At 39.5% G+C, this 60,443-nt stretch overlaps 2 protein-coding genes across 4 annotated transcripts; one reads left to right on the top strand and one right to left on the bottom strand.

Moving 5' to 3' along the window:
• Window positions 1-6,666: 6,666 nt before the first annotated feature.
• Window positions 6,667-22,318, top strand: nox1 (NADPH oxidase 1). Its single transcript, XM_062043979.1, has 13 exons — window positions 6,667-6,765; window positions 9,236-9,331; window positions 9,396-9,506; window positions 11,647-11,731; window positions 13,308-13,453; window positions 17,260-17,453; window positions 17,532-17,658; window positions 17,718-17,810; window positions 17,875-18,116; window positions 19,035-19,197; window positions 21,043-21,189; window positions 21,260-21,384; window positions 21,449-22,318. The coding sequence occupies exons 1-13, from the start codon at window positions 6,721-6,723 to the stop codon at window positions 21,573-21,575; spliced, it is 1,701 nt and encodes a 566-aa protein (XP_061899963.1). The 5' UTR covers window positions 6,667-6,720; the 3' UTR covers window positions 21,576-22,318.
• cstf2 (cleavage stimulation factor, 3' pre-RNA, subunit 2) lies at window positions 22,299-47,606 on the bottom strand. Of its 3 annotated transcripts, none has more exons than XM_062043980.1 (14): window positions 47,455-47,606; window positions 47,179-47,257; window positions 44,027-44,196; window positions 43,822-43,958; window positions 36,358-36,477; window positions 36,144-36,266; window positions 34,037-34,154; window positions 33,568-33,627; window positions 28,062-28,161; window positions 27,797-27,996; window positions 24,980-25,104; window positions 24,697-24,783; window positions 24,479-24,622; window positions 22,299-22,447 (listed from the first exon to the last, which is right to left on the bottom strand). In XM_062043980.1, exons 1-13 carry the CDS (start codon window positions 47,558-47,560, stop codon window positions 24,497-24,499), a joined length of 1,551 nt encoding a protein of 516 aa, XP_061899964.1. In that variant the 5' UTR covers window positions 47,561-47,606; the 3' UTR covers window positions 22,299-22,447; window positions 24,479-24,496. The 3 variants fall into 3 exon arrangements, with proteins under 3 accessions (XP_061899964.1, XP_061899965.1, XP_061899966.1); XM_062043981.1 differs by having other exon boundaries at window positions 24,474-24,622; XM_062043982.1 differs by lacking the exon at window positions 33,568-33,627.
• Between the last annotated feature and the right edge of the window lie 12,837 nt (window positions 47,607-60,443).

The following is a 60,443-nucleotide window of genomic DNA, read 5'->3' on the forward strand; positions in this document are numbered from 1 at the left end:
AAGAGAATGTCTAGTATTTAGTAATAAGGCTGTAATAGAACAATGTGTGAGACGTGAAGTAGTGATTATTACTTCTTTTGCTTTAAAATATGCCACCTAAACCATTTTTATTTTTAGAAAATGTGGTCGTGATAAGTGGTAAAACAAATACGTCAAAAAAAATGTGAAAATAATATTTCTTGTCAAAATCTAAGTTTAGGATGCGAGGAAAGCTACAGATGCTATTTTGAAGGTCGTTGAAATGAAATTGCAAGGTCCATCCATCTATTTTGTACCGCTTGTCCCTTTTGGGGTCGCAGGGGGTGCTGGAGCCTATCTCAGCTGCATTCAGTCGGAAGGCGGGGTAGACTCTGGACAAGGACGGCGGAGTAGACCCTGGACAAGGAAGGCGGAGTAGACCCTGGACAAAGAAGGCGGGGTAGAGCCTGGACAAGAAAGTCCGGGGCAGACCCTGGACAAGGAAGACGGGGTAGAGCCTGGACAAGGAAGACGGGGTAGACCCTGGACAAGGAAGGCGGGGTAGACCCTGGACAAGGAAGGCGGGGTAGACCCTGACAAGGAAAGCAGGGTAGACCCTGGACAAGGAAGACGGGGTAGACCCTGGACAAGGAAGGCGGGGTAGACCCTGGACAAGGAAGGCGGGGTAGACCCTGGACAAGGAAGACGGGGTAGAGCCTGGACAAGGAAGACGGGGTAGACCCTGGACAAGGAAGGCGGGGTAGACCCTGGACAAGGAAGGCGGGGTAGACCCTGACAAGGAAAGCAGGGTAGACCCTGGACAAGGAAGATGGGGTAGACCCTGGACAAGGAAGGTGGTGTACATCCTGGACAAGTCACCACCTCATCATCACAGATAGACAACATTCACACACTAGGGACCATTTAGTGTTGCCAATCAACCTATCCCCAGGTGCATGTCTTTGGAGGTGGGAGCGGCCTATCCCCAGGTGCATGTCTCTGGAGGTGGGAGGGGCCTATCCCCAGGTGCATGTCTCTGGAGGTGGGAGGGGCCTATCCCCAGGTGCATGTCTCTGGAGGTGGGAGGGGCCTATCCCAGATGCATGTCTTTGGAGGTGAGAGGGGCCTATCCCCAGGTGCATGTCTCTGGAGGTGGGAGGGGCCTATCCCCAGGTGCATGTCTTTGGAGGTGGGCGGGGCCTATCCCCAGGTGCATGTCTTTGGAGGTGGGAGGGGCCTATCCCCAGGTGCATGTCTTTGGAGGTGGGAGGGGCCTATCCCCAGGTGCATGTCTTTGGAGGTGGGAGCGGCCTATCCCCAGGTGCATGTCTCTGGAGGTGGGAGGGGCCTATCCCCAGGTGCATGTCTTTGGAGGTGGGAGGGGCCTATCCCCAGGTGCATGTCTTTGGAGGTGGGAGGGGCCTATCCCCAGGTGCATGTCTCTGGAGGTGGGAAGGGCCTATCCCCAGGTGCATATCTTTGGAGGTGGGAGGGGCCTATCCCCAGGTGCATGTCTCTGGAGGTGGGAGGAAGCCGGAGTAGAACCCAGGCAGTCCCGGGGAAAACATGCAAACTCCACACAGAAAGATCCAGAAGCCGGGATTGAACTCAGGACCTTGGTATTGTGAGGCACATGCACTAACCCCTGTGCCACCGTGCTGCCCTGAAATATCAAGGTGCAATATGTAATATGAAGATGCAGTGTTGGGACTAACGCGTTACTGTAACGCCGTTAGTTTCGGCGGTAACTAGTAATCTAACACGTTATTTTTTATATTCAGTAACTTAGTTAGCGTCACTACATAAAAAATAACGCAAAATAACGCAGTATCGGCTAGAAACAGAAGATCTGTGTGTGTGTCTGGGTGTGGGTGGGAAGGGAAGGGAGGGCAGGGGGGTGCGCAATACAATGTAAACCGTTGGCCAAGCAAAAAGTAACCACAGCACACTATACGGTATAGTGTTCTGTGGTTACTTTTTGGTTGGCCAAGCGGACGTGACGACAGGCTGTCCTCACTCAGGTCCGCACGGACCTGGAGGGGGCGTGCCTTAAGTCCGGCTGGAAATGGGGAGAATGGGAAATTCGGGAGGGTTGGCAAGTATGAGATATTCTCATTTCTTTTCTTTTGTCGAGCACAAAGAAAAGAACATTTTAGTTAAATGTAAGTTGTGTCTTGGATCAAAGATCCCGCCTACTGCCCAAAACAACAGTTCCAATCTGCCTGGTTAGGTTTTGTGTTTGTCACGTGTGTCCGAGATATACTGAGGTGCCAGTCCACGTAAAGCTTTAAAAACAAACAGCAAGGATTTAAAATCAATTCTAAAATGAACAGTGCAAACTCTGAAGAGTTGAGGTTATATGCTGGCGTTTCCTGGCCCCTGTTAAAAGTCCTGCTGCCGCCTTCTGGACTAACTGCAACCGGGAGAGAGCTTTTTGGCTAATGCCAGCATAAAGTGCATCGCAGTAGTCCAGGCCACTTGAAATAAAAGCATGCACGACTTGTTCAAAAAGGTTAAAAGATAAAAAAATGGTTTTACCTTTGCTAAAAGACGAAGATGATAAAAACAGGATTTTAAAACGCCATTGACTTGTTTGTCAAATTTAAAATGGCTGTCTATAGTGACGCCAAGGCTGCTGACTTTGGGACGTACATCATTTTGCAATGGTCCCAAGTCAGTGAGGGCCGCACCAAAAACTGAAATTTCCGTTTTTCCCTCATTCATTATTAAAAAATTCTGGGCTAACCAAGCCTTGACGTGGCATAGACAGTTGAGAAGGCGTGTCAGGGCGCCGTGGCCTTTGGAAATTGGTATATAAATTTGGCAGTCATCTGATACACAAGATAATCATCAGAGTATATACATTGAAGTATTTACAATCCAGGGTGTGGGATATATGGGGGGTTAGGTTTGGTTGGTATCAACACTTCAGTCATCAACAATCAGCATCAACAAATGCATCATCAGAGAAATGGACATTGAAACAGTGTAGGACTGACTTGGTAGGATATGTACAGCAGGTAGTGGACATAGTGAAAGAGATCAGAAAGTATAAGAAAAAGTGTCTACATTTGATTATTTACAATCTGAAGAGGTATTATGTGGAAGGGAGGGTGTTAGTTTAGGGTTGAAGTTGCCTGGAGGTGTTCTTTTAGTGCGCTTTTGAAGGAGGATAGAGATGCCCTTTCTTTTACACCTGTTGGGAGTGCATTCCATATTGATGTGGCATAGAAGGAGAATGAGTTAAGACCTTTGTTAGTTCGGAATCTGGCTTTAACGTGGTTAGTGCTAGTGTTAGTGTTATTATGCTGTTTGTTACTTATGTATGTTATGTTGCAGCTATTTCAAATAGTTTTGTCAATTTGTTCTGGCCTGAAATAAATTGGCCCTTTGAAACATATCTTTGTATTTGTGTGTTGTATGTAGAGCACATTGTTTGTGTGTTGTATGTAGACCACATTGTTTGTGTGTTGTATGTAGACCACATTGTGTGTTGTATGTAGAGCACATTGTGTGTGTGTTGTATGTAGAGCACATTGTGTGTTGTATGTAGAGCACATTGTTTGTGTGTTGTATGTAGAGCACATTGTGTGTTGTATGTAGAGCACATTGTTTGTGTGTTGTATGTAGACCACATTGTGTGTTGTATGTAGAGCACATTGTGTGTTGTATGTAGAGCACATTGTGTGTTGTATGTAGACCACATTGTGTGTTGTATGTAGACCACATTGTGTGTTGTATGTAGAGCACATTGTGTGTTGTATGTAGACTACATTGTTTGTGTGTTGTATGTAGAGCACATTGTGTGTTGTATGTAGAGCACATTGTTTGTGAGTTGTATGTAGACCACATTGTTTGTGTGTTGTATGTAGACCACATTGTTTGTGTGTTGTATGTAGACCACATTGTTTGTGTGTTGTATGTAGACCACATTGTTTGTGTGTTGTATGTAGAGCACATTGTTTGTGTGTTGTATGTAGAGCACATTGTTTGTGTGTTGTATGTAGACCACATTGTTTGTGTGTTGTATGTAGACCACATTGTTTGTGTGTTGTATGTAGAGCACACTGTTTGTGTGTTGTATGTAGACCACATTGTTTGTGTGTTGTATGTAGAGCACACTGTGTGTTGTATGTAGACCACATTGTTTGTGTGTTGTATGTAGACCACATTGTTTGTGTGTTGTATGTAGAGCACATTGTTTGTGTGTTGTATGTAGAGCACATTGTTTGTGTGTTGTGTGTAGAGCACATTGTTTGTGTGTTGTATGTAGAGCACATTGTGTGTTGTATGTAGAGCACATTGTTTGTGTGTTGTATGTAGACCACATTGTTTGTGTGTTGTATGTAGACCACATTGTTTGTATGTTGTATGTAGACCACATTGTTTGTGTGTTGTATGTAGAGCACATTGTTTGTGTGTTGTATGTAGACCACATTGTTTGTGTGTTGTATGTAGAGCACATTGTTTGTGTGTTGTATGTAGACCACATTGTTTGTGTGTTGTATGTAGACCACATTGTTTGTGTGTTGTATGTAGACCACATTGTTTGTGTATTGTATGTAGACCACATTGTTTGTGTGTTGTATGTAGACCACATTGTTTGTGTATTGTATGTAGACCACATTGTGTGTTGTATGTAGAGCACATTGTTTGTGTGTTGTATGTAGAGCACATTGTTTGTGTGTTGTATGTAGAGCACATTGTTTGTTGTATGTAGAGCACATTGTGTGTTGTATGTAGACCACATTGTTTGTGTGTTGTATGTAGAGCACATTGTTTGTGTGTTGTATGTAGAGCACATTGTTTGTGTGTTGTATGTAGAGCACATTGTTTGTGTGTTGTATGTAGAGCACATTGTGTGTTGTATGTAGAGCACATTGTGTGTTGTATGTAGAGCACATTGTTTGTGTGTTGTATGTAGACCACATTGTTTGTGTGTTGTATGTAGAGCACATTGTTTGTGTGTTGTATGTAGACCACATTGTTTGTGTGTTGTATGTAGAGCACATTGTTTGTGTGTTGTATGTAGACCACATTGTTTGTGTGTTGTATGTAGAGCACATTGTTTGTGTGTTGTATGTAGAGCACATTGCTTAGCAGAGTTGAGTGATGCAAATGCATGTCAAGTTGATCAACACATTGTATTATTCTCCAGTGCAACAACAGTACTGAAATGAAGGCTAAAAGGGCATTAATGGGAGCTTTAAAGAAAAAAAAAGTAGAAGAAGTAACTAAATAGTTACTTTTCACAGTAACGCATTACTTTTTGGTGTAAGTAACTGAGTTGGTAACTGAGTTACTTTTGAAATAAAGTAACTAGTAACTGTAACTAGTTACTGGTTTTCAGTAACTAACCCAACACTGGTAATATGTAATATGAAGATGTACTATGTAATATGAAGATGTAATATGTAATATGAAGATGTACTATGTACTATGTAATATGAAGATGTACTATGTAATATGAAGATGTACTATGTAATATGAAGATGCAATATGTAATGATGTGCAGAAGATGTACTATGTAATATGAAGATGTACTATGTACTATGTAATATGAAGATGTACTATGTACTATGAAGATGAAATGATGTGCAGAAGATGTACTATGTAATATGAAGATGTACTATGTAATATGAAGATGTAATGATGTGCAGAAGATGTACTATGTAATATGAAGATGTACTATGTACTATGTAATATGAAGATGTAATGATGTGCAGAAGATGTACTATGTAATATGAAGATGTACTATGTACTATGTAATATGAAGATGTACTATGTACTATGTAATATGAAGATGTACTATGTACTATAAAGATGTAATGATGTGCAGAAGATGTACTATGTAATATGAAGATGTACTATGTACTATGTAATATGAAGATGTACTATAAAGATGTAATGATGTGCAGAAGATGTTGCTCCATTCAAAGCTGATTGGACCTTGCATTCATTTCCTGGGAAGACAAACAGCAGCAATGAAAAAGAAATCATTTTGTTTACGACTCAGCAGCTATTTTTATATTCTTTTGTTTACGACTGGTGACGTTACAGCAACTATGTTTATATCCTTATTCTTCTACTTCCTGATTCCTCTCTTCTAGTTCCACTTCCTCATTCCTCTCTTCTAGTTCCAGGCAGGTGAGAATGTGGCCTTGCAGCCTTTGAAGGAAACACTGCACCTTTTTCACTTCCTCAACTATTCCACTCTTGTCTTGTGCTCTCTCTCTCTCTGTGTGTGTGTGTGTGTGTGTGTGTGTGTGTGTGTGTGTGTGTGTGTGTGTGTGTGTGTGTGTGTGTGTGTGTGTGTGTGTGTGTGTGTGTGTGTGTGTGTGGGTGTGGGTGTGTGTTTGTTTATTGTGTGTGTTTGTTTATTGTGTGAGTGTGCGTGTTTGTTTATTGTGCGCATGTGTGTGTGTTTGTTTATTGTGTGTGTGTGTTTGTTTATTGTGCGCATGTGTGTGTGTTTGTTTATTGTGTGTGTGTTTGTTTATTGTGCGCACATGTGTGTGTGTTTGTTTATTGTGTGTGTGTGTGTTTGTTTATTGTGTGTTTGTTTATTGTGCGCATGTGTGTGTGTTTGTTTATTGTGCGCATGTGTGTTTGTTTATTGTGCGCATGTGTGTGTGTGCGTGTGTGTGTTAGATAAAACATGCACACACACACACACACACACCTACAAATAGGGGAGGAGACTAGAAGGTTTAAAAAGTAGAGAAGTGGTGAGCTGATGCATTTGTAGTGCAGGTGATCATCATGGCCAACTGGATTATTAACAATGGAGTGACCTGTGTCACACTGGTGAGTTCTTCATAGCATCGCTACCATGACTATTTGATGGTAGCGTCACTACCATGACTGAAATGACTATTTGATGGTAGCGTCACTACCATGACTGAAATGACTATTTGATGGTAGCATCACTACCATGACTGAAATTACTATTTGATGATAGCGTCACTACCATGATTGAAATGACAGTATTTGATGGCAGCGTCACTACCATGATTGAAATGACATGGTTTGATGGTAGCGTCACTACCATGATTGAAATGACAGTATTTGATGGCAGCGTCACTACCATGATTGAAATGACATGATTTGATGGCAGCGTCACTACCATGATTGAAATTACATTATTTGATGGCAGCGTCACTACCATGATTGAAATGACATGATTTCATGGTAGCGTCACTACCATGATTGAAATTACATTATTTGATGGTAGCGTCACTAACATGACTGAAATTACATTTGATGGTAGCGTCACTAACATGACTGAAATGACATGATTTGATGGTAGCGTCACTAAGATGATTGAAATGACATTATTTGATGTTAGCGTCACTAACAAGACAGAAATTACATTTGATGGTAGCGTCACTACCATGATTGAAATGACAGTAATTGATGGTAGCGTCACGACCATGACTTAAATGACATGATTTGATGGTAGCGTCACTACCATGATTGAAATGACAGTATTTGATGGTAGCATCACTAACATGACTGAAATTACATTATTTGATGGTAGCGTCACTACCATGATTGAAATGACAGTATTTGACGGTAGCGTCACTACCATGATTGAAATGACAGTATTTGACGGTAGCGTCACTACCATGATTGAAATTACATTATTTGATGGTAGCGTCACTAACATGACTGAAATGACATCATTTGATGGTAGCGTCACTAACATGACTGAAATGACATCATTTGATGGTAGCGTCACTAAAATGATTAAAATGACATTATTTGATGGTAGTGTCACTAACATGACTGAAATGACATCATTTGATGGTAGCGTCACTAACATGACTGAAATGACATCATTTGATGGTAGCGTCACTAACATGATTAAAATGACATTATTTGATGGTAGTGTCACTAACATGAGTGAAATGACTTTACTTTATGGTAGCGTCACAAACATGACTGAAATGACATTATTAGATGCTAGCATCACTAACATGACTGAAATGACATTATTTGATAGTAGCGTCACTACCATGACTGAAATGACATGATTTGATGGTAGCGTCACTAAAATAACTGAAATTACATTATTAGATGCTAGCATCACTAACATGACTGAAATGACATTATTTGATGGTAGTGTCACTAACATGGTTGAAATTACATTTGATGGTAGCGTCACTACCATGATTGAAATGACTTTATTTGAAGGTAGCGTCACTAACATGACTGAAATGACATTTGATGGTAGTGTCACTTACATGAAAGAAATGACATTTGATGGTAGCGTCACTACCATGATTGATATGACATTATTTGATGGTAGCGTCACTACCATGATTGAAATGACATCTGATGGTAGCGTCACTAATATGACTGAAATTACATATTTGATGGTAGCCTCACTAACATGATTGAAATGACATGATTTGATGCTAGCATCACTAACATGACTGAAATGACATTATTTGATAGTAGCGTCACTACCATGACTGAAATGACATGATTTGATGGTAGCGTCACTAAAATAACTGAAATTACATTATTAGATGCTAGCATCACTAACATGACTGAAATGACATTATTTGATGGTAGTGTCACTAACATGGTTGAAATTACATTTGATGGTAGCGTCACTACCATGATTGAAATGACTTTATTTGAAGGTAGCGTCACTAACATGACTGAAATGACATTTGATGGTAGTGTCACTTACATGAGAGAAATGACATTTGATGGTAGCGTCACTACCATGATTGATATGACATTATTTGATGGTAGCGTCACTACCATGATTGAAATGACATCTGATGGTAGCGTCACTAATATGACTGAAATTACATATTTGATGGTAGCCTCACTAACATGATTGAAATGACATGATTTGATGGTAGCATCACTAACATGACTGAAATGACATTATTTGATGGTAGTGTCACTAACATGGTTGAAATGACATTTGATGGTAGCATCATTACCATGATTGAAATGACTTTATTTGATGGTAGCGCCACTAACATGACTGAAATGACATTTGATGGTAGCGTCACTAACATGATTGCAGTGACATGATTTGATGGTAGCGTCACTACCATGATTGAAATGACTATTTGATGGTAGCATCACTAACATGATTGCAATGACATGATTTGATGGTAGCGTCACTACCATGATTGAAATGACTATTTGATGGTAGCGTCACTAACATGATTGCAATGACATGATTTGATGGTAGCGTCACTAACCTGATTGAAATGACATGATTTGATGGTAACAAGGAGCATGTTTGCAGGTGGTGTGGATGGGCATCAACTTATTCCTCTTTGTGTGGTTCTATCTCTTCTACGACTTGGGGGATCAGTTCTTCTACACGCGACACATCTTAGGGGTGAGTGAGTCCTCAAAACATTCATTTCATGTTTGAAAGCAACTCACTCTTCTCTTGGTGCTAGTCGGCTCTGGCATGGGCGAGGGCGCCTGCAGCCGTGCTCAACTTCAACTGCCTGCTGATCCTCCTCCCCGTGTGCCGGAACCTTCTGTCCCTCATCAGAGGCTCTCTTGTGGTACGCAAATACACCTCTTTTTGATGTACATGCCTAAAAACAGCAGACACTCCTGACATATGAATGATATTTGACTAGTCTTTTTGCTGTAGATGCCTAAAAACAGCAGAAACTCCTGACATATTAATTGTATTTGACTAGTCTTTTTGCTGTAGATGCCTAAAAACAGCAGAAACTCCTGACTTATTGATATTTGACTAGTGTTTTTGCTGTAGATACCTAAAAACAGCAGAAACTCCTGACATATTAATGATATTCGACTAGTGTTTTGCTGTAGATGCCTGAAAACAGCAGAAACTCCTGACATATGAATGATATTTGACTAGTGTTTTGCTGTAGATGCCTAAAAACAGCAGACACTCCTGACATATGAATGATATTTGACTAGTCTTTTTGCTGTAGATGCCTAAAAACAGCAGAAACTCCTGACATATTAATTGTATTTGACTAGTCTTTTTGCTGTAGATGCCTAAAAACAGCAGACACTCCTGACATATGAATGATATTTGACTAGTGTTTTGCTGTACATGCCTAAAAACAGCAGACACTCCTGACATATTAATGATATTTGACTAGTCTTTTTGCTGTACATGCCTAAAAACAGCAGACACTCCTGACATATGAATGATATTTGACTAGTGTTTTGCTGTAGATGCCTAAAAACAGCAGACACTCCTGACATATGAATTATATTTGACTAGTCTTTTTGCTGTAGATGCCTAAAAACAGCAGAAACTCCTGACATATTAATTGTATTTGACTAGTGTTTTTGCTGTAGATGCCTAAAAACAGCAGAAACTCCTGACATATGAATGATATTTGACTAGTGTTTTGCTGTAGATGCCGAAAAACAGCAGAAACTCCTGACATATTAGTGATATTTGACTAGTTTTGATGTAGATACCTAAAAACAGCAGAAACTCCTGACATATTAATGATATTCGACTAGTGTTTTGATGTAGATGCCTAAAAACAGCAGAAACTCCTGACATATTAATGATATTCGACTAGTGTTTTGATGTAGATGCCTAAAAACAGCAGAAACTCCTGACATATTAATGATATTCGACTAGTGTTTTGATGTAGATGCCTGAAAACAGCAGAAACTCCTGACATAATGATATTTGACTAGTGTTTTGCTGTAGATGCCGAAAAACAGCAGACACTCCTGACATATTAATGATATTTGACTAGTGTTTTTGCTGTAGATTTTCAAAAACAGCAGAAAATTCCTGACATATTAATGATATTTGACTAGTGTCTTTGCTGTAGATTTTCAAAAACAGCAGAAAATTCCTGACATATTAATTATATTTGACTAGTATTTTTCTGTAGATGCCTAAACAGCAGAAACATCCTGTCATATCAAATATATTTGACTATTATTTTTGCTGTAGATCCTTAAAAACAGCAACTCCTGTCATATAGAAGATCTTTGACTAGTGTTTTAGTGTGGTATTCCTACAAACAGCACAGTACTCCTGTCATATAGAAGATCTTTGACTAGTGTTTCTTGACTTCCATGCGTGTCCAACCTTATAACAGACACTGTACAAAGTGCACATATTAATTACAGTCTATTTTTATTTGAGTTGCCTAATTCGGAAGTTGTGCAAGTGTCATTGTGTCACACGCCCTGATGCTGCCATGCCAGCATCAGGGCGTGTGTATCATTTGCAGTCAGTGATGAAATGTTCACCACTTTTAATATAACTCCAATGAGAAGTAAGACTAAGGTACCCAGTAAAGGTGAGATGCTAAGATGAAAAGACTAAGGTACCTAGTAAAGGTGAGATGCTAAGATGGAAAGACTAAGGTACCTAGTAAAGGTGGGATGCTAAGATGGAAAGACTAAGGTACCTAGTAAAGGTGAGATGCTAAGATGGAAAGACTGAGGTACCTAGTAAAGGTGAGATGCTAAGATGAAAAGACTAAGGTACCTAGTAAAGGTGAGATGCTAAGATGGAAAGACTAAGGTACCTAGTAAAGGTGAGATGCTAAGATGAAAAGACTAAGGTACCTAGTAAAGGTGAGATGCTAAGATGGAAAGACTAAGGTACCTAGTAAAGGTGATAGAAAGAAGATGCAATGTGAAATATGTTTGTGTTTATTAACATGAAGTCCTTGTGTTCTCTTGAAGTGTTGCAGTCGTAGTTTGAGGAAGCAGCTGGACAAAAACATCGACTTCCACAAGCTGGTGGCCTACACCATAGCCTTGATGACAGGTCAGCTTGGAATTGTTGTAGATAATGATCATGAGCTGTAAATGTTGGAGTGAGATATGACAGCAGGACAGACTGGAATATGGAGACAGAAATCTCTACTATGATGACCACCTTGACATCAATACAAAGATTCTGCTTTTTCAATCATCTCTTCCTACCTTATTTAGGGTCAACACAGCAAAATCATGTCTTCCTACCTTATTTAGGGTCAACACAGCTAAATCATGTCTTCCTACCTTATTTAGGGTCAACACAGCTAAATCATGTCTTCCTACCTTATTTAGGGTCAGAGCAGCACAAGTGTGCATCATGACCTTGGTAAAAAGCCTTATTTAGGGTCAGAGCAGCAGATGTGTGCAGCATGACCTTGGTAAAAAGCCTTATTTAGGGTCAGAGCAGCACAAGTGTGCAGCATGACCTTGGCAAAAAGCCTTATTTAGGGTCAGAGCAGCACAAGTGTGCATCATGACCTTGGTAAAAAGCCCTATTTAGGGTCAGAGCAGCTCAAGTGTGCATCATGACCTTGGCAAAAAGCCTTATTTAGGGTCAGAGCAGCACAAGTGTGCATTATGACCTTGGCAAAAAGCCTTATTTAGGGTCAGAGCAGCACAAGTGTGCATCATGACCTCGGCAAAAAGCCTCATTTTGGGTCAAAGCAGCTCAAGTGTGCAGCATGACCTTGGCAAAAAGCCTTATTTAGGGTCAGAGCAGCACAAGTGTGCATTATGACCTTGGTAAAAAGCCTTATTTAGGGTCAGAGCAGCTCAAGTGTGCATTATGACCTTGGCAAAAAGCCTTATTTAGGGTCAGAGCAGCACAAGTGTGCATTATGACCTTGGTAAAAAGCCTTATTTTGGGTTAAAGCAGCTCAAGTGTGCATTATGACCTTGGTAAAAAGCCTTATTTAGGGTCAGAGCAGCACAAGTGTGCATTATGACCTTGGTAAAAAGCCTTATTTAGGGTCAGAGCAGCACAAGTGTGCATTATGACCTTGGTAAAAAGCCTTATTTAGGGTCAGAGCAGCTCAAGTGTGCATTATGACCTTGGCAAAAAGCCTTATTTAGGGTCAGAGCAGCACAAGTGTGCAACATGACCTTGGGAAAAAGCCTTATATAGGGTCAGAGCAGCACAAGTGTGCAACATGACCTTGGGAAAAAGCCTTATTTAGGGTCAGAGCAGCACAAGTGTGCAGCATGACATCGGTAAAAAGCCTTATTTAGGGTCAGAGCAGCACGAATGTGCAGCATGACCTTGGTAAAAAGCCTTATTTAGGGTCAGAGCAGCACAAGTGTGCATTATGACCTTGGCAAAAAGCCTCATTTAGGGTCAGAGCAGCTCAAGTGTGCATTATGACCTTGGCAAAAAGCCTCATTTTGTTATTAACGTGGACCCCGACTTAAACAAGTTGAAAAACTTATTGGGGTGTTACCATTTAGTGGTCAATTGTAGGGAATATGTACTGTACTGTGCAATCTACTAATAAAAGTTTCAATCAATGAAAACAAGGCAAAAAGCCTCATTTTGAAATGTCAAAGTGACGCATGTTTGGCCATTTGAAATTGTCCTTGTTCCACAGCCGTCCACGTCATCGCCCACCTCCTCAACTTGGAGTGGTACAACAACAGCAGACGAGGAGAATATGACGAGCTCAGCACGGCACTGTCCAAACTGGAGGACAGCAGCAACACCACCTACCTGAACCCCTTCAGGAGCACAGACATAGTGAGCACCATCTTCTTATGATCAGGACTTTACTGACTCACTTGATCCTACTTCACTCAGCTTTCACATGGCTTCTTCCGCTCCCAATGGCAACAAGAACAACTGAAATGTGTGTGTGTGTGTGTGTGTGTGTGTGTGTGTGTGTGTGTGTGTGTGTGTGTGTGTGTGTGTGTGTGTGTGTGTGTGTGTGTGTGTGTGTGTGTGTGTGTGTGTGTGTCACCTCTCAGTTGATCCGCTGGATGCTGCACGGTCAATTTCTTCCTTCTCTTACAAGTACCAACCTAAAAGATGAATATTTATTATATAAGAACCACAATCTAATGTATATCATAAAATACAAAACACAATATATACAAATTCTAAAACTGTATATTTCAATATATATATATATATATATATATATATATATATATATATATATATATATATATATATATGCATAGTACATTTTACATATAAAATACTGAACATACTAAAATATGTAAAATAAAATATATAAATACTATTTATTTTGATAACTTTTAGTGTTCCTTTTTTAAATATTGCATTTGTATGTCTTGCCAATTGCTTTTCTAATCTAAGTAATGTAAAGTAGCCTTGCTCTATTTTCTTTTATCACATTAACATTCTAAAAATACATTTTTTAAAAGACCTTTCCTAGCCTAAAAGGTCACACGTCGGCAGCCAAGAGGCGCTTTTGTAACCTGCTTTTTAGAACAAATAATATATTAGGAGAATCCTGCAGAATTGAGAATTGATTCTGAATCAAATCATCACTCCAAGAATTGGAATGGACTCTTGTAACATGCTATGACTGTATGGACACATCTTTCATACCCTTCATATAGGAATAGAACTATATAACTCTCCTGAAGGAATCAATAAAGTACAATCTATAGGTATTACTAGTAAATGTACAGTAATACATGGTTCAAAGGTCACTGCAGTCTTATTACTAGTAAATGTACAGTAATACATGGTTCAAAGGTCACTGCAGTATTATAATAAATGTACAGTAATGCATGGTTCAAATGTCACTGCAGTCTTATTACCAGTTTTTGATTGATTGATTGAGAAGTTTGACATCTTAAAGTAAATGTAGAGTAAAAGATGGTTGAAAGGTCAGTGCAGTACTAGTAAATGTAGAGTAATAGATGGTTGAAAGGTCAGTGCAGTACTAGTAAATGTAGAGTAATAGATGGTTGAAAGGTCACTGCAGTACTAGTAAATGTAGAGTAATAGATGGTTGAAAGGTCAGTGCAGTACTAGTAAATGCAGAGTAATAGATGGTTGAAAGGTCACTGCAGTACTAGTAAATGTAGAGTAATAGATGGTTGAAAGGTCAGTGCAGTACTAGTAAATGCAGAGTAATAGATGGTTCAAAGGTCACTGCAGTACTAGTAAATGTAGAGTAATAGATGGTTGAAAGGTCAGTGCAGTACTAGTAAATGCAGAGTAATAGATGGTTGAAAGGTCACTGCAGTACTAGTAAATGTAGAGTAATAGATGGTTGAAAGGTCAGTGCAGTACTAGTAAATGTAGAGTAATAGATGGTTGAAAGGTCAGTGCAGTACTAGTAAATGCAGAGTAATAGATGGTTGAAAGGTCACTGCAGTACTAGTAAATGTAGAGTAATAGATGGTTGAAAGGTCACTGCAGTACTAGTAAATGTAGAGTAATAGATGGTTCAAAGGTCAGTGCAGTACTAGTAAATGCAGAGTAATAGATGGTTGAAAGGTCAGTGCAGTACTAGTAAATGCAGAGTAATAGATGGTTGAAAGGTCACTGCAGTACTAGTAAATGCAGAGTAATAGATGGTTGAAAGGTCAGTGCAGTACTAGTAAATGCAGAGTAATAGATGGTTGAAAGGTCAGTGCAGTACTAGTAAATGTAGAGTAATAGATGGTTGAAAGGTCAGTGCAGTACTAGTAAATGTAGAGTAATAGATGGTTGAAAGGTCACTGCAGTACTAGTAAATGTAGAGTAATAGATGGTTGAAAGGTCAGTGCAGTACTAGTAAATGCAGAGTAATAGATGGTTGAAAGGTCACTGCAGTACTAGTAAATGTAGAGTAATAGATGGTTCAAAGGTCAGTGCAGTACTAGTAAATGTAGAGTAATAGATGGTTGAAAGGTCAGTGCAGTACTAGTAAATGCAGAGTAATAGATGGTTGAAAGGTCACTGCAGTACTAGTAAATGTAGAGTAATAGATGGTTGAAAGGTCAGTGCAGTACTAGTAAATGTAGAGTAATAGATGGTTCAAAGGTCAGTGCAGTACTAGTAAATGTAGAGTAATAGATGGTTGAAAGGTCAGTGCAGTACTAGTAAATGTAGAGTAATAGATGGTTGAAAGGTCAGTGCAGTACTAGTAAATGTAGAGTAATAGATGGTTGAAAGGTCACTGCAGTACTAGTAAATGTAGAGTAATAGATGGTTGAAAGGTCACTGCAGTACTAGTAAATGTAGAGTAATAGATGGTTGAAAGGTCAGTGCAGTACTAGTAAATGTAGAGTAATAGATGGTTGAAAGGTCACTGCAGTACTAGTAAATGTAGAGTAATAGATGGTTGAAAGGTCAGTGCAGTACTAGTAAATGTAGAGTAATAGACGGTTGAAAGGTCAGTGCAGTACTAGTAAATGTAGAGTAATAGATGGTTGAAAGGTCACTGCAGTACTAGTAAATGTAGAGTAATAGATGGTTGAAAGGTCAGTGCAGTACTAGTAATAGATGGTTGAAAGGTCACTGCAGTACTAGTAAATGTAGAGTAATAGATGGTTGAAAGGTCACTGTAGTACTAGTAAATGCAGAGTAATAGATGGTTGAAAGGTCAGTGCAGTACTAGTAAATGTAGAGTAATAGATGGTTGAAAGGTCAGTGCAGTACTAGTAAATGCAGAGTAATAGATGGTTGAAAGGTCACTGCAGTACTAGTAAATGTAGAGTAATAGATGGTTGAAATGTCAGTGCAGTACTAGTAAATGTAGAGTAATAGATGGTTGAAAGGTCAGTGCAGTACTAGTAAATGTAGAGTAATAGATGGTTGAAAGGTCAGTGCAGTACTAGTAAATGTAGAGTAATAGATGGTTCAAAGGTCAGTGCAGTACTAGTAAATGTAGAGTAATAGATGGTTGAAAGGTCAGTGCAGTACTAGTAAATGCAGAGTAATAGATGGTTGAAAGGTCACTGCAGTACTAGTAAATGTAGAGTAATAGATGGTTGAAAGGTCAGTGCAGTACTAGTAAATGTAGAGTAATAGATGGTTCAAAGGTCAGTGCAGTACTAGTAAATGTAGAGTAATAGATGGTTGAAAGGTCAGTGCAGTACTAGTAAATGTAGAGTAATAGATGGTTGAAAGGTCAGTGCAGTACTAGTAAATGTAGAGTAATAGATGGTTGAAAGGTCACTGCAGTACTAGTAAATGTAGAGTAATAGATGGTTCAAAGGTCAGTGCAGTACTAGTAAATGTAGAGTAATAGATGGTTGAAAGGTCAGTGCAGTACTAGTAAATGTAGAGTAATAGATGGTTGAAAGGTCAGTGCAGTACTAGTAAATGCAGAGTAATAGATGGTTGAAAGGTCAGTGCAGTACAAGTAAATGTAGAGTAATAGATGGTTGAAAGGTCAGTGCAGTACTAGTAAATGCAGAGTAATAGATGGTTGAAAGGTCACTGCAGTACTAGTAAATGTAGAGTAATAGATGGTTGAAAGGTCAGTGCAGTACTAGTAAATGCAGAGTAATAGATGGTTGAAAGGTCAGTGAAATAAATGGTTGAATGTGTTGCTAATGTCAACAAATGGTGTGTGTTAGGACCCCCAGCAGAACCCAACTTACGTGGTGTTCACCACCATCGCTGGCATCACGGGGGTCATCATCACGCTGGCCCTCATCCTCATCATCACCTCCTCCATGGAGGTCATCCGCCGCAGCTACTTTGAGGTCTTCTGGTACACGCACCACTTCTTCATCATCTTCTTCGCCGGCCTGGTCATCCACGGTGCCGGGTAGGAGCAAGCCCCCCCCCACACACACACACACTCTTCCTTGTGCAGCCCTGACCACTCTTGGTGTGTGCGTGGCAGGCGCATCGTGAGGAGTCAGACCACCACCAACCCGCCGCACAACTTCACCATTTGCAGAGATCGCTTTAACGAGTGGGGGAGGATTCCAGAGTGCCCCATCCCTCAGTTTGCGGGAGGCTTCCCTCAGGTGGGTCTCCTTCCAAAGTCAATCCACAGGATGGCAGTAGAACATCTGCTCTATTCCAGACGTGGATGTGGGTGATCGGGCCCATGATTTTGTACCTGTGTGAGCGCCTGCTTCGTCTGGTTCGCTACCTGCAAACGGTCCATTACAGAAAGGTGCGTCCACCCTGGCACCCACCCCCAGACGGCCACCCCACCTCACCTTTTTTTGCCCGGTTAGATCGTCCTGAGGCCGTCCAAGGTGCTGGAGCTGCAGCTGGTCAAGAGCGGATTCAAGATGGAGGTGGGCCAGTACGTCTTCCTCAACTGCCCGGCCATCTCGCAGCTGGAGTGGCACCCCTTCACCATGACCTCGGCCCCCGAGGAGGACTTCTTCAGCGTCCACATCCGCTCGGCCGGGGACTGGACTGAAAAACTCATCAGCATCATGGAGCAGCTCCCAGAGGGGATACAGGGGCCCAAGTGAGTTCATCATAATCATCTTGCTATTAATGTTGCTCCCTCAGCATTCACTCATTCATTATGTCTCACCATGTCAATACAAGCTTTCACACTTCAATGTGCCAATGCTGACAGACAAGTGCCTCAAAAACATTTGAGTATGGAAACTAAAGGACAAAAATTGACGGTAGAATGCCGACAGCTGCTTCCCAGCTGTGGTCCGTACGTAATACACTTCTCCACCACTTGTGGCAGTAATGACAAGGTCAAACAAACAGAAGAAGAAAGTTGTAGAGATTTTAATGAATACCATTAAATACTGAGAGACAAGTATTCACGCTGAAGCTAATGTCCATCAGCATGTGTGAATGCAGAGACAAGCACTGACACAAATCCTTCAGTGTCTAACATTGGTGTGAATGCTGAGAGAAAAGTCTTTATGCTAAAGCTAATATTTGTCTACACAAGCGTAACAAATACTGAGGAAAAAAGCATTCAGCTTCACAGTAAATCATCTTATTGCAGAGATGCAAATATTCAAGCATTGATGCTAAAGCTACGTGCATCAAAAATATAGGCTATCATTTACATGAATGTTGTAGTGCATGAAAACATTGCAATCTACATGCATGCTGACACCAAGCATTCACATTCTATTGTCATGCTGACAACATATGCAGTTTACGTGCAATCTGACACCAAGCATTCACATTGTAATGTCATGCTGACAACATTGCAATCTACGTGCATGCTGACACCAAGCATTCACATTGTAATGTCATGCTGACAACAGCATTCCTCATGGAAATCTTTTGCATTCATACATTTCCATGGGCCGTCATGGAAAGAATGCCGGGAGACAATCATTGACACTAATGTAGGCAATTATGCTCCACATGTACTGTACATCTTAGGGCCTAAGCATGTTGTCTCCATTAGGATGGGTGTAGACGGCCCCTTCGGTACCGCCAGCGAGGACGTGTTCACCTACGAGGTCAGCATGCTGGTCGGCGCCGGCATCGGAGTCACACCCTTCGCCTCCATCCTCAAGTCTATCTGGTACAAGTTCAAAGAGTCCAACCCCAAGCTGCGCACCAGGAAGGTAATGGAGCCTTGACCTGTCACCTTGTGATGACATTTTGACTTCAATGTCTATTGTCTCCAAGTAGAAACTTCGCACGCCTCAAGTCGTGTCCAACAGGTTTACTGAGGGCTGACATTCCATGTGCCTTAGCTCACACACGACTTGCAGCATTCTGTCATTTGCAACTTCTTTCATGGGAATGCTATTGGTTGATGGGGTTATTAATAACCAAATAGGGTTCTTCCTTACCTCCTAGAACAGACCTGGGCATTCTGCGGCCCATGGGCCGCATCCGGCCCTTTGTGCGTCCCTGCCCGGCCCGCGTGAGGCCAATTATAAATTACAAAATAAATTTAAAAAAGTATCTATGTCGAGTGTGCAATACAACGGTGCTGCTTTTGTTTTGAAAATCGTTATTTGTATTACTTCCGGGTGGACGTATGCGTGTGCGTGATTGTGAGTGAATGTGAACAGCTGCAATCATTACCGGTAATTACAAAATAAAGTTGAAAAAACATCTATGTCGTGCGCGCAATACAACTATGCTGCTTTTATTTTGAAAAGTATTATTTATGGGTGTGTGTCCGTGTGTAACCTGTGAGTGAAGGTGCACATGCAGCGACAAGTGATGCACGGTTTACACCCGAGACGCTAAAAAGAGAAAAGTTGATAAAGAATGGCGTGTTTTCAACAAGACATGGACTGCCAAGCAACGTTCCCTCTAAGGTGCGTGCCTGCGCAATTGCGCACTGCTCAAGCGTCTGCTGCGCGCAGCAAATATATGCCGCACACCAAATCAAATCCCATCTGAATTCTAAACAAGATAAACATATTTATTCTATGTAATTTTGCAATGCAACTTTGAGTGACAGTGACAACAAGCGGCCCTAACGGTGTTCGTCAACACCGTTCAATTGAACACCGTTCAATTATTGTAACGTCTATCGAGATGCTTCGAGGCCAGGAATTATATCGATCACTTTATTGAGCAAAACTGTTTATATTCGGCCATAACCACACCAAAAACATAAGTAAAACACTTCTATCTCGAAAAACTAGTCATTTTCTGCCGTACAAACCAGGCCAAAACCAACTTGTCATCTGTCACCAACACGCATAGCACTAAACCACTGGTGCGTTTATGGCCACACAAAAAGTCGGACAACTCAAACACCACACAAAGTTACACTACGACTCCTCAGTCATACGTGTGCTTATTTTACTGTCATTTATTATTAATGTTAATTTATTTATATTAGTCATGGAATGCTGTTACACACACTATGTTGAAGTATTACTATTATTATTAATTATTATTATTATTTATCTTACGGTATAAATCAAAAATAATATTGAGCAAAATTTTATTGAAATATTGTTGATGTGGCCCTCCAGCAGTGCTCGGGTTGCTCATGCGGCCCCCGGTAAAAATTAATTGCCCACCCCTGTCCTAGAAGCTACAATTATTTGCCTTTACTGACCTTTTGCATGACACAATTTCAGGAATATTTCATGTTGGAGGCTTAAACAGCAAAATGATCAATAATATGAATAAATATAAAGATATTGGACTAAAATATTGTACCATTATTTCAATTCTTTACTTTCCAATCTGATTCTCTAATTACAATTAACTAGAAATGACAAATATACGTTCAATAGCTAGTTTTAATGCATTTGTTTTTATTTGCAACAAATAAAATCCCCAATGTCAACTTAGTTTCCTTCTATCATCATGATTATTAAAAATAGTCCATTTATGTTCAATTATCTGACGCACCCTGCCCTTTAAAGTCAGCACACCTGTCATTATGTCTTTGGCAATTCCCCTCACATGCTTTTGTTTCCACTTCCTGCTCCCAGATCTACTTTTATTGGCTCTGCCGCGAAACTCACGCCTTCGAGTGGTTCGCCGACCTCCTGCAGGTGCTGGAGAGGGAGATGGAGGAAAGGGGCATCGGGGATTTCCTCACCTACAAGCTCTTTCTAACCGGCTGGGATCAAAGCCACGTATGTGTTGAGGTGGCAAAGAAAAGGTGTTACTGTTGCGTGTCTTCATGATGTGTCCTTTTCCCAAAAGGCCACTCATGCCATGGTGCACTTTGACAAGGAGACCGACGTGGTGACTGGGCTCAAACAGAAAACTCATTATGGAAGACCCAACTGGGACAAGGAGTTCGAAGAAGTCCGCAAAGAGAACCCCTCGTAAGATTCCATTTCTTTCCTCCTACCAAACAAAAAGAGAAAATCTTCTTTCTCTCCTCACCAGGGCCGTGGTGGGAACGTTCTTGTGCGGCCCCGCCGTTTTGGCTAAAGTTTTGGAGAAGAAATGCGTCAAATTCTCAGACGTGGATCCCCGCAAGACCAAGTTCTACTTCAATAAGGAGAACTTCTAAACAACAATGTCCTTATGCAAGACCTGTTGGGGAATGTTGCTCAGCGCTAATTATGAGGAGCACATGATGATAACATTGGACGCCAACCAACAGCTGGGTGGGACCGGATTAGTCCTAGAAGTGTGTGTCTCCCCACACACACACACACCTTTAACAACAACATGTGTTGCTCTTCCTTCTAGGACTTATCCAGTCCCACCCAGGGGGGCCAGTGTTTATGGTCCACAAGTTGTTTTTTTAAATCGGCCTAAAAATGACATTAAAAAAAGGACAAACTACAAAGCTGAGATCCAGGCTGCTTTTTCTTGAAATATATTTAAGGGTTTAGCATATCATGACCTGCATTGGATTGGTTTTAATTTCTGCTTTAAACTTCTTCCATTGACTCCCCTTTTTTATTTTGTTTTACACTTGTTAATGTACATCATTTTCCATTGTTCCAACTTTAAAGTCAACAATGTAAATAAATCTATGCATTTTTACTGTACAAAAATAATGTTACGAGCAGCAATTTATAATCCCTGACTTGGAAATGGGTTTGTGTAAAAGCATGAAAGATTCATTGCTCCGGTGTGTTATCTAGAGTGATTACCAGAAGGTAAACGGAAGAGAAGCAGGAAGAAGAAAGTCAAGTGGCACATGTGCTCAATGATCCACTGAAGGTTTGAAACTATTCCGTGTTTAAACTCCTTCTGAATAAATAGGTTTGAAAAAAGGCCCATGTTTTGTTTTGTTTGCTTTTATTGATGAAATGGTGGATTTCACATGTGGGGTGAAATAAAAGATGAAACATGAGGTGAGTGAATCCACAAAAGAACAACAACAATCTATACAATTCTCCAAACTAATGAGATCTTCAGGTGGAGGGCAGACTGTAAGAAAGAAAAAAGAAAAGGAAAAGTTGAAGAGAGAACGTAGAAAGCGTACTAACACGAGGCCTCGGTCAAGTCACAGCAGTAAAGACAGGATCTTTCAAAAATAGCAATACACTGGGAAAAGGTGTCATTATATAAAAATGAAGTTATACATTGTGAGAATTGTAATGTAGTGTGGATAAAATGATAACATTGCAAGAAAAAAGTTGTAATTAGAATTGTTCCGATCAGGGTTTAAAAAACTGCCGATTGTAGTCATCGATACTGATATCATGAATGCTATAGACATATCCACACAATGTTTGAACTACTTCCTTATACTCTTATATTACATACAATTGTTGGAGTCAATAGTACACAAAAACTACCATCTACACACTATTTGGATCCTTTGGCTTTTATTTGCCGCGATGGAGGTGAGGATTTTACAGGGTTTATCAGCAAGTGATTTAATGCCCATGTGCGACCGCAGATAGTTTGGATATTGTAAGTGTGACAATGTTAAAGTTAATGTTAACTCTTACTCTATAGTGAATTAGAAAGGGACTGTTTGATCTTTATGTCTTTTTTCACATTTTTCTAGCAGCAGCTGCCAGTTGCGTTGTTGGTCATGCTAAGTGCTGCCTTGTGATTAGCCGATAGCACGTGTGATTAGCCGATAGCACGTGTGATTAGCCGATAGCATGTGTGATTAGCTGATAGCACGTGTGATTTCAACCAAGTTTGAAGGTCTTTTTGCACACGCTGCAGAACGCCTCTTAGGTTTCCTGTTGACCGGCTTTGGGCAAGTTTAGGAAAGTGCCTCAGCCAGACACTTTTACTGAAATGTGCATTTCCCATTTTCCCAACATGCATTCCTTATGTCGCCTTGGCCACAGCATGAGCACATTGACTGGACCTAGCATGTTCTGACTTGGCCACAGCATGAGCACATTTACTGGACCTAGCATGTTCTGACTTGGCCACAGCATGAGCACATTGACTGGACCTAGCATGTTCTGACTTGGCCACAGCATGAGCACATTGACTGGACCTAGCATGTTCTGACTTGGCCACAGCATGAGCACATTGACTGGACCTAGCATGTTCTGACTTTGCCACAGCATGAGCACATTGACTGGACCTAGCATGTTCTGACTTGGCCACAGCATGAGCACATTGACTGGACCTAGCATGTTCTGACTTTGTGCAGCGCCAGTTTTCACACTGTACTTCTAATCACAATTATTCAATGTTTACCAAATAAATAGTTTTTCATCAGCCGTATCTCATTTTTAATGCCTCTGGACATCGCTTTTAACACTTTTTATTGCCATTCAAGGCCTTCATTTTTGCAAATGTTTTGAATGACTTAACACTTGTTAATGAACCGGCTCCACACTGTGTATGGAGATAGTTAGCTGCCAGTTGCCTGTCAGCTGTTGGACCAAAAATAAAGTGCCAGCCATTGGCATTTGTGATCGGCATTGAAAGACATTATTCTGCAATGGCAATTACATATTATTTCAGGAAAGTCATTTGATGCTAATCGCTGGATTGATGGCCACATGTCTAGTTGTTAAGTGTTTGTGATAATTAAGTCAAACTATAGTCGCTGGAGTTGGGAATCTTTGGGCATCTCACAATTCCATTCAGAATCAGTTCTTGATTCAAACCAATTCCCGCAATATTTTATTTGGTATAAAAATTATAATAAAACCTTTTCAAAACAGGTTATGGAATACAACACGCAGTGAGTAAGTATGGAGATGACCTAAAAACACATTTTTTTAAATAGATTCTTAAAAAAACCAATAAAAACATTTAAAAAAAATTTTTTTTTAAATTAGGAATCGGTTTAGAATAGGATGAAATAATAATAAAATAAGAATCGGGATTCAATATTTTTGAGCACCCCTAATAGTCCCTAGACCACAAGAGTCTATGACAAGAGGATTATCCCAGTATTGTAAGAAGTGGTTTTCTACAGTGATAATATGGGGAGAATTCAATAGTAATGTTACAAGAAGAAACATTAGCCCACCTGACCTTTGCACTGTCAGACAATCAAGGTGCACCTCCTGCAGTTTTCTGGATCTGCTCTTTGAGGATGAGGATGCTCTGCCTCTGCTCGGGGGGCAACATGGCAATCTGTTCTGGGGTCAGCTGCAGCACCTGCATGATCAGCGCCGCCTGCGGGGTGATGAGGGGGGAAGTCAATCAACTTTGTGGCAGGACCACACCCCATTTTCTAAGACGTGACTCACCTTTTCTTGGTCCTGTGTGGAAACTTGGCTCTGGCCAGGGCTGAAACCACCTGCTCCTGACGGAGGGACTCCAGGAATACCCGGACCCTGCAGGACAAACACAGGCGACATTTATCAGGTGTCTAATGATTACCCAGGACTTTCCCTCATAGCATTAGTTCCCTCCTTCCTTGCATTAGCAACTGTGCTTGTTTGTTGTTAGCTAGCAGGCTATTTCCCTGCTAAAAGATAAAAGGCCAATAGGAACACATACACATATAGTTGTACTGAAGTTGATGTTTACCAGTCTCTGAGGAAGTGGCACGCTGGGGCCCATGTTGTGGGGAATGGGGCCTGGCATTCCCGGTGCCATGGGAACCCTCTGGGCCGCCACAGGACCGCGCGTGTCCATCGCTCTGGGATCGCGACCTGCGGAAAGACGCACAGCCACACCAGAGTACGTTTAGAAAAACCACGGACCCACAGATGAGGAGAAAGAATATCATGCTGTGTAAGCATATCAAAATGTCTGTTTTGAAGTAGCAGTAGAGTGGAAAAACAAGTTGACTTTATATGCTTCATTCATACCACCATATCCAATTGTGTTTACATTCCACAAAGTATGTGTAAACACTAATTCCACTATGAATACCTTTGACTGTTGTCCGTGATTGACATCACGGTCATGCTTGTGAATATTATCAGATCAGTCAAAAAGAGATGTGGTGTTTAACATTCACAACACATGTTTTTATGCATTCTAAATGGTAAATAAATATCTAACAATTGAGTCAACAGGTGGAGGGAGGGTCCTCTCATTATACTCTCTAAAAACATCCAGAAACAGTGACCTGAAAATGAACCAAATATGAGTGATATTGTTATTATAAGCGCTAACGCCGACGGACTATTTTAGTGACTCATTGATAGCAGTGAGCTAATGCTAGCTTACGCTGCTATTGTTGACACATCGAGTCTGCTTCTGCTTGGTCTCAAACTTGCTAAACGTAAATTCTAGATTATAATCCATGCATCTCTCACCTGCTACTAGACAAATGTGGCCATGGACCGGCAGGCTGGTCCACTTTCACATCCCTCTAGATGGTGAAATAAACTTTTAACCCTTTGTAAGGATTGTGATTGATTCTTCATATAAACAGAATTATGTGAGCGTCTTGTCGGTCGACATCCCAGCGAGAGTGGAAATATTATACTAAGTGTTTGTTTTATTGTGGTTTAAAATGGTTAGTTTGTATGTTTAGCATCTAGCAATGCTGCTAATTCATATAAACAGAATTATGTGAGCGTCAGTGGCCTAGTGGTTAGAGTGTCCGCCCTGAGATCGGTAGGTTGGAGTTCAAATCCCAGCCGAGTCATACCAAAGACTATAAAAATGGGACCCATTACCTCCCTGCTTGGCACTCAGCATCAAGGGTTGGAGTTGGGGGTTAAATCACCAAAATGATTCCCGGGCGTGGCGCCGCTGCTGCCCACTGCTCCCCAAGGGGATGGGTCAAATGCAGAGGACAAATTTCACATCTAGTGTGTGTGTGTGACAATCATTGGTACTTTAATCTTTAATCTTAAAGTCTTGTCGGTCGACATCCCAGCGAGAGTGGAAATATTATACTAAGTGTTTGTTTTATTGTGGTTTAAAATGGTTAGTTTGTATGTATAGCATCTAGCAATGCTGCTAATTCATATAAACAGAATCATGTGAGCGTCTTGTCGGTCGACATCCCAACGAGAGTGGAAATATTATACTAAGTGTTTGTTTTATTGTGGTTTAAAATGGTTAGTTTGTATGTTTAGCATCTAGCAATGCTGCTAATGCTATAGTGTCACAATGAAACTGCATCCATCACACTGCTTCCAAAACCTATTACTCATCCTCTTTGTGTTCGGGCTCAAAAATATAAGGTTCTGGGGCCGTACTTATCAAGCTTCTTAGAGTGCCATTTTACACTTAAGTCCTGAGAATTTGCGAAATTTAGTCCTACTCTCAAACTTAAGAATAAAAGCTTTTTATCAACGTTCTTAAGTCTAAGAATCACTCCTACTCTCCACGATATTTAAGAGACCTTCAGAGGTGTCTTAAGTGGTTAGGAGTTGCCAGCAGGGGATGGCACTGAGGCGAGAGAGACGTGCGCGAACGTTCAGGGAACGGAACAATGTTTTTTTTTTGACGACGAGCAGCTGATCAAACGGTATCGTTTGGACAAAGCGGATATTATTTTTGTCACAGATTTAATACTTTTCGATTCCTTGTTGATTTCTGCATGTGTCTGCAGTGGGCTAGTATATATAGAGCCACCCACACCAGTTTCAAATTAGTTGCCTAATTAATGAATTGGAAAGAAAATGTTATGACAGTAGCGTATGTGTGTGGCCGTGAGGTGAGTGACGTCAGTGAGTGTGTGGGCGACAGAAGAGAGGGAGCGGTAGCGTGAGTGCCGGCGGGGACTAGTTTGTTTTGTATTATTTTGTAGTTTATTGTCAAAATATACACTCCCATTGTCCACTTAAATATTTCCAAGATATTTCTTTATTCTTAGACAACGGATCCCCTTCCGTGATTGGTCATTTCTATGGACACAGAAATGACGTCACCTAAAATTCCGTTTACGGCACATAGTAATGTCGTAATTCAGCTCTGAGTGTGACACTTAAGATTCAGTCCTACACTTCGCTGAAAGTGTGAGTAAGACGCTTGATAACTAACTTTTAAGTGCATCTTTCAGCGAAGAATTTATTTACTCTTAAGTCAACTCTTAGCAGACTTAGGAGTAATTCTAAGAAGCTTGATAAGTACGGCCCCTGGATTATAAATCTCCTCATAATAATTGTTGGCTCTCACAAAATCTGCTTGATTAGTAGCATTGTTGTTGATGGGGAAGAGACCTGTGTTTCCTAGAATGAGGTCACACAATCACGTGACTGGCTTCTATTTATTTATTCGCAAACTTTGGAAGTCTTTTGGTGTCATAAATCAGATATACATGATAATATAGAGGCAACTTGATTTTCCACTCTACTGCTACTTTAAACTGTCAACCTCTTGGACTCAAGTTTCCTGATGACCACATATAATCAAACAACATTTCCACTCGCTGGAGCTCACCTCTGTTTTCCATCGGAGGTCCCCGCTGCTCCATCATAGGAGGCCCTCTTGGGTCACCCATCATGTTTCGGGGTTCACCCATAGGCGGGCCTCTCATGTCCATAGGAGGCCCTCTCATATCCGGTGGTGGTCCAGCTCCCATTGGGGCCATGTGCACGGGCGCCGCAGAGTGGGGAGGAGGTGCCCCCATGTATCCTCGACTTAAACAGACACCTTTTATTGGTAAAGCCTCAGCATGCTAACGCTAACAGTGCTAATGTCTCACTTGGGCTCAATGGTCTCTCCTGTGACGGACAGCAGGCTGCCCCCTCTGGGATCATTGGGGCCGTCGCCCAGGAGACCTCTGGGGGGGATGCCGCCTCCTCCTAAATGAGAAGGAACAAAATGAAAACCCAAACGCACGCCTTTAAAAACCTCTAGAAAGAAATACACTGCCGCCACCTTAAGAAAAAAGTTGTTTGAAACGAGTGAACTACTTCCCTTATCTAAAGCAGTGGTCCCCAACCTTTTTGTACTTGCGGACCGGTCAACGCTTGAAAATGTGTCTCACGGACCGGTGGGTGGGGGGAGGGGGGGGGGGGGGGGTAGTAAAAAAAAATTATTTTTTTTTTGTCATAAAGAAATACAATCATGTGTGGTTACACTGTATCCCTGCAGCCTGTATTGATTTATATTGATATATAATGTATATATTGTGTTTTTTATGTTGATTTAATGAAAAAAAAATTTTTATTTTTTTTTTAAATTTCTTACCAATCGGTACCAATCGGTCCACGGACCGGTACCGGGCCGCGGCCCGGTGGTTGGGGACCACTGATCTAAAGTACTGGTCCACATTATTAACAGATGACTATATTTGTCACTGGATAGTGAGTAATGCAGGGGTGTGCATAATGCGGCCTGTGGACTATTTTGAGTTGGCTTTTTCATTGGCCCTCTGCATATTGTAGGGGGGCTCAAAAATCGTTTCACATCCAAATCACCATTTTTTTATTCCCATTCTAAAGCTATTCATAATTTCAGGGAATCGATAAAAAATGCCTAAAGATTCCCACCTCTAAAATATAAACTGGATGAATTATTAACAAAATATATAATTTGCTTTGTCAGCTATAAACATGAAGCTAAGATGTCTAGTGGCACCTACACTCCTTTTTTGGAAAACCACCACTGAGTACCCACTAGAAAGGTTCCAGCTAGCCACCAATGTATGAAAGTGGCTCCCCATATTCTTACATTTTGTAAAAGTTGGGACAACCCGTAAAATTGCACATTTTCCTGTGCTTTCCAATATGTAAGTGGTTGAAATCGCAAAAAAACCCACTAGTTACTATATTTAGTGGGGCGGTTTGTAAATTACAGGTTTATCAATACAATGAGGGGGGAAAAAAAGATAAATCCATCTAAGTTTATGGATATATTTTCTATTTTTAATCACTTCATTTAACAGAGAAATATTAGCATATTTTCCTCAGAATGTGCACTAGCACAACAGTGTAGCACTTACTAAGATGCACCTTATTCAAAAAGTGGACACTTTCCAAAAAGTCAAAAGGGTAAGGGAGAGAAAGCATTATGAGCAGTAAGAACAGGCCATGTGACCAGCAAACGTGTAAGAGTAGTATTTTTGGTAAGAGCTTGACTAAATTGGTACGGTTAAGGTTACGGTAAAACCTCAGGGAGTGCCAGGATAATCGGAATACAGGGAAAGTGAATCATTCATTTTATTGATCTGCCTCATTTTATGATTACATCCTGGGACTCTTATTGTTAAAGTGCAATTTTAAACACACTTGAGGTTTTACTCCAAAACAACCACCTGAGAAACCAAAACAATCAGTGCGCATTTGGACAAAGATAAATGTGACAGTGAAATGATCGGAGTATTTTTTCAGGTGGGCAGAGTATTTTATGACTAATGGGTCAAAAACAATGACAAGAGGGAACAAAGTCATGGTGAGAGGTGGTAAGCAGAGATGCCACAACACACAAATGGACATCAACCATGGAAATTATAGACAACTTGCAGTGCAAAGTCAAAGAACAGCAAAGCCACTTCCTGCTAACTATTGTTTTGGGTGTGGGAATGTTGCTGTCAGAGGGTGTGTCAGTGTTAGATTGCCACTTAGATTAATTATACCTTTAGTGACACGGATGCTAGGAACAGCAGCAGTCTGCCAAGACGACGGACTGCTCTGAATGCAAGAGCCTACATTTGCTTGTTCATCGCCACACTGCGATAAGAAATGCCTGATGAACTCAGGCCTATATTTTATAAAAACGATATACATTTAAAGTCGGGATGTGCCCATCGAACGGACGATTTTCATTCATCTCTTTTGCCAATTAATGCCGATCTGGATTGTACTGCTATTCATTTTAGTCCCCCGGTTGACTAGCTAGCAGCTAAATGTTTATCTCCATACAGAGTAGAGGCACTCCCCTTAGTTAATAATAACAACCTCCAATACACAGAGAAACTGCATTTCTCAGTATCATTATCAAGTTTTAGGACGGTGCTAAACATGTTGCAGGCTAGCTAAGCTAGCTTGAAACAACACAGATGTAAACCAGTAGATGAATAAGACTGTAGTGTCAACATTGTCACAGACAGACGTGTACGTCACATAAGGAGGGTGGATCCATCCATAAATTGACACCAAAGGTAGTCTCGTTAGATGAGAATGATTAGGTAGATATTTATATTTTCTTAAAATCATGTGTTTTTTTGTTAATATTTACACATTTAGGGAAGAATTCCTTGGATACAGAAGAGCAACAGATAATAGTTTTTTTTTTTAGGTTAGTTATTGTGTACTATTTACTTTGTTTTGCTCAAACAATTGTATGTAATGAAACCAGACTAAGGCACTAGTTTTGTTGATACAGTTAAACTGTCAATAGCAGTCACCATAAATACTTTGAAAAATGTACAGTTAATACATGTGATCGGTATCTGTGTTGGTATCGGCCGATCTCACTCATGGATAATCGGTATGGGAATAGGCAGCATGTATCCCTAATTGAAAGTATTTATCAGCGATGTACTGACACCGTAGTAAGAGAACACTGTTGAACAGACGTTTAACTCTGTTGTTGTTCTGTATTAACAGCCCAACAAAATGGAGGAACAACTTCGAACAGGCCATTTTCCGCCTTTTGATGTAGTATCAGAGCCGTGACAAAGGCCCGACGGGTTAATAGCGTTTCATACTTTATCATGCGTCAAGTAATGGGAGTATGGGATGTGTTGTCAGATTGTGGGTAGGTAAGTACCATGTCAAAGATGCATTTTGCTACTGAAGCAGTTGTTTATTACTCTGTGCTCCATTTGTTAAACAGCACAGTACTTCATTTTTTACAGACAGGAGCCTAGTTGCCGTGGTCACCACCCTCGCAGTGTGCCTGAACCCTCCTCACATCTGCGGCCAGTTCTTGTGCAGTTTCACGGCCGCAATATGAGAGAAATGCCATCGTTGGCTCGCTTGCCCAGATTCTCCTCTCAAACTCCTAATTGTCTTAGCGCTCCTGCTAGTTCTACACAAGTCCCACTGCACACCAATCAGCGGCCAAACACCATAAAATTGTGGGATCAAAGCACCTCACACCCTGACTGCAGAACCAGACCTGCCGACCCACCGCCATCGTGCACTGCATCAGTGAGAATACTTAATGTGACTTACCACAAGTATTTCAAATCATATAGACCAGTGATTCTCAAACTGTGGCGCACGGGTCCATCTAGTGGTACGCCAGAGAATGACTAAATTAAATATTCAAACAGCGTGTAGATACACTTGTAAAATAAAACCTCTGCCTTGTTTTTAATGAATGCTCAGGTCTACTACACTACTGCATTTCAACGTTGGTCATTATGGCTGGTACTAGTAGAGCCAAGTGTTTTCTGAGCTGGTACTGGGAGAAAAAAGTTTGACAACTACTGACATAAATAGAACAGTGAAGTCTTTTTAAAACGGGGATGTCAAATAGGAAGCTTTGGGGCACCACACGATTTTTAGGGGGTAACAATTTGATTCAAAAGGATTCTCGTTTCAAATCAATACTTGGGTGCCAGTTCTATGATTAACTCCAAAAATAGCTAACAGCTCTGATACATGTATATATTACTTAAAAGAAACTTGGGTTTGTTTAAATAAAATACTAGCCAAACATTGAATAAAGTCTAATTTAAATAAGGCAACAATGGAAGTATCAACACAGTAAATGTGTACAGCAGATATAGATCATCTACATCAGGGGTCACCAACGCGGTGCCCGCGGGCACCAGGTAGCCCGTAAGGACCAGATGAGTAGCCCGCTGGCATGTTCTAAAAATAGCTCAAATAGCAGCACTTACCAGTGAGCTGCCTCTATTTTTTAAATGGTATTTATTTACTAGCAAGCTGGTCTCGCTTTGCCCGACATTTTTCATTCTAAGAGAGACAAAACTCAAATAGAATTTGAAAATCCAAGAAAATATTTGAAAGACTTGGTCTTCACTTGTTTAAATAAATTCATTCATTTTTTTTTACTTTGCTTCTTATAACTTTCAGAAAGACAATTTTAGAGGAAAAAATCCAACCTTAAAAATTATTTTAGGATTTTTAAACACATATACCTTTTTACCTTTTAAATTCCTTCCTCTTCTTTCCTGACAATTTAAATCAATGTTCAAGTAATTTTTTTATTTTTATTGTAAAGAATAATAAATACATTTTAATGTAATTCTTCATTTTAGCTTCTGTTTTTTCGACGAAGAATATTTGTGAAATATTTCTTCAAACTTATTATGATTTAAAATTATTATATTTAAATTTATTTAATATATTAATTAAAATTGAAAATCTTTTGAGTTTATTTTAAAATTTTTGTTCTGGAAAATCTAGAAGAAATAATGATTTGTCTTTGTTAGAAATTTGTCCAATTTGTTATATATTCTAACAAAGTGTACATTGGATTTTAACCTATTTAAAACATGTCATCAAAATTCTAAAATTAATCTTAATGAGGAAAAATTACTAATGATGTTCCATAAATTCTTTTTTTAAGTTTTTCTCTTCTTATTTTCGGTTGAATTTGGAATTTTAAAGAGTCGAAATTGAAGATAAACTATGTTTCAAAATTTTATTGTCATTTTTTTCGGGTTTTCTCCTCTTTTAAACCGTTCAATTAAGTGTAAATATCATTAATCATTAATAATAACATAGAGTTAAAGGTAAATTGAGCAAATTGGCTATTTCTGGCAATTTATTGAAGTGTGTATCAAACTGGTAGCCCTTCGCATTAATCACTACCCAAGAAGTAGCTCTTGGTTTCAAAAAGGTTGGTGACCCCTGATCTACATGATTTGCCTGAGTGGACATAAAAAAATCATTTCGTGATTTTAGCCAATTGTTTCATTTTAAGTCTACAGTGTGCTGCAAATGGCCCTCAGGACGCACCTTAGACACCATGTTTTATAGCTCTTGAGCTTCCTTCATTGCGGGCGCAGGACGGCAATTAAAGAAATGAAGGGGAGTGTTATTGAAGCTGCAACTAATTGATGTGTTGCGTCACTTTTACTGCAAATGTCGTAAATAAGAGAAGAAGGTGCCCTGACCTGTACAATAATGTAGAAAGACCTAGACCAATCACATTTTGGAGGAGCTAACCGGGATTCTGCAGCTGAACTGGAATTTGAACGCGGCAAAAGGCAACACAATGCGCACCTGGAGGGTTGAAAATGCATGCAGAATAGGACAAATGCATACACCTTGGCGTGTATGTGATACCTTGCGGCCGCTCCATAGCAGCTTGTGCAGACGCTCCTGTGGGAGAATGCTGAAGGTTTCCTGAGCCAGCATTAAAAGCAGAAAAGAACACAAGACTCAAGAGAGCAAAGCGGCACTTTAAGAGGATCTTGGAAGCGTGCTGGCGATATTCTTCCATGAGATGGAAATTGAATGACATTAGAAAAGCTGGCAGTTGAGGACATTGAGACTAGTGGAACCTTTGGATTCAAGCACACATAGGGCACTTTTACAAGGCTGTGGCGCCCCCTTGTGATTGCAGTGAGGAAGGAGCAGGAACATCCTAGTTGTACATTTTCAGCAAGTTTAACAGGACAAATAACAGTAAAAGGAAAACATTGCATATATGAATGAATGAAATAAAGTGTTTTTAAACAACTAACAAGCAGCAAAGCATTGTGGTCTAACGCTAAAAGAAAGTGATGCAATTGACTCCTTGGAGGAAAATTACCTGGAGGGCCAACCAGTCCCGGGGCCGGCCCTTGTCCAGGTCCAGGCATGGCTCCAGGGACTACACCCATGTTGGGAGGCTGCATCATGGGAGGTGCTCCGTTGACGTGCATTCCAGCCTGATCAAATACATTGAGTACTAATGTCAGCACTGAAGTGGTAAAGCACTGCAAACTAACTACTGCGCAGGGTTACCAGTAAATGCAGTGATTGTGGTAAAGCACTGCAAACTAACTACTGCGCAGGGTTACCAGTAAATGCAGTGATTGTGGTAAAGCACTGCAAACTAACTACTGTGCAGGGTTACCAGTACATGTAGTGATTGTGGTAAAGCACTGCAAACCAACTACTGCGCAGGGTTACCAGTACATGTAGTGATTGTGGTAAAGCACTGCAAACTAACTGCTGCGCAGGGTTACCAGTACATGTAGTGATCGTGGTAAAGCACTGCAAACTAACTACTGCGCAGGGTTACCAGTGCATGTAGTGATTGTGGTAAAGCCCTGCAAACTAACACCAACTTCATTCAAAAAATACCTCAAGTGTTTCCCCCCCATCGCTAACTCAAAGAACAGTTGACATATCTGGCAAACTAAATTCCAACATTCAGGGAGGGCAGAACACAGAGCAGCGTTTGTTTCATTGTAGCAACAATTCAAACACAGCCAAACATTGTAATACTAATAACAGATTTGTTTTTAACTATATGTAAAACATTGTTTAGCCTTCTAAAAAAAAATATATGCATCGTCTCAGATTATGCAAATTGTATGACAACGTCATATTGGCCGCACCCCCGAAAGTATATTGGAATTCTGGGAGAAACACTGGCAGTATGTTTAATTCCTGCGAAAGGGTCATGTATATTTATCTATTTAAAGAATACAAAATCCCATGTAAAAACACAGCAAATTTAGCTTGTGTGTAATATTATAGTAATAAACATCAAATACTTGTGTAATGATATAATATCAAATGTCAAAGTACTGCATTGTTATGTTGCAATGTGCAGTCTGTGATGTAGAGAATTCTATAATAATTCAAGATTGTATGTGTCTAACATAAAGTTAATGTAGCAGTAATGGTCATTTAATGATAAATATTGTAGCATCAACTATTTGTGTAGTACTACAGCAATAGGTAGTCCAAACTAGCTGTGTAATAAAATAACTACTAAATTTAAAAAAAACCTTGTGATAAATAGTAAGGTCACTGGCTAGTGCAGGGGTCGGCAACCCAAAATGTTGAAAGAGCCATATTGGGACCAAAAATACAAAAACAAATCTGTCTGGAGCCGCAAAAAATTAAAAGCCATATTACATACAGATAGTGTGTCATGAGATATAAATTGAATTAAGAGGACTTAAAAGAAACTAAATGAGCTCAAATATAGCTACAAATGAGGCATAATGATGCAATATGTACATATCGCTAGCCTAAATAGCATGTTAGCATCGATTAGCTTGCAGTGACCAAATATGTCTGAGTAGCACTCCACACAAGTCAATAACATCAACAAAACTCACCTTTGTGCATTCATGCACAATGTTAAAAGTTTGGTGGACAAAATGAGACAGAAAAAGAAGTGGTATAAGACACGTCCTAGAAAGTCGGAGAAAGTTATACATGTAAACAAACTACGGTGCGTTCAAGGACCGCCAAAATTAGTAGGACAAAACGGCGCTCGCCAAATACTCGAATCAGTGAAGCATGTTTAATATAAACAGTGTGCTTTATAACAATTAGGGAAGTTTGTGTCATGTTTGTCCTCCTACAGAAACAATATTAGAACAAAAAATATATTTTTTTCCGCTCATCTTTTTCCATTTTTCATACATTTTTGAAAAAGCTCCAGAGAGCCACTAGGGCGGCGCTAAAGAGCTCTAGAGCCGCGGGTTGCCGACCCCTGGGCTAGTGTAATGTAGTAGTACTTCATTGCTTGTGTAATACCCGGATAAAAACAACATTGACTAATATAGCAATAATAAAAATACGATACAGTATTAACCACTGACTAGTTTGGCAGTAGACTTAACATGTTAGTGTAGTAATGACTACTCAGTGTAATATTGTGGTTGTAAGCGCTTCAACTAATGCAAAGTTCATACCACAGGCTGCTGCTGCTGCTGAGTGTTGGGCTGTGCTGGTGCTGGATTGACGGGCGCTGCTGCTGCTCCTCCTTGACCGCTGGGGACCAGCGACTGGACCGTGGTTTGGCGGTGAAGCATTTTCTGCCACATATGGATAAAAAGTACCATTAGTGCACAGCTGTGGAAAGAAAAGAGTGACCATGGTTTTCAGTTCCAAGTTGGTGTTTCTCACCAAGGCGATTTCAGGATCGACGATGCGCATGACGACCTGGGCCTGCAGCAGAGCGTAAGCCAGCTGAGGGTTCTGGAGAAGCATGTTCCTCGCCTCCTGGGGACTGTTCTGGACGCACAGCTGCAGGGAGGAAACAGTTCATATGGCAGTGATTACCATTAACACTTCCTAGAAAACAAGCAAATTGCAAAAATTGTAGCCATAAAATGATCATGTAAATCGGGATAGACACATCCATCCATCCATCCATTTTCTACCGCTTATTCCCTTCGGGGTCGCGGGGGGCGCTGGAGCCTATCTCAGCTACAATCGGGCGGAAGGCGGGGTACGCCCTGGACAAGTTGCCACCTCATCGCAGGGCCAACACAGATAGACAGACAACATTCACACTCACATTAGGGCCAATTTAGTGTAACCGATGTCAATAAAAAAAAGTGTTTGAGATGTATATTCAGTATGTAAACATTTTTTTTGCCGGAAAAAAACGGAAAGAATGAAGCAAGGTTGGTTGCATGAACAAAGGCACTCGTGGTCTGATAAGCTAGCAAAACAGGAAGTGACCATTGAGCAGTAAGAGGGACACGCTAAACAGCCAATCAAATAACAGGACCAACTATCAAGGTTGGTTGCACCATTTGGCTGTCTTGCTGTTGATTCTCTGCATGGAGTGAGACAAGAAGCTAAAAATGAGTGCTGCAGAAAGCAAAATAAAACCAGAAAAGTCCCCCCGACAGTACCTCGACAGTACGGACGTTTTTTGGATTTTTTCAACTGGACCGCAGTCCTTCCCTGCGCTCATGTTTTCTTTTCAACCCTCATCCCTTCCCTATTCAGATGTACAGAAACAACAGGTAGGAACTAAAGCTCAGGGGCCGTACTTATCAAGCTTCTTAGAGTGCCATTTTACACTTAAGTCCTGAGAATTTGCGAAATTTAGTCCTACTCTCAAACTTAAGAATAAAAGCTTTTTATCAACGTTCTTAAGTCTAAGAATCACTCCTACTCTCCACGATATTTAAGAGACCTTCAGAGGTGTCTTAAGTGGTTAGGAGTTGCCAGCAGGGGATGGCACTGAGGCGAGAGAGACGTGCGCGAACATTCAGGGAGCGGAACGATGTCCTGGATTTGTTTGATGACGAGCAGCTGATCAAACGGTATCGTTTAGACAGAGCGGATATTATTTTTGTCACAGATTTAATACTTTTCGATTCCTTGTTGATTTCTGCATGTGTCTGCAGTGGGCTAGTATATATGGAGCCACCCACACCAGTTTCAAATTAGTTGCCTAATTAATGAATTGGAAAGAAAATGTTATGACAGTAGCGTATGTGTGTGGCCGTGAGGTGAGTGACGTCAGTGAGTGTGTGGGCGACAGAAGAGAGGGAGCGGTAGCGTGAGTGCCGGCGGGGACTAGTTTGTTTTGTATTATTTTGTAGTTTATTGTCAAAATATACACTCCCATTGTCCACTTAAATATTTCCAAGATATTTCTTTATTCTTAGACAACGGATTCCATTCCGTGATTGGTCATTTCTATGGACACAGAAATGGCGTCACCTAAAATTCCGTTTACGGCACATAGTAATGTCGTAATTCAGCTCTGAGTGTGACACTTAAGATTCAGTCCTACACTTCGCTGAAAGTGTGAGTAAGACGCTTGATAACTAACTTTTAAGTGCAGCTTTCAGCGAAGAATTTATTTACTCTTAAGTCAACTCTTAGCAGACTTCTTAGGAGTAATTCTAAGAAGCTTGATAAGTACGGCCCCAGGACTGTATAAATAAAAGAAATAACAACATAACAAAATGTGCGACTTTAAAATTATAATTTGGTCCAATAATATTTTAATAATAATTACTGCATGACAAGTACATTTCCATAATTAAATAAGAATAACAGCCCAAATAAATGTTACACAGACCACATCCTGGCAGTAAACCTGCAAAAAAAAAAAAAAATTCTTGCCAGGTTTCTCTGTTTACATTTTCACACTTTGCGCTATTTTGTTACACTTTATTAAGCATCTCTTACATATTCCTTATTTTTGCACCTTAATTTAAAAAGGTTGTCAAGTGTTTATTGTGATTTCAGAATGTTCTCCTGGTCCATATTTCCCATAGGTCATTAAAAAAATTTAATCATAGATATCAACCAATATAAAACATTTGTATCGTGATACAATTTTACAGTGGTAAAAAAAATAAAAATAATACAAAAATTTCAGCAATATGGCCAAGACCTATTTTTTTATATTATTTATATGCTATCATGTCATTTCTCATCTGCTTTCTGTACTATGCACTGTGGGAGGAGTAACCACCTTGTTTAAGTGACACATATTTAAGCATACCTTGTGTTCTGACTTGGTGGAAGTATGTCTAGTCCAGGGGTCGGCAACCCGCGGCTCCGGAGCCGCATGCGGCTCTTTGACCACTCTGATGCGGCTCAGCTACATACTTGCCGACCCCCCCCCCCCCCCCCCCCCCCGATTTTCCCAGGAGATTTATGGATCTCAGTGTCTCTCATAGGTAGCTCCCAGGGAAAATATAATCCTATTTACACTCTAATTACTAAATAAAGGGAGTGTCCTAATTGCACTGCAGTAACTGTCCTCTATAGCATTTACAAACAGCGTGCCAGCCCGGCCACAAGTTGTATGTTGCTTTTACTTGCACACATAGGAGACAGCAAAGCATACTTACTCATCAGCCACACAGCTTACACTGACGGTAGCCGTATCAAACAACTTTAACATTGTTACGTTACAAATATGCGCCACACTGTGAACCCACACCAAAAAAGAATGAAAAACACATTTCTGGAGAACATCCCACCGTAACACAACATAAACACAACACAACCAATACCCAGAATCCCATGCAGCCCTAACTCTTCCGGTCTACATTATACACCCCCGCTACCACCAAATCCCCCCACACATCAACCCCCCCCCTCTCCGTGCGTTGGTTGAGCGGAAGAGTTAGAGCTGCATGGGATTCTGGGTATTGGTACCGTCAGTGTAAAACGTGTGGCTGCTGAGGTAGTACGCCTTGCTGTCACTTTTGTGAACAAGCTGAAACTGCATTCCACATGTGGTCGAGCAGGTACACTGCTAGGGCAGGCTGTAGAGGGCGCCAAAAGTAGTGTCATCATGCCCTGATATTCGGGAGTCTCCCGGGAAAAATGAGAGGGTTGGCAAGTATGACGCTATCAAGCGCCATTCATTCAAAACTCGCAGGCCGCTCTAACATCAAATTTCCACATTAAAGTGCGTGCCGGTGCGTGTGTTGGAGACCCCTGGTAAACATAGCACAAAGAGCTTTGTATGCGGTGTATTTCATTTTAAATTTTAATTTTTTTTTTGTGGCTCCCATTATTTTCTTTAATTTGTGAAACTTGCCAAAATGGCTCTTTGAGTGGTAAAGGTTGCCGACCCCTGGTCTAGTCTTTCTGGGGCTGGGTGTTATCACAATGATTTTTATATCATTCCATCTTGAGTAATGTCACACTATTTTTTTAATTACAAGCGGATTGTCCCAAGCAGGATTATACAGAGTACTGCATCCCTACTGTTTACTACTGCAGTATCTTGTAACAGACATTTCTGCAATATTTGATTGAGGTAATACATGCTAACAGCTGACAAACTGCCATTTTGTTCATATATATACAATTGTGTTTACTAGAGGAGTAAAGGTACAGGTAATACTCGCTAACATTGTGTTCATATATATAATTGTGTTTACTAGAGGAGTAAAGGTACAGGTAACACATGCTAACATTGTGTTCATATATATAATTGTGTTTACTAGAGGAGTAAAGGTACAGGTAACACATGCTAACATTGTGTTCATATATATAATTGTGTTTACTAGAGGAGTAAAGGTACAGGTAACACATGCTAACATTGTGTTCATATATTTAATTGTGTTTACTAGAGGAGTAAAGGTACAGGTAATACTCGCTAACATTGTGTTCATATATATAATTGTGTTTACTAGAGGAGTAAAGGTACAGGTAATACATGCTAACATTGTGTTCATATATATAATTGTGTTTACTAGAGGAGTAAAGGTACAGGTAACACATGCTAACATTGTGTTCATATATATAATTGTGTTTACTAGAGGAGTAAAGGTACAGGTAATACTCGCTAACATTGTGTTCATATATATAATTGTGTTTACTAGAGGAGTAAAGGTACAGGTAATACTCGCTAACATTGTGTTCATATATATAATTGTGTTTACTAGAGGAGTAAAGGTACAGGTAATACTCGCTAACATTGTGTTCATATATATAATTGTGTTTACTAGAGGAGTAAAGGTACAGGTAACACATGCTAACATTGTGTTCATATATATAATTGTGTTTACTAGAGGAGTAAAGGTACAGGTAACACATGCTAACATTGTGTTCATATATATAATTGTGTTTACTAGAGGAGTAAAGGTACAGGTAACACATGCTAACATTGTGTTCATATATTTAATTGTGTTTACTAGAGGAGTAAAGGTACAGGTAATACTCGCTAACATTGTGTTCATATATATAATTGTGTTTACTAGAGGAGTAAAGGTACAGGTAATACATGCTAACATTGTGTTCATATATATAATTGTGTTTACTAGAGGAGTAAAGGTACAGGTAATACTCGCTAACATTGTGTTCATATATATAATTGTGTTTACTAGAGGAGTAAAGGTACAGGTAATACTCGCTAACATTGTGTTCATATATATAATTGTGTTTACTAGAGGAGTAAAGGTACAGGTAACACATGCTAACATTGTGTTCATATATATAATTGTGTTTACTAGAGGAGTAAAGGTACAGGTAACACATGCTAACATTGTGTTCATATATATAATTGTGTTTACTAGAGGAGTAAAGGTACAGGTAACACAAGCTAACATTGTGTTCATATATTTAATTGTGTTTACTAGAGGAGTAAAGGTACAGGTAATACTCGCTAACATTGTGTTCATATATATAATTGTGTTTACTAGAGGAGTAAAGGTACAGGTAATACATGCTAACATTGTGTTCATATATATAATTGTGTTTACTAGAGGAGTAAAGGTACAGGTAACACATGCTAACATTGTGTTCATATATATAATTGTGTTTACTAGAGGAGTAAAGGTACAGGTAATACTCGCTAACATTGTGTTCATATATATAATTGTGTTTACTAGAGGAGTAAAGGTACAGGTAATACTCGCTAACATTGTGTTCATATATATAATTGTGTTTACTAGAGGAGTAAAGGTACAGGTAATACTCGCTAACATTGTGTTCATATATATAATTGTGTTTACTAGAGGAGTAAAGGTACAGGTAACACATGCTAACATTGTGTTCATATATATAATTGTGTTTACTAGAGGAGTAAAGGTACAGGTAACACATGCTAACATTGTGTTCATATATATAATTGTGTTTACTAGGAGTAAAGGTACAGGTAACACATGCTAACATTGTGTTCATATATATAATTGTGTTTACTAGAGGAGTAAAGGTACAGGTAATACATGCCAGAGTTTAGCATTTTTTGGTAAGTTTTGTGGGGGGAAAGAGAACAACTTTTTCCCCTCAAAGTAATTTAGTTTTTTTCTTGTCATCACAAACATCCAGCAGTAAACAATGTATCATTGATGTAGAGACTTTTATATCAAGTTAACATTTACTAAACAACATTTTCAAAAGGTAAATTATTATCTTTAATTTTCTTGTCCACATATTAGTGCTTCTCAGCAGTGCTTTGGCAGACAGCAAGCGGTGACCCAGATTGTAGAGTTTAAAGTTCAAAACAAAAGGTATAATCCAATGAATAACTTTACTGAGAGATTTTAGCAGGGTAAAACACATGACCAACACTTTTACCACCAAGCGGAAACATAGCAACCAGACTAGCAACGCACCTCCTTTACGGCAGCTGTCGCAACGTTCTTAAAACAACCGCAGCACATACATATATATACAACATATCTCCCTTTTTTAACTTTTGTTTTTCTTTCCTTGTAAACAAAACAAAATCACACTGTAGATGTGTTGTCTGTCTAATTATAAATAATGCAGACGAGGCGTGTTGGCTGAGTTCTTGACGTTTACTTTCACAGCGTGGCAACATGCAACACTTTTCGGGGCTACCGCGCATGCTCGTAACTCCCGTTGCATGCTGGGTAGTGTAGTTGTTATATTCTCTAGCTCATAACATTTTTCCCCCCTATAAAGAAATAATGTTAACTCAATAAAGTGTATTTCTTTTTTTAGCTTTAACTTTTCATTTTTTAGCATTGTAACCACATTTGCAAACAACTTTTCTCTTCATAGAATTTTCTTTCAATAAAGAAATAAAGTGCAAAAATGTCAAAGCATCATAACAAACAGTTATGTTCCAATAGCAGAAGAAGTGCACTTTTTGGAGAGCTGTATTATTTTCAGTTTTGTGCCCAAGGGACTGATTTTATTTAACACTATATTATTATTTATACACCTATAGTGATCACGGAGACAGCTTGTTTTTGTGATACTGTATATATTTGTTTTTCTGAAAAAATCCCACTTAATATACTTTGGGTAACAACAGTCAATATTTATTTATTTTATTTTATTTTTTTAGGTGGGTAACAGTCAATATTGATTTATTTATTAGATTTTATTTTTTTCTTATATAATAAAAGTGAGCTTTTGTTAAACCAAATATTGTGTTTTTTTCCATATACAACAACCTATCTGGACTCGATAAGAGAATCGATAAGGAATCGGTTCAATAAGAGGATTCGATAATAGGCTCGAACTCGATAATTCCTTATCAAACATCATCCCTAAAGTTATGTGTACAAGTTATGTCAGAGGAGTTGAATCTTTGCAGACACATGAACAAAAAGTCTGACTTAAAAATATTTAGATGTAAAAATGCATTTTTCTGATGAAATGAGTGGGTGTGTTTATCAATACAGTAGTGGACATTGTGCATGTGCAGGATTACTGCTGAGCTGCACGGAAACTAAAGTGGCTGCTCCCTCTCAATGTTCTTTCAACTTCGATGCTACTTTTACTCGTATTTCTTGATTTTCTTCTTCGGGCTGCACTTGCAGCTGTGTGAGGGGGAAGAGGCACAATGCTGATTGAACATTAAACATGTCGCAACGGTGGAACGGGATGGTCGTGCACACACATGGACACAAACACAATCACACACACATTCACAGACACACGCAGGACCACGGTCAATAAAGGCGGATTGCTTCCCTACTGTTTACTACTGCGGTATCTTCTAACAGAAACTTCTGCCATGTTTGATGGATGTCAAATGCAAATTGATCACAATCATCAATCACGAGCATTTAATTGCCCAGCCCCAAGTCTTTCTATTGATTTTGTCAGTCTTATCGATGAGGTGCGATCACACTACAAAGATGTAAACCTTATATAGACTGAATATAAAAATGGAAGTACCTTCATCTGTTTCATGAGTTCAAACATCTGTTCTGGTGGTAGACTGGCCACAGCTCGACTGATGGACTCCGGAGCCTCCTCTGAGGACACGGCGTCCCCATAGGGTGACTCAATAATGGGCGCTCCAGTTCCCAAACCTGTGAAGGACAAAGTCAACTTCCAAGCTCATACCTGACGTAGCATGTGTGGTTTTCACAACACTTACTTTTAAGCTCTTCCTTGTTTTTCTCACTGGCTGCGTTGTCAACACGAAGGGCCCGACCACTGAACTCTCTGCCGTTGAGGTTCCGCATGGCGCTAAGCGCAGTCTCCTGGTCTTGGTATTCGCAGAAGCCATAACCCTTAGGTTTTCCCGTCTCCCTGTCATACACTAACCTGATGCAAATACATGAACATGTACATAACCCACTGCACATGATCTCATTGGCGATATAACATGAATACCAGTATACAACAATAGAATTCAGTTTAGGCATGTACAGGGATGATGTTTAATAAGGAATTATCGAGTTCGAGCCTATTATCGAATCCTCTTATCGAACCGATTCCTTATCGATTCTCTTATCGAGTCCAGATAGGTTGTTGTATATGGAAAAAAAAACACAATATTTGGTTTAACAAAAGCTCACTTTTATTATATAATAAAAAAATAAAATCTAATAAATAAATAAATATTGACTGTTACCCACCTAAAAAAATAAAATAAAATAAATAAATATTGACTGTTGTTACCCAAAGTATATTAAGTGGGATTTTTCAGAGAAACAAATATATACAGTAACACAAAAACTAGCTGTCTCTGTGATCACTATAGGTGTATAAATAATAATATAGTGTTAAATAAAATCAGTCCCTTGGGCACAAAACTGGAAATAATACAGCTCTCCAAAAAGTGCACTTCTGCTGCTATTGGAACATAACTGTTTGTTATGATGCTTTGACATTTTTGCACTTTATTTCTTTATTGAAAGAAAATTCTATGAAGAGAAAAGTTGTTTGCAAATGTGGTTACAATGCTAAAAAATGAAAAGTTAAAGCTAAAAAAAGAAATACACTTTATTGAGTTAACATTATTTCTTTGTAGGGGGAAAAATGTTATGAGCGAGAGAATATAACAACTACACTACCCAGCATGCAACGGGAGTTACGAGCATGCGCGGTAGCCCCGAAAAGTGTTGCATGTTGCCACGCTGTGAAAGTAAACGTCAAGAACTCAGCCAACACGCCTCGTCGGCATTATTTATAATTAGACAGACAACACATATACAGTGTGATTTTGTTTTGTTTACAAGGAAAGAAAAACAAAAGTTAGAAAAGGGAGATATGTTGTATATATATGTATGTGCTGCGGTTGCTTTAAGAACTTTGCGACGTAAAGGAGGTGCGTTGCTAGCCTGGTTGCTATGTTTCCGGTTGGTCGTAAAAGTGTCCGTCATGTGTTTTACCCTGCTAATATCTCTCAGTAAAGTTATTCGATGGATGATAGCTTTTGTTTTTAACTTTATTACACCTTGGAGCGCTTTTTCCCGTCCATTGTTTTCCTGCTTTCGCTATCTGCGCCTAATGACTGAGCTACGTGACGTAATTTCTTGTGATGTCCCACGGAGCATTTCTGGTCGGGACGGGATTCGAATAAAGAATCAACTCTTTTCCTTTACCATAGTGGTCTCGATAACGGGTACCGGTTCTCAAAAAGGGATTCGAGTCCGAGGACTCGGTTTTCTTATCTTATCAAACAACCGGGAAAACCGGTTTCGAGTATCATCCCTAGGCATGTATCATATAAGTAATCAACTTGTATTTGTGCAATTTATAGATTATCTTCTCATTTGATTCAGTATATGAATTATAAGTAGATTACAACAATGGCTAACAAAGGAACGTTAACACACTTTGTGTCTTTTTACGCATTGAAATCAGAAAGGACGTGCATTTTCACAAGTCTGCGCGTCCCTCAGGGACGCAGATTTTTTTTACCAACCCTACCTTCTCCGTGTTAAAACAGTGTTTTGTTTATATTTGCCGAGTCAAATTTTCGGCCCCGTTTATTGCCTTTTTATTGGTCGACTTCAAAGTGATGAACTTTACGGTACAATTTCTTACATTTTGATTCGCCGAAAGTTTTATGGATCACAAATACTGCATTTCCGGTGTTAGGACTCCCGCGTGTTATTGTTTTGGTCATGGCGAGCAATAAAGCCAAGAAGCCGAGCTTCAATGAAATGTGGCTTCAGGAGCCACTTTTCAGCAAATGTCGGACTAATGAAGATGAAAGATGTTTTGCACGCCATGTAAACGGGCCAAGAAAAAGAACACCTTTACAACTGATGTTCAAAGATCCAGCCTCACCAGGAACCAAGACACACCCTGTTACACCTTTCCTGCTCCCAGACTGTGGTCCAGGAGCGCAGGGGAGACCTTCCCTCCATTTTCGGGGGTAACACCCTCCACTTTACCCGGCAGTGGCCCCTACAGTTCCGCTCTTTGGTCGGAATGACGAGGCCGTTGATTTGTTACAGCTCTTTATTGATGTTTTCCACAAAGCCAAGCGGACATCCACCATGCTAGTAACACTCCTGAACATGCTAGCACTCCCTCTCCACTCACTGACTCACCCCACATACCGCCATTCTTAAAGGGGAACACACAGCTTATGGCCATCACCAAGCCAGAGATGAAATGCTAGAGTGCCACTCTATTAAATGACATTGAAACTAACTTGCTAAATTCTAAGTTTGTTGGCATTATTATTTAATCAAAACTATTCTGATTATTTGCCATGAAAGTGTAGATGTGGCACTTTTAAAGGACTGATGATCTACATACAGGTGAGAATAATCAATTCCATTTGTCATATGCGTATATGCCCTGGCACACCATTATCATTTCCTTAACCAAGCAAAACACTTTTTACACTTTTATACTGAAATAAATACAACTACAACTTAGTAAATACCAATATAGATCAAAACACTGGCAGAGGTAAAGTTTAGATCCATGAAGGAAAAGTGAATGAATGTTTATAACTGAATACATATGCCATCAAAAATTGTTTTCTTTTGAATTATTTTTTTTGATGAATGAAGTAACGTTTATGACAACCTTTTCCCAAAAACACAATGTGAGATATAACAGGATATTGCATACATTTATCATTTGTTTTCAAAACGCTTACAAAAAAGTGGGACCCCAAAATGTTACTGTGGGACCCCATTTGTATGACTTGATGGGGTCCCTGGGAGCCCATTTGTATGACTTGATGGGGTCCCTGGGAGCCCATTTGTATGACTAGACGGGGCCCCTGGGAGCCATTTAGAAAATTCCTGGCGCCAACACTGGGAAGAAATGAATACTCACCTGAAGCTAACCACAAGTCCCACTTCAGAGAAGATGTCTTTTAACTGTTCCTCTGTGGCTTCATAGGGAATGTTGCCCACTAAAATGTAAAAAGGTAGGTAAGTTTACTTACAAGTTGGTGTAAAAAGGACGTCACATAGTTAACAAACACCAGCCATTCTTACATCCTGTTAGCTAGCTGGCTAACATAGCCTTGTTAGCTAGCTAGCTAGCAGGGATGTACTAAGACTCCCACGGTGTTCGTCAACAAGTACAGAATGTATAAAATGCCCTCACCGAACACTGATCTCAATGAACGGTCGACGGCTGGGTCTCGACCCGCCGCCGCAGCAGCTGCAGCGGCGGCGGCGGCAGCAGCAGCGACAGCAGCAACGTTCGCCATTTTTGGGGGACAGAAACTAATGAAACACACCGGAAGTAGGAAAAATAAAATTTCCTGTTCTTCTTCTTCTTCTTCTTTTTCTTCTTGTGATTTTTATGGCGGTTGGCAAGCAACCTTGTGTTGAGCATTACCGCCACCTACTGTAATGGAGTGTGGATCGAGGTGGATTCCTACTCTATATTCTTTTATTTAACCCAGTGTTTTTTAAAAAAAATGGTGTATTGCTTTATAACCTGTGTGTTCTGAGTGCAATCCTAATATATCTTCCACTGCTAACCTAATATTCTCTTTCGCTAACTTATTTCCCAGTATTTCCCTTTCTCTATGATATTTTCTACAATGTATTAAAACATGTCTTACACTTTCTATCTGATGGCAATGGTCACACAGTCCTGTAGCATGTTTCCCCATCAATTTCAATCAACTATTTAGATATGTATGTCCTAATCTCATTCTAGTAATAATGTCTTCTTCCTTCCTATTTCTATTGCCTCCTCTAATATAACATTGCATTTTCTGATCCTCTATAGCAGGGGTCGGCAACCCGCGGCTCCGGAGCCGCATGCGGCTCTTTGACCACTCTGATGCGGCTCAGCTGCATACTTGCCGACCCCCCGATTTTCCCAGGAGATTTATGGATCTCAGCGCCTCTCCTAGAAAACTCCCAGGGCAAATATAATCATATTTTCACTCTAATTACTAAATTAAGGGCGTGCCCTAATTGCACTGCAGTAATTGTCCTCTATAGCATTCACAAACAGCGTGCCAGCCCGGCCACATGTTGTATGTAGCTTTTACTTGCACATGTAGGAGACAGCAAAGCATACTTAGTCATCAGCCACACAGCTTACACTGACGGTAGCCGTATAAAACAACTTCAACACTGTTACGTTACAAATATGCGCCACACTGTCAACCCACGCCAAAAAAGAATGAAAAACACATTTCTGGAGAACATCCGCACCGTAACACAACATAAACACAACACAACCAATACCCAGAATCCCATGCAGCCCTAACTCTTCCGGTCTAGATTATACACCCCCGCTACCACCAAACCCCCCCACACATCAACCCTCCCCCCCTCCGTGCGTCGGTTGAGCGGAAGAGTTAGGGCTGCATGGGATTCTGGGTATTTGTTGTGTTGTGTTTATGTTGTGTTACAGTGCAGATGTTCTCCAGAAATGTGTTTGTCATTCTTTTTTGGTGTGGGTTCAAAGTGTGGCGCATGTTTGTAACGTAACAGTGTTAAAGTTGTTTTATACGGCTACCGTCAGTGTAAGCTGTGTGGCTGTTGAACTAGTACGCCTTGCTGTCACTTACGTGAGCAAGGTGAAGCTGCATTCTACATGTGGTTGATCAGGTACATTGTTTGGGCAGGCTGTAGAGGGCGCCAAAAGCAGTGCCATCACGCCCTGATATTCGGGAGTCTCCCGGAAATAATGAGAGGGTTGACAAGTATGACGCTATCAAGCGCCATTCATTCAAAACTCGCGGCCGCACTAACATCAAATTTCCATATTTAGGTGTGTGCCGGTGCGTGTGTCTGAGACCCCTGGTTAACATAGCACAAAGCAATTTAAGCTTTGTATGCGGTGTTTTTCATTTTAAATTTCTTTTTGTGGCTCCCATTATTTTCTTTAATTTGTGAAACTTGCCAAAATGGCTCTTTGAGTGGTAAAGGTTGCCGACCCCTGCTCTATAGCCTGTACAAACACCTGCCAGCCCGTCCACATGGTGTATGTAGCTTTTACTTTCACACGTAGGAGACAGCAAGGCATACTTCGTCAACAGCCACACAGCTTACACTGACGGTGACCGTATAAAACAACTTTAACACTGTTACGTTACAAATATGCGCCACACTGTGAACCCACACCAAAAAAGAATGACAAACACATTTCTGGAGAACATCCGCACCGTTAAACAACATAAATACAACAGAACGAATACCCAGAATCCCATGCAGCCCTAACTCTTCCAGTATACATTGTACACCCCCGCTACCACCACCACCACCCCACACATCAACTCCCCTCCCCACCCCACTTCGTGCGTCGGTTGAGGTGGGTGGGTTTGGTGGTAGGGGTGTACAATGTAGACCGGAAGAGTTAGGGCTGCATGGGATTCTGGGTATTTGTTGTGTTGTGTTTATGTTGTGTTACGGTGCAGATGTTCTCCAGAAATGTGTTTGTCATTCTTTTTTGGTGTGGGTTCACAGTGTGGCGCATATTTGTAACGTAACAGTGTTAAAGTTTTATTAAAGTTGTTTTATACGGCCACCGTCAGTGTAAGCTGTGTGACTGTTGAGTAAGTATGCTTTGCTGTCACTTACGTGTGCAAGTAGAAGCTGCATTCAACATGTGGCCCATCAGGTACGCTGTTTGCAAAGACTGTAGAGGGCGCTAAAAACAGTACCTACACGTCCTACATCTCGGGTGTCTCCCGGAAAGACTGTGAGAGTTGGCAAGTATGACGCTGTCAAGCGCCGTTAAAGTAAAACACGCGGGCCGTATTAACATTAAATTGTCTTAATAAGGTGTGGGCCGGAGCGTGTGTCTGAGACGCTTGCTTTAAACATAGCCCAAAAGTTTAAAAAAAAGCTTTGTATGCAGTGTTATTTCATTTTAAATTTCAAAAGAGTTTTGTGGCTCCCATTATTATCTTTAATTTGTGAAACTTGTCAAAATGGCTCTTTGAGTGGTAAAGGTTGCCGATCCCTGAACTAAGACAACTAAATCCTCAACACCAACACTATTGAACTAAGACAACTAAATCCTCAACATCAACACTATTGAACTAAGACAACTAAATCCTCAACACCAACACTATTGAACTAAGACAACTAAATCCTCAACACCAACACTATTGAACTAAGACAACTAAATCCTCAACACCAACACTATTGAACTAAGACAACTAAATCCTCAACATCAACACTATTGAACTAAGACAACTAAATCCTCAACATCAACACTATTGAACTAAGACAACTAAATCCTCAACATCAACACTATTGGACTAAGACAACTAAATCCTCAACATCAACACTATTGAACTAAGACAACTAAATCCTCAACACCAACACTATTGAACTAAGACAACTAAATCCTCAACACCAACACTATTGAACTAAGACAACTAAATCCTCAACATCAACACTATTGAACTAAGACAACTAAATCCTCAACATCAACACTATTGAACTAAGACAACTAAATCCTCAACATCAACACTATTGGACTAAGACAACTAAATCCTCAACATCAACACTATTGAACTAAGACAACTAAATCCTCAACATCAACACTATTGGACTAAGACAACTAAATCCTCAACATCAACACTATTGAACTAAGACAACTAAATCCTCAACACCAACACTATTGAACTAAGACAACTAAATCCTCAACATCAACACTATTGAACTAAGACAACTAAATCCTCAACATCAACACTATTGGACTAAGACAACTAAATCCTCAACATCAACACTATTGAACTAAGACAACTAAATCCTCAACATCAACACTATTGAACTAAGACAACTAAATCCTCAACACCAACACTATTGAACTAAGAGAAGTAAATCCTCAACACCAACACTATTGAACTAAGAGAAGTAAATCCTCAACACCAAAACTATTGAACTAAGACAGGGGTCACCAACGCGGTGCCCGCGGGCACCAGGTCGCCCGTAAGGACCAGATGAGTCGCCCGCGGGCCTGTTCTAAAAAAAATAATTAAAAAAAATAAAAAAATTTAAAAATAAAAAATAAAAAAATTGTTTTTATTTTTATTTTTTTATTTTTTTTTAATTAAATCTACATAGAAAAAAACACAAGATACACTTTCAATCAGTGTATCAACCCAAACAACCTCCCCCATGCACACTCATCCACACCCACTCACACAAAAGGGGTTATTTCTTTCTGCTACCAATATTCTGGTTCCCACAACATAGACAACACATCTGCAAGGGACACAGTCCCTGAAGCACACATGATTGTATAGGCTGCTGGTCCACTAACATTTTCATTAATTACTATTTTTTATGTAATTATTTTTATATTGTTTTACTTTCTTTTTTATCCAAGAAAATGTTTATTTATTTATTTATCTTATTTTATTTTATTTTTTTAAAAAGGGCCTTATCTTCAACAGACCAGGTTGTCAATGAAATTAGATTTGTTTAAAGGGTTTTTTAAACCAGGGCCAGTCCAGATAATGTCCAAGTCGGACTCAGCAACACACACCTTCATTCATGTACACAGAAACAAATTAGGGAACACAACAGATTGCATATAATTTATAAACAAAATTACATTTTCAAAATAAGCATTTATGTACAGTCCAGATTATGTCCAGGTCACTCAAATTAGGGAACACAAAAACAGATATCATATAATCTATAAACATAATTATACTTTCAAAATAAGCCTTTGAGGACTTCTCATCTTTTTTTTAATGTTTTTTGGCATCATTATTGTTTTCAACCATGTAACTTTCTAAAGTTAGAAAATACTGAATAAATGTTTTAAAGAAAGTAATACTAAATGAATATCTGTTTTTGGCCTTAAAAATAAACATTTTACAGAGTACTATAATTAAATTGACTAAATCATGATTGTCAATGAACTCTTCTAAAATAACAGAAACCACATTAAGCTTCATAAACAAACCAATCCTTAAACACATTTTTTCAACTTCCACCCAAAACAAAGACACAATATGACAATACCAAAACAAATGCAGGGTGGATTCAGGCTCCTGACAACAAAATCGGCAATCATCTGACTCTGTCATATTCCATAATTTTAACATTTTCCCTGTGGGTAAGAAGTTATAAATAATTTTAATTTGAAAATAACAATTTTGCACATCGATAGTGGTTTTATAGATTAGTTTGAATATGGCATCCCATGGCAACGGGCAGTCAAAAAAGTCCTCCCATTTTCCATTTGTGTTGTATGAGGCAGCCTTCAAAGATTTCTTTATTAAATAAAAATTATATATTTTTCTATTTATTTTAGTTCCTTTTTGCCAACTAGAATTTCTTATTAGAGGTTTACAAACTAATAATTTAGTAGTTCCATAATTAATTATTTGTTTCCATCTTTTCCAAATTACTCCAGTTAGTTGATAAAATGAAAAGCTTGAGCAAGCATCACCATACATAGCTCTAAATTCATCATACTTCATAATTTTACCATTCTCATTGATAATATCATTGACAAAAATGATTCCTCTTTCAAACATATTTTTCCAAAAGAAAGGCTTTCCGTCTATTACAATATTAGAGTTCATCCATATTAACTGCTGCAAAATATCGTCTCTTTTTTCTGGCACATAAAATTGAAAACACCACAATGAGTGGATTGTTTCCTTTATGAACCCCGCCATGTTTCCCAGCAGACTCTCTGGGAGGGGATCACTTGTAAAAAAGGATACCATTTCTTTTGATACTGTACATGTTTTTTGTCCAACAGGACATTTGTGTACCACTCAATGTTTAAATACATCTTTGGAACAATTGATGCTTTTAAAGACAGACACATAGCTTCAAGGTTGAGAAGTTTCAGGCCCCCATATTCATACTCTTTGTACAAAACCTTTCTTTTCTGGTTTGCCGTTCCAGACAAAATCGAAGACCCTCCGCTCATAAATCTTAAAAAAGTTTTGTGATGGAGCTGGTAATGACAAAAACTAATAAATAAATTGAGGAATAATTAATGAGTTGGCAATAAACATTTTACCATACAAGGTTAGGGATTTCCCTTTCCATAATTGCATACTTTTGTCCAGCTTTCTTAGTCGATTATCATAATTTACTGAGCCTAGATCTTCCAGATTTTCTGGGACAACAACACCAAGTATGTTAACTGGTTCATCTGTCCACAAAACAGGCACTTTGCATTCCATTCGAAAGGACGTTCCCTTTAGATTTCCGATCCTTAACATTTTACATTTATCATAATTAAGCTTAAGACCAGATTGCTGTGAAAATATGTCCAAAAGATTAAGAAAGTTCAGCAAACAATGACGAAAAATCTTATCTTTGTGAATCAGCCTTTTCTGACATGAACTTCATCAAGAACAAACACAGAACACGCCTCACTGATGCACATCTGCAAGACTCACTCTGAGTTGCAGTGTCAAGTTACACACCAGAGTACAACACACTAGTTAACAGCATGCAATGCCAGGCTTCCCACTAACTGACAAAGAAACAGATAACAGATTTGGTGTCCAGTTCAAAGTGTGACATGATTTAAAAATTTGAGAGTTTACTTTTGTATTTTACATGAGTTATTATTTGTACAAACATGGTGCAAAGTAATTCATGATTTGTTAAAAAATGTTAGTGGCTAGCTAGTTAAAATGGGATATTGTGATTTCACAAGACTGTCTTAGAAGTGATCATTTGAAAATGTTCAATTTGAAAAATGTGCACTTAGAGAAAATATAAAAAATAAAGTGTTGCATATTGATATTTATCTGTTTCTATATATATTTATTGTGAGAAATCATTAAGATGATCAGTGTTTCCACAAAGATAAATATAATTAATTATTAATAATAACAGAGTTAAAGGTAAATTGAGCAAATTGGCTACTTCTGGCAATTTATTTAAGTGTGTATCTAACTGGTAGCCCTTCGCATTAATCAGTACCCAAGAAGTAGCCCTTGGTTTCAAAAAGGTTGGTGACCCCTGATCTACATCAACTATATGATCATCTACATCAACTATATGATCATCTACATCAACAATATGATCATCTACATCTACTATATGATCATCTACATCAACAATATGATCATCTACATCAACTATATGATAATCTACATCAACTATATGATCATCTACATCAACTATATGATCATCTACATCAACTATATGATCATCTACATCTACTATATGATCATCTACATCAACTATATGATCATCTACATCTACTATATGATCATCTACATCTACTATATGATCATCTACATCAACTATATGATCATCTACATCTACTATATGATCATCTACATCAACAATATGATCATCTACATCTACTATATGATCATCTACATCAACTGTATGATCATCTACATCAACTATATGATCATCTACATCAACTATATGATCATCTACATCAACTATATGATCATCTACATCTACTATATGATAATCTACATCAACTATATGATCATCTACATCAACTATATGATCATCTACATCAACTATATGATCATCTACATCAACTATATGATCATCTACATCTACTATATGATCATCTACATCAACTATATGATCATCTACATCAACTATATGATCATCTACATCTACTATATGATCATCTACATCAACTATATGATCATCTACATCTACTATATGATCATCTACATCAACTATATGATCATCTACAATGTATTTTTGATGTAATGATCATGATCATATTGTTGATGTAGATGATCATATAGTAGATGTAGATGATCATATAGTTGATGTAGATTATCATATAGTTGATGTAGATGATCATATAGTTGATGTAGATGATCATATAGTAGATGTAGATGATCATATAGTTGATGTAGATGATCATATAGTTGATGTAGATGATCATATAGTTGATGTAGATGATCATACAGTTGATGTAGATGATCATATAGTTGATGTAGATGATCATATAGTTGATGTAGATGATCATATAGTAGATGTAAATGATCATATAGTAGATGTAGATGATCATATAGTTGATGTAGATGATCATATAGTTGATGTAGATGATCATATAGTTGATGTAGATGATCATACAGTTGATGTAGATGATCATATAGTTGATGTAGATGATCATATAGTTGATGTAGATGATCATATAGTAGATGTAAATGATCATATAGTAGATGTAGATGATCATATAGTTGATGTAGATGATCATATAGTTGATGTAGATGATCATATAGTAGATGTAGATGATCATATAGTAGATGTAAATGATCATATAGTAGATGTAGATGATCATATAGTTGATGTAGATGATCATATAGTTGATGTAGATCAACCCCTCCACATCCGACCCTCCGGATTGTAAATAATGTAAATAATTCAATGTATATACTCTGGTGATTAACTTGTGTGATGACTGTATTATGATGATAGTATATATATGTACCATGAATTGATTAACGTGGACCCCGACTTAAACAAGTTGAAAAACTTATTGGGGTGTTACCATTTAGTGGTCAATTGTACGGAATATGTACTGTACTGTGCAATCTACTAATAAACATTTCAATCAATCAATCAATGCATAAGTCCCGAAAATTTGAAATCAAACCATGTTCAAAAGTACAAAGTTAGCTAAAATGCTAGTAAAACATGTTAGGATGCTAATGTTGGCATGCTAACATTAATATGCTAACAGGGGAACAGCTGGCATATTCCTAGGATGGCACCAAGTAACACATTCCATGATTATTATTATTAGGTGAAAAAGAACAACATTAGTTAAAATACAAGAAAAATGTGTAAAGGTGCTAATGTTGGCATGCTAACATTAATATGCTAACAGGGGAACAGCTAGCATACTTCTAAGATGGTGCCAAGTAACCAAATCCATGGACAAGACTGTGGACAAGACTGTGGACAAGACCGTGGACAAGACTGTGGACAAGACTGTGGACAAGACTGTGGCTATGGCTGTGGACAAGACCATGGACAAGACTGTGGACAAGACTGTGGACAGGACCGTGGACAAGACTGTGGACAAGACTGTGGCTATGGCTGTGGACAAGACTGTGGACAAGACTGTGGCTATGGCTGTGGACAAGACTGTGGACAAGACTGTGGCTATGGCTGTGGACAAGACCGTGGACAAGACTGTGGACAAGACTGTGGACAGGACCATGGACAAGACTGTGGACAAGACTGTGGACATGACCGTGGACAAGACTGTGGCTATGGCTGTGGACAAGACTGTGGACAAGACTGTGGCTATGGCTGTGGACAAGACTGTGGACAAGACTGTGGACAAGACTGTGGACAAGACTGTGGCTATGGCTGTGGACAAGACTGTGGACAAGACTGTGGACATGACCGTGGACAAGACTGTGGACAAGACTGTGGCTATGGCTGTGGACAAGACTGTGGCTATGGCTGTGGACAAGACTGTGGACAAGACTGTGGACAAGACTGTGGACAAGACTGTGGCTATGGCTGTGGACAAGACCGTGGACAAGACTGTGGACAAGACTGTGGACAGGACCGTGGACAAGACTGTGGACAAGACTGTGGACATGACCGTGGACAAGACTGTGGCTATGGATGTGGACAAGACTGTGGACAAGACTGTGGCTATGGCTGTGGACAAGACTGTGGACAAGACTGTGGACAAGACTGTGGCTATGGCTGTGGACAAGACTGTGGACAAGACTGTGGACAAGACTGTGGCTATGGCTGTGGACAAGACTGTGGACAAGACTGTGGACAAGACTGTGGCTATGGCTGTGGACAAGACTGTGGACAAGACTGTGGCTATGGCTGTGGACAAGACCGTGGACAAGACTGTGGACAGGACCGTGGACAAGACTGTTGACAAGACTGTGGACATGACCGTGGACAAGACTGTGGCTATGGCTGTGGGCAAGACTGTGGACAAGACTGTGGACAAGACTGTGAACATGACCGTGGACAAGACTGTGGACAAGACTGTGGCTATGGCTGTGGACAAGACTGTGGACAGGACTGTGGACAAGACTGTGGCTATGGCTGTGGATAAGACTGTGGACAAGACTGTGGCTGTGACCAAATTGTTCAGGACAAGCTAAAATCATCAGCCCGGAGGTTGGGGCTTGTTGGGTGTTCCAACAAGACAATGACCCCAAACACACCTCAAAAGTGGTAAAGGAATGGCTGAATCAGGCTAGAATGAAGGTTTTAGAATGGCCTTCCCAAAGTCCTGACTTAAAGGTGTGGACAATGCTGAAGAAAGAAGTCCATGTCAGAAAAGCAACACATTTAGCTGAACTGCAGCAATTTAGTGGTCAAGTGGTCAAGCAGAAGCTTGTGGGTGGCTACCAAAAGCGCCTTATTGCAGGTCAACTTGCCAAGGGACATGTAAGCAAATGTTAACATTGCTGTATGTATACTTTTGACCCTCACATTTTCAGTAGAGCCATAATAAATTCATAAAAGAAGCAAACTTCATGAATGTTTTTTGTGAACAACAAGTATGTGCTCCAATCACTACATCACAAAAAAATAAGAAATGATTATAAAGATTGATTGAGACTTTTATTAGTAGGTTGCACAGTGAAGTACATATTCCGTACAATTGACCACTAAATGGTAACACCCGGATAAGTTTTTCAACTTGTTTAAGTCTGGGTCTACTTAAATTGATTATACTATCATATATACTATCATCATAATACAGTCATCACACAAGATAATCACATTGAATTATTTACATTATTTACAATCCGGGGGGGGGGGGGGGGGGCTTAGGTTTGGTTGTTATCATCAGTCATCAATAATTGAGAACAGAGAAATGGATATTGGAACAGTGTAGGTCTGACTTGGTAGGATATGGACAGCAAGTAGTGGGCATAGAGAGAGAGAGAGAGAGAGAGAGAGAGAGAGAGAGAGAGAGAGAGAGAGAGAGAGAGAGAGAGAGAGAGAGAGAGAGAGAGAGAGAGAGAGAGAGAGAGAGAGAGAGAGAGAGATCAGAAGGCATAAGAAAAAGTATCTGCGAGAGAGAGAGAGAGAGAGAGAGAGAGAGAGAGAGAGAGAGAGAGAGAGAGAGAGATCAGAAGGCATAAGAAAAAGTATCTGCATTTGATTGTTTACATTTGATTATTAACAATCCGGGGAGGGAGTTGGTTTAGTTTAGTTGAGTTAAAGTCAAGACAGCCATGACATGATGTTCTCTACAAGTCTATGTACACTTTTGAGCATGCATACAGAGCCGGCCCAAGGCATAAGCGTACTAAGCGCTTGCTTAGGGCCCCGCGGCCACCAGGGGGCCCCCAAAAGCAATTAACAAAAAATTCTTATTTTTTATTTTTTGCATGTACGAGTCTGAGTCAGACTCGTACATGGCAGTGATTAGTATTAATAACAAAGTCGGCCATCGGATTTCTTACAGTGATGTCATAAATGACTTTGCCTCCAGAAAAGCCAGGAAGCACAGGTTTTAAGGAGTGGGTGGAGTGGTGTGGGTGGTGAAGAACAGAGGAACAAAACTGTGATGTGATGGTCAAATGTGTGAATTAAGGACCTTAATTTAAGGTAGTTTATTTTGATTTTTTCCCAAAAAATTTTTTGCACATCGTTATGTACATTTACATAGTTTCAATATGTAGTAACTTTATACTTGTTTATAAACCGTTATGTTACCTTGTTTCTGGTAACTCTGTTCATTAATATTATTTAAGTATTTGCTTGATATTTAATTTAATTATGTTGTTTTTTGTACAATTGAATTTGTTCCTTTTTATATATATTTAAGTGATTTTATTGTTGCACTTTATTGTTTTTCTTGCACTACGAATTATTTTTGCACATTGCTGTTTCAGGTTTTTGTTACCAAAAATAATAAAGTGAATCAGAATCAGCTTTATTGTCCAGTTATGTTTAACACACATGGAATTTAACTTCAGTAGACTGCGCTCTCTTTGTACAAAGTAAACATTAAATATGAACGATTAACTAAAAATATAAACTAGTAATTAAAGACTAATATGTACAAGACTGATGAGACAAGATGACACTTTTACTGTAAATACAAAGCTTTATCACTTGGACTGTTCAACCCCAGGCCACTCTTATAGCCAGGCCTGGCCCTAACCAATATGGCGCCCTAGGCAAGATTTTAGGTGCCCCCCCCCCCACATCGGCAGTGAAGTGTATATACTCACAAGAAACCGAATAGCTTTGTCTTTGACCTTTTTTTACTTAAAGAAAGCAAATTAACATATTATATGAGAATGTTATGTTATGATTATCTTTAACCGAATCACAGCAGTGCTCAATTTAAAAAACAGCATTCCCTCTCATGTGATATTGCTTAATTAACATTAATGATGTGCACTTTAACAACTAGCCTTACAACTATACCTAATATATAAAGGGGTGGAAAAGTGACTATTACCTGCAGGGCAAACATTAGCTAACCAGAAGGCAATAACAATGTAAACAAAAAACACCTGCTTAAAAGATCTCATACAAATGTCCCTGAGGAATGTAAGGTGGGAGTACTGTAATTACCTAACGTTACATTATTATTTTCCATAACAATTTAGCCCCCTCCACAATATTAACCCGACGTTAAAACAGAACTAGCTATTTATTGATTAGCAATTGCTGAATCATGTAACATTAGCTTAGTCAGGTCAAGTCAAGTCAACTTTATTTATATAGCACGTTTTCAACAACTTTTAGATTGAACCAAAGTGCTTTACAGGTTAAAAAAAAAAAAAAAAAAAAAAAAAAAGCCAGGTTACTATCACATTCTGTAACACAGTGTTTTTCAACCACTGTGCCGCGGCACACTATTGTGCCGTGAGATACAGTCTGGTGTGCCGTGGGAGATGATCTAAATTCACCTATTTGGGTTAAAAATATTTTTTGCAAAGCAGTAATTTTAATCTGCAAATGATGTGTTGTTGTTGAGTGTCGGTGCTGTCTAGAGCTCGGCAGAGTAACCGTGTAATACTCTTCCATATCAGTAGGTGGCAGCCGGTAGCTAATTGCTTTGTAGATGTCGGAAACAGCGGGAGGCAGTGTGCAGGTAAAAAGATGTCTAATGCTTAAACCAAAAATAAACAAAAGGTGTGTGCCCCTAAGAAAAGGCACTGAAGCTTAGGGAAGGAAGTGCAGAACAAAACTAAAACT

This window comes from Entelurus aequoreus, linkage group LG04, assembly GCF_033978785.1.
Source record: "Entelurus aequoreus isolate RoL-2023_Sb linkage group LG04, RoL_Eaeq_v1.1, whole genome shotgun sequence".
In the NCBI taxonomy this organism is placed as follows: Eukaryota; Metazoa; Chordata; class Actinopteri; order Syngnathiformes; family Syngnathidae; genus Entelurus; species Entelurus aequoreus.

Coding starts and splice junctions, on each gene's coding strand:
- nox1 (XM_062043979.1), top strand. CDS start 6,721: ATGGCCAACTGGATTATTAACAATGGAGTGACCTGTGTCACACTG. Junction 17,811..17,874: donor AAACGGTCCATTACAGAAAG/GTGCGTCCACCC, acceptor TTGCCCGGTTAG/ATCGTCCTGAGGCCGTCCAA. Junction 19,198..21,042: donor CCAAGCTGCGCACCAGGAAG/GTAATGGAGCCT, acceptor TCCTGCTCCCAG/ATCTACTTTTATTGGCTCTG.
- cstf2 (XM_062043980.1), bottom strand. CDS start 47,560: ATGGCGAACGTTGCTGCTGTCGCTGCTGCTGCCGCCGCCGCCGCTGCA. Junction 43,959..44,026: donor AAACAAGGAAGAGCTTAAAA/GTAAGTGTTGTG, acceptor TGTCCTTCACAG/GTTTGGGAACTGGAGCGCCC. Junction 36,478..43,821: donor AACTCATGAAACAGATGAAG/GTACTTCCATTT, acceptor TCCTCCCTGCAG/CTGTGCGTCCAGAACAGTCC.